Source organism: Somniosus microcephalus, unplaced genomic scaffold (genome assembly GCF_052327205.1).
Source record: "Somniosus microcephalus isolate GS21.2 unplaced genomic scaffold, FLI_Smic_1.0 scaffold19, whole genome shotgun sequence".
NCBI lineage: Eukaryota > Metazoa > Chordata > Chondrichthyes > Squaliformes > Somniosidae > Somniosus > Somniosus microcephalus.
The window spans coordinates 1,492,193-1,562,561 of record NW_028225206.1 but is presented as its reverse complement, the minus strand read 5'-3'; the positions used below and the strand labels follow the sequence as shown (position 1 = coordinate 1,562,561).

General features: G+C 43.7%; 1 protein-coding gene and 1 pseudogene across 1 annotated transcript; both read left to right on the top strand.

Annotated features, from left to right (window-relative positions):
* Positions 1-10,282: 10,282 nt before the first annotated feature.
* On the top strand, positions 10,283-42,613 carry LOC147083915 (scavenger receptor cysteine-rich domain-containing protein DMBT1-like; annotated as a pseudogene).
* A 115-nt stretch (positions 42,614-42,728) lies between these two features.
* On the top strand, positions 42,729-56,129 carry LOC147083914 (antigen WC1.1-like). The gene is made up of 7 exons (XM_085980059.1): positions 42,729-42,954; positions 43,090-43,131; positions 43,324-43,440; positions 44,409-44,516; positions 53,223-53,333; positions 53,841-53,972; positions 55,969-56,129. The coding sequence occupies exons 1-7, from the start codon at positions 42,744-42,746 to the stop codon at positions 56,127-56,129; spliced, it is 882 nt and encodes a 293-aa protein (XP_085836185.1). The 5' UTR covers positions 42,729-42,743.
* The last annotated feature ends 14,240 nt before the right edge of the window (positions 56,130-70,369 follow it).

Below are 70,369 nucleotides of genomic sequence, written 5' to 3'. Positions count from 1 at the left end.
GGTTGGAAAAAACTACTAGAGATCATTGTCAAGCACAAAATTAATTCTCACTTGGAGAAGCATAGGTTAATAACGGACAGCCAGCATGTATTCGTTAAAGGTAATTCGTTTCTGACTAAACTGATTGAGTTCTCTGATGAAGTAACAGAGACGACTGATGAAGGCACTGCAGTCCGAAAATAGACGCTCATTATATTAAAGGGATGATGGTAACTTGTGTAGTACATTAGCTAAGGAATAGGAGGCAGAGAGTAGTGGTGAAGGAATTTTTATCTGTCTCGATAGAATTATGAAGTGGGGTCCCCCAGGTGTCGGTATTAGGACCATTGCTTTTCTTGCAATCTATAAATGAGCTGGACTTCTGTGCATGGAATACAATTTCAAATATTGCGGGCAATATACATTTACGCAACGTATTAAATAGTGAGTGTTATAAATGTCATAATTCATCAAGAAACTACTCGTGAAATAATGCTGGACGGCCAGCTGTTGGCACCGTCCAAGGAGTATAAATACTCGGGCGTCGGCCCCAGCCTGCCAGGGACATTTTGTAAGACAAGGAACTAGTGAAGTACAACTAGACCTCCATGTTCTGAAACAAGTTGATTAAAGCCTTGCTTTATGCACAAACCAATTGCGTAGTGAGTTTTATTATGTCAGTGAACATTATAGTAGCAGAATTCAGAAAGACATCGACATACGGTGAAATGGGCAGATGCATGGAACATGCAATTTAACGTGGATAAGTGTAAAATGCTGCACTTTGAGAGGAATAATATGGAGAGACAGTATAAACTAAATGGTACTATTTTGAGGGGTGCAAGAACAGAGGGAACTGACAAATATTTGTAGATGACTGGGGAAGTTGAGAGGGTGGTTAAGAAAGCGTATGGGATACTTGGCTTTGTAAATATGGGTATTGAATATAAAAAACTAGTCAATAATGCTAAAACTTTACAAATCTCTGGTTATGCCTCAGCTGGAGTATTGGATACAATTCTGCACACCAGGCTTAAGAAAGGAGTATAGGGTTAAAGGCAAACAGCTGGGGATGTGGAACTAAATTGAACAGCTCTTTCTAAGAGCCGGCACAAGCAGAACGGGCCGAATGGTCTCCTTCTGTTCTGTATGAATCTGTGATCCGGATGCGGGGTCGGTGATTCATTTTGTTTATCTGACTCACGCAGATCAACGGCAGTGGATGGAACCGGGGCTCTTTGCATCTATTAATGTACAGGTTCCTTCTCATTGGTGTATTTTACCAGGCTGCAATTCACGGTTAACACATTTCAAAATCTATTGGTTATTTTGAAAGAAACATTGGTTTTTGTACAAACAGTAGTCCACGAATTAAGTTCCAGTTCAGTCGGGGTGTCGGAAGGTGCTGAAGGGCCCGCTCGGTAACTGGGAACAACATTCGGTGAATGTTCATGACCCGTCGCTGTAACTGGCTCCGGGGACGATGCTGCGGTCTTTCCTGACCATCTTTTTACTGCAGCTTCTCAACTGTGAGTCATCGCTGATTATTAATATTATAATCTGTGCCTCATTAATACAATTATTGCTCTTTACTACTGAACATATTGAGGTGATGTGGAAAGCAAATGTTGTTTTCTTGAATTGTAATAACGTCATCTAGAGCTTAATGTGATATCGGGGCTGGTTTCTCAATCGCCTTCACATGCTGCTCCTGTACAGACAGAGCAGACTGGAGTTCAAAATCTAATCGGACGATTTAAACTGAGCCTGTTAGAAGTAGAGCGCGTTCACTGATAGAATGGAGTGTATCGGGGTCTGGGTCCATTTACAGAAAACTGGTATATTTTATTCAAGTTTGCAATTGATTGGGATCGTATGAGGTGAATATTGAAATGGTTTATTTAATTTGTAGAAGTTTCATTTAATACATATTTTGGGCAGTTTGTTTGATTTTAAGTACTATCAACTTCAAATAGGGAATCAATTCTCCATTTCTGTCGGTGACAATCAGCGGGTTTAGAATAATCTTCAACTGATTAACACCTATTTTAAATTCCCACTCGAGATTTGTGTCAAACTTAGATTTAAAACAGAAATCGGTCACAAATACCGCGGCAGTTTTGTTTTTCTTTTGTCCCCCGCGGCTCCTGTACAGACAGAGCAGACTGGAGTTGAAATTCTAATCGAATTATTTAAACTGAGCCTGTTGGAAGTAGAGCACGGTCACTGTTAGAATAGAGTGTATCGGAGTCTGGGGTGTGAGTGAACTCAGAGTGTAGAACACCAGTCAAAGCTGCACCTACTGCCGACTGAACACGCACACACATTTCTGTCACAGATATTTCTCAGTAGAAGTGCTGTCTGACCCCCGGGCTTTGCTGAGACTGGAACGAACAAATGCTTTGTTCAGCGTTAGAGTGTTGTCGAAGGTCCACAATATTGTATAAAAAATATTAACCAGAGGAGCAACCGATATTGTTTCAATTAGCATTAATTATTAGTATTTTAATACACTATCCCAAAAGATGTCACTGAAACTTCCTCAATCTCCGGGGAATTTACTGTGTGTTGTTGTTTAGTTTATCTATGGATACGCTTTTTATTCTTATAATAGGTACCTCATTAATTTAACTATTGGTCTTTACTAATGAACAGATTGAGGTGATGCGCAAAGTAAATGTTGTTTTCTTGAATTTTATTCGTGTCCTGTAGAGTTTAATGAGATATCGGGACTGGTTTCTCAATCTCCTTCCACCTGCGGCTCCTGTACAGACAGAGCAGACTGGAGTTGTAAATCTAATTGAATCATTTAACCCGAGCCTGTTAGAAGCAGAGCGCGGTCACTGTTAGAATAGAGTGTATCGGTGTCTGGGGTGTAAGTGAAGTCACTGAGTGTAGAACACCAGTCAAAGCTGCACCTACTGCCGACTGAACTCACACACACATTTCTGTGACAGATATTTCTCACTAGAAGTGCTGTCTGACCCCCGTGTGATAGAGTGAACTGAAATATTTTAAAAAGTTTTTCAGTATTAGCATGTTGGATGAGTTTATAAATATTTTCTAATAAAATATTAACTAGTGGTGGAACCAATATTGTCAAAATTAACATTAATCATTAGTACAATTATAATTAAATACACTCTCCAACTATTGATGTTAATATAATTTCTTAAATCTTTGGAGAATTTTCTGTGTGTGTTGTTGCTTAGTTTGTGATTACCTTCGAAGTTTTGAACTTTTATGATTAAATTATTTTTCCAGTTCTAACAATTACATGTACAGAGTCATGTAATAATTAAGCTTTCTCAGTCTGTGTCCACATGCCCCATACTTTTCATACAGAGTCATGTAGAATTTAATGAGCTATTGAGATTGTTTCTAAATCTCCTTCCACATTCTCCATACTTTTTATAAAGTGTCATGTAGGGTTTATTCATATTTCGGGACTTGTTCCTCAGTCTCCTTCCACTTGCTCGATATTTTTTGCTGAGGTTTTTGGTCGGTGACTCCATTCAGTTTCTATCTGTTTCCAGCGTGTGATTGGTTATATTTATTAACCTCTATCAATAACAAATGCTGGTTTACTGACAGGGAAATATTATCGTACTGCTATCAGACACTTTATGAGTTTAAAGAGATAGACTTCTGTGGTTAAATTTATTTTATTTTTAAAAACTGATTGAATACTAAAATCCTGTTTTGCAGATAATTTAAAGAACATTTTCTGCAAATCATAGGACGGAGAAAAAGCATGAAATGTCTATCACTCCCTGAATCATTGTCTCAAGTCGCCTGCTGATCACATTCAATTTGAAGAAAACGGGCATCTTTTCCTCAAATTTGTCATTCATTGGGATCGCATGAAGTGAATATTGAAATGCTTCATGCATTTTGAAGAATTCTCTTTTAAAACATATTTTGGGTTGGTTGTTTCATTTTAAATTGCATCAACTACAAATAGGGAAACTTTACCCATTTCTGTCGATGTCATTCTATTCAGATATAAGAATATTTTACATCCGAATAGCAATTATTTTAAATTCCCAGGTGAGCCTTGAGCGAAATTTAGTTTTAAAACCGAAATCTAAGGCACTACCGCACCAGTTTGTTTTATTTTGTCCCCTGCAGCTCCTGCACAGACAGAGCAGACTGGAGTTGAAATTCTAATCCGATTATTTAAACCGAGCCTGTTGGAAGTAGAGCGCATTCACTGTTAGAAACATAGAAACATAGAGATAGGAACAGGAGTAGGCCATTCGGCCCTTCGAGCCTGCTCCGCCATTCAATGAGATCATGGCTGATCTTCGTCTGAGATCATAGCTGATCTTACCAGTTCAGTACCCCGTCCCCGCCTTTTCTCCGTAACCCTTAATCCCCTTAGCCTTCAGAAATATATCCAATTCTCTCTTGAAAATATTTATTGAATTAGCCTTCACAGCCCTCTGTGGCAGGGAATTCCATAGGCTCACCACTCTTTGAGTGAAGAAATTCTTCCTCATCTCTGTTTTAAATGATTTGCCTGCTATTTTTAGACTGTGGCCCCTGGTTCTGTGCTCCCCTGCCATTGGAAACATTCTCTCTGAATTCAGCCTGTCCAGGCCTGCCATAATTTTATATGTTTCGATGAGATCCCCTCTCAATCTTCTAAACTCCAGTGAGTACAAGCCCAAACTATTCAATCTCTCCTCGTAAGTCATTCCCGCCATTCCAGGTATCAGCCTGGTGAATCGCCGCTGCACTCTTTCCATGGCAAGAACATCCTTCCGCAGATGGGGCGACCAAAACTGTACACAATACTCCAGATGCGGTCTCACCAGCACCTTGTACAGCTGTAGTAAGGTATCCCTATTCCTATACTCGAACCCCTTTGATATGAAGGCCAACATACCATTTGCCTTCTTAATCGCCTGTTGCACCTGCATGCTCTCCTTCAGTGACTGGTGCACAAGAACACCCAGGTCCCTCTGCACTTCCCCATCTCCCAATCTATTGCCATTTAGATAATAATCCACCCTCCTGTTTTTACCCCCAAAGTGGATAACCTCGCATTTATCCACATTATAGTGCATCTGCCACGTATCCGCCCATTCCCCCAACCTGTCCAAATCGCACTGTAGCCTCCTGACATCCTCATCAGAACCCACCCCTCCTCCTAGTTTAGTGTCGTCAGCGAATTTGGAAATATTGCATCCAATTCCCTGATCCAGATCATTTATATATATTGTGAACAGCTGGGGTCCCAGGACAGATCCTTGCGGCACCCCACTGGTCACTGCCTGCCACTCCGAAAACGAGCCGTTTATTCCAACTCTCTGTTTTCTATCCGCCAGCCAGTTCTCTATCCACGTTAATACTTTGCCCCCAATCCCATGAGCCTTAATTTTGCATGATAATCTTTTGTGTGGAACCTTATCGAAGGCTTTCTGGAAGTCAAGGTACACCACATCCACTGGCTCTCCCCCATCTATTTTACCAGTTACTTCCTCAAAAAATTCCAGCAGATTAGTCAAACACGATTTACCCTTTGTAAATCCATGTTGACTCTGTCCGATCCTTTCCCCATTTGTCAAGTGCTCCGCTATTTTATCCTTAATAATGGACTCTAGCATTTTGCCCACAACCGATGTAAGGCTTACTGGTCTATAATTCCCTGCTTTCTCTCTACCCCCCTTTTTAAATATTGGGGTAACATTAGCTACCCTCCAATCCACGGGTACTGTTCCCGAGTCAATGGAGTTCCGGAAGATGATCCTTAGAGCATCTGCTATCTCCAGGGCCACCTCCTTAAGTACCCTAGGATGTAGTTTATCAGGCCCCGGGGATTTGTCGGCCTTCAGTCCCCTCAACTTACCCAACACCATATCCCTAGAGATACTAATTTCTGTCAGCTCCTCCCTCTCATTAGTCCCTATGTTTGCCGATATTCCTGGGAGGTTATTTGTGTCCTCCTTTGTGAATACAGAACCAAAGTATGAGTTTAATTGGTCTGCCATTTCCTTATTCTCCATTATATATTCTCCCGAATCGGACTGCAAGGGACCGACTTGGGATTTTACCAGTCTTTTCCTCCTGATATACCGATAAAAGCTTTTGCAGTCTGTCTTTATGTTTGCTGCAAGTTTACTTTCGTATTCTATTTTCCCCTTCCTGATTAATCCCTTTGTCCTCTTTTGCTGTATCCTGTACTGCCCCCAATCTTCCGGTCTGGTGCTTTTTTTTGCCAGTTGATATGCCCTTTTTTTTTATTTTATGCTGTCCCTAATTTCCCTCGTTATCCACGGTTGAGCCACCTTTTTAGGTTTATTTTTATGCCAAACCGGTATAAACATGTTCTGGAATTCTTCCATTCTATCTTTGAATGCTTGCCATTGTCTATCCACTGTCAATCCCCCCAGAAACACCACCCAATCAATCTTACCCAATTCCCGTCTCATACCCTCGTAATTCCCTTTATTTAAGTTCTGGACCTTAGTCTCTGATTCAATTTCCTCACTCTCCATCTCGACTGAGAGCTCGATCATATTATGATCGCTCTGACCCAAGGGGCCTCGTACAAGAAGATTGCTGATAAGTCCCTTCTCATTGCACAATACCCAGTCTAAAATGGCCTGATCTCGAGTCGGCTCCTCGACATATTGGTCCAGATAACCGTCCCGAAAACATTCCAGGAATTCCTCCTCCTCAGAATTTTTACTAATTTGGGTAGTCCAATCAATATGTAAATTAAAGTCACCCATGATGACAGCTGTGCTCTTATCGCACGCTTCTCTAATTTCCCTTTTTATGCCTTCCCTCACCTCCATATTACTATTTGGAGGCCTATATATCACACCCACTAACGTTTTCCTCCCCTTGCTATTTCTCATTTCTACCCATACAGATTCCGTTTCATCCGAGTTAATATCCTTCCTTTCCATTGCATTAATCCCCTCCTTTACCAGCAATGCTACCCCACCTCCCCTACCTTTTTGCCGATCCTTCCTAAATATTGTATATCCCTGGATGTTAAGTTCCCAGCCTTGCCCACCCTGCAGCCACGTTTCTGTAATCCCAATCAAATCATACTTGTTTACCTCTATTTCCACAACTAATTCATCCACCTTGTTCCTAATGCTTCTAGCATTAAGATACAAAGCCTTCAGGCTTGCTTTTTTCACACTCTCATTATGAATTAGTTTGGCCCTTTGTGTTTCTCTCCTTTGCTTATTGCTTCTCACCTTTCTACCATCTATTTCTAACTTCATATGACTTCCCTCTTTTCCACTACCTAGGTTCCCATCCCCCTGCCAAATTAGTTTAAATCCTCCCGAACCGCCCTAGAAAATATTACCCCGAGGACACCGGCTCCCTCACAGTTCAGGTGTAGACCGTCCCCTTGGTACAGGTCACTCCTCCCCAAGAACTGGTTCCAATGCCTCAAGAATTTAAATCCCTCTCCCTTGCACCACTGCTCAAGCCACGGATTTAGCTTATCTATCTTACTCTCTCTAAACTTATTAGCTCGTGGCACTGGTAGCAATCCAGAGATTACTACCTTTGAGGTCCTACTTTTCAATTTAGCTCCTAACTCCCTAAATTCAGCTTGTAGGACCTCCTCCCTCTTTTTACCTACATCGTTGGTACCTACATGTACCACGACAACTGGCTGATCCCCCTCCCCCTTCAGAATGCTCTGCACCCGCTCCGAGACATCCTTGACCCTTGCACCAGGCAGGCAACATACCATCTTGGAGTCTCGGTCTCGGCCACAGAAACTCCTATCTATCCCCCTTACAATTGAATCCCCTATCACGATAGCCCTATCCCTCTTTTTCCCGCCCTTCTGTGCAGCAGAGCCAGTCATGGTGCCCTGAACCTGGCTGCTGGTGCCTTCCCCTGATAAGTCATCTCCCCCAACAGTACCCAAAACGGGAAACCTGTTTTGGAGGGAGATGACCGCAGGTGACTCCTGCACTACCTTCCTGCCTTTACCCTGCCTTTTGGTCACCCATTTACTGTCTGAGCTAGCCTTTACCTGCGGTGTGACCAAATCACTGAATGTGCTATCCACAACATCCTCAGCATCGCGTATGCTCCAGAGTGAGTCCATTCGCAGCTCCAGCGCCGCCATGCGGTCTGCTAGGAGCTGCAGCTGGACACACTTCCTGCACACATAGTTGTCAGGGACAGTGTCCCTGATTTCCCACATGGCACAGGAGAAGCATGACACGGGTCCGAGCTGCCCTTCCATGACTTAACCCTTACAATACCCTTTTATTTACTACGATTTAGTTAATTATTGAATTCTACTTAGAATAAGTTTGTGAAAGTACTCACCAACCAGTCACCTACCTGTTTTCTGGTGTTGTATTTTCACTGCCGCCTCCTGTCCTGGAACCTTTTCCACCTAGGTTAGGCTCCTGAAATAAAATAAATTGAACCTACCTTTTCAACTTCCCCTAACCCCTAAAAGGTTAGAGGAGGTGGAAGGGTGGGAGACACTACACTGTAGTGTTTCGGGTTTAGCAACAGCTCCACCTATATAAGAGTTACTGGCCTCCTGCTCTCCCGACTGCACCAGCTGTGAAAGAAAAAGCCCGCGAAAGTTGAGCTTTTAAACTCACCAGTTACTGGCCTCCTGCTTCTATTCTCCCGGTTATATATTACAGACAACGTGACACCGATTCCTGTCCTCAGCTGCGTTTGTCAAGAATTCTTGAATGAGAGCAGTTTCCAAACAGAATCTCTCTGGTCTCGTTTTGGCCCGGGCTCTGTAATGTTGACAGAGCGTTACAAACTTCCACTCCAGGAGAGCCTCTGCAGTCCTTCCCAACACTCTGCTGTCCTGCAAATTCATCTTTTATTGTTAACCATTGACAGACTAGTGGGAAAATTCTTTCAGTATTTACTCAAAAACGTTAAAAACTCAACGCTTCTGTTAGAATTGGTCATTTTGAGATTACAAAATAGAGTCACTAGAGAGTGTTTATAAGAAAATTGTTCTCATGTCAGACTATCAGGCCTGTCAAGAATCAAAATAATTATTTTATATTAAATGATTTCAAGTCCGACTTGAACAGCTTTCACAATTAAATGAGTTCCTGTTATGTTTAAGAAGCAATTGAATAGAAAATCTTTAATTGTAGGTTAAAACCTCCAGTAAAACACCAGAGGGAGCTCACACCAAACAATCCAGACTCTGAGCGTTAACAGCGCAAAGAATAATTTCAAACAAAATATCTCCATAGCCCTTAACTAGTGCTTGGATAAACGTTACAATGGTTAGAAAATCAGCAAACACGCATCGAATATTGACAAGAACAGGACAAAGTGCTCTGATCGCTATCTGCCGAAGTTAAATATACAAACAAAATCAGGATTTGTTACACAAAACTACCAGAGCATGGGACATGTGGAAGGAGATTGAGAAACATGTCCCGCTATCTCATTAAATGCTACATGACACTATCTAAAACTATGGAGTAATTGGAAGGATATTAAGAAACAAGTCCCTATACCTCATTAAACACTACATGACAATGTATATAAAGTATGGGACATGTGGTAAGAGATTGAGAAACATGTCCCGTTATCTCATTAAACACTACATGATTCTGTAGAAAAAGTATGGACCATGTGGAAAGAGACTGAGAAACATTAATTGTTACATGACACTGTTCGTACAAATGTATGAAATAGAAAGCTTAATTTAACATAAAAAGCTCATAGTTTTGACGATCCTCACAAATTAAACAAAAATAGCATACAGCAAAACCCGGTGTGATTTAGGATCTTTCAATAGCATCATTTATGATGAGTGTACTTGATAAGAACTCCATTAATAATGATTACTAATTGAGGCAATATTGGTTCCACCTCTAGTTAATATTTAACTTTTACAATATTTATAGTCCTTGTCAAATGCTCCAACGCTGAACACATTTTTTAAAAAAGGTCAATTCTCTGCATCACATGGTGTCAGACAGCGCTTCACTGAGAAATATCTGGGACCGAAATCTCTATGTGGGTTCATTCGGCAGTAGGTGCAGCTTTGACTGGTGTTCCACACTCAGTGAGTTCACTTACACCCCAGACTCCGATACACTCTATTCTAACAGTGACCGCGCTCTACTTCCAACAGTCTCTGTTTGAAACATCGGCTGGAATATCATCTCCAGTCTGCTCTGTCTGTACGAGAGCCGCAGGGAACAAAATAACAATAACTGGTGCGGAGTTTGTGCTCGATTTCGGTTTAAAATCTAAATTTGACACAAAGATCCTCTGAAAATTAAAGTAAGTTTTGATCAGATGCAATATATAATACACATATTTACTGTCACCGACAGAATTGAACAATTGTTTCCAATTTGAAGTTGATCAAACAAACAACCCAAAATATGTATTAAATTAAAATTCTACAAATTAACAGAAACATTTCAATATTCACTTCACTTCACTTCATTTCATACGATCCCAATGAATGACATATTTGAATCAAATATGCCCATTATCTGTAAATTGATTTTCATCAACACGCGATTTGTGAAAATGATTCAGGGAGTGGGGTACATTTCATGATTTTTCTCCGTTCTATGATTTACAGAAAATGTTCTTTAAGCTATCTATAAAACAGGATTTTAGTTTCCAATCAGTTTTATAACATCAAATAAATCACGGTAACATATTTCGTTAAACGTACAATGCATCTGATAATGTTACCCTGTCAGTAAACCAGGCTTTGTTAATGATCGAGATTAATAAATATAACCAAACACACACTGGAAACTGAGAGAAACTGAATGAAGTCATCGACCGACAAACTCAGCAAAGGTTATCGAGCAGTTGGAAGGAGATTGAGAAACCAGTCGGGATACCTTATTAAACACTACCTGATATTGTATAAAAACATGGGCATGTGGAAGGAGACTGAGGTACGTTAATTATTACGTGACACTGTTAATACAAATGTATGAAATAGAATGATTAATTTCAGATAAAATGTTCATAATTTTGAAGGTCATCAGTGACTAAACAACAATAAGCACACTCCCGGACAGTGTGGAAATTTCAGGAACATATTTGTTTGGAGAGTAAACTTAACAATGATTGTACTGATAATGAATTCAAATTGAACAATATTGGTTCCACGTCTAAGTAGTATTTATCTTAACAATATTTAAATTCCTTCTCCAACCCTCTAATGCTGAATAATCTAGTTAAAATAGTTCAGTTCACTGTACCACACGCGGTTAGACAGCACTTCTGCTGAGAAATATCTGAGACAGAAATGTGTGTGCGTGTTCAGTCGGCAGTAGGTGCAGCTTTGACTGGTGTTCTACACTCAGTGAGTTCACTTACACCCCAGACTCTGATACACTCTATATTGCATCTGATCAAAACTTACTTTAATTTTCAGAGGATCTTTGTGTCAAATTTAGATTTTAAACCGAAATCGAGCACAAACTCCGCACCAGTTATTGTTATTTTGTTCCCTGCGGCTCTCGTACAGACAGAGCAGACTGGAGATGATATTCCAGCCGATGTTTCAAACAGAGACTGTTGGAAGTAGAGCGCGGTCACTGTTAGAATAGAGTGTATCGGAGTCTGGGGTGTAAGTGAACTCACTGAGTGTGGAACACCAGTCAAAGCTGCACCTACTGCCGAATGAACCCACATAGAGATTTCGGTCCCAGATATTTCTCAGTGAAGCGCTGTCTGACACCATGTGATGCAGAGAATTGACCTTTTTTAAAAAATGTGTTCAGCGTTGGAGCATTTGACAAGGACTATAAATATTGTAAAAGTTAAATATTAACTAGAGGTGGAACCAATATTGCCTCAATTAGTAATCATTATTAATGGAGTTCTTATCAAGTACACTCATCATAAATGATGCTATTGAAAGATCCTAAATCACACCGGGTTTTGCTGTATGCTATTTTTGTTTAATTTGTGAGGATCGTCAAAACTATGAGCTTTTTATGTTAAATTAAGCTTTCTATTTCATACATTTGTACGAACAGTGTCATGTAACAATTAATGTTTCTCAGTCTCTTTCCACATGGTCCATACTTTTTCTACAGAATCATGTAGTGTTTAATGAGATAACGGGACATGTTTCTCAATCTCTTGCCACATGTCCCATACTTTATATACATTGTCATGTAGTGTTTAATGAGGTATAGGGACTTGTTTCTTAATATCCTTCCAATTACTCCATAGTTTTAGATAGTGTCATGTAGCATTTAATGAGATAGCGGGACATGTTTCTCAATCTCCTTCCACATGTCCCATGCTCTGGTAGTTTTGTGTAACAAATCCTGATTTTGTTTGTATATTTAACTTCGGCAGATAGCGATCAGAGCACTTTGTCCTGTTCTTGTCAATATTCGATGCGTGTTTGCTGATTTTCTAACCATTGTAACGTTTATCCAAGCACTAGTTAAGGGCTATGGAGATATTTTGTTTGAAATTACTCTTTGCGCTGTTAACGCTCAGAGTCTGGATTGTTTGGCGTGAGCTCCCTCTGGTGTTTTACTGGAGGTTTTAACCTACAATTAAAGATTTTCTATTCAATTGCTTCTTAAACATAACAGGAACTCATTTAATTGTGAAAGCTGTTCAAGTCGGACTTGAAATCATTTAATATAAAATAATTATTTTGATTCTTGACAGGCCTGATAGTCTGACATGAGAACAATTTTCTTATAAACACTCTCTAGTGACTCTATTTTGTAATCTCAAAATGACCAATTCTAACAGAAGCGTTGAGTTTTTAACGTTTTTGAGTAAATACTGAAAGAATTTTCCCACTAGTCTGTCAATGGTTAACAATAAAAGATGAATTTGCAGGACAGCAGAGTGTTGGGAAGGACTGCAGAGGCTCTCCTGGAGTGGAAGTTTGTAACGCTCTGTCAACATTACAGAGCCCGGGCCAAAACGAGACCAGAGAGATTCTGTTTGGAAACTGCTCTCATTCAAGAATTCTTGACAAACGCAGCTGAGGACAGGAATCGGTGTCACGTTGTCTGTAATATATAACCGGGAGAATAGAAAGAGACCTGGAGATCTGTGGGACACAATATCATCAGGGGGGTTGGGAGCAGGTTAACAAACTGGCTGCATTTCAAAAAGCAGCAAATTAACCAGTAAACGAGAGGACCATTAACCGAACATCATTAACGGGTAAAATGATGAACCAATCGGCGAGGACAGTTTACAAGAGAATTCGCTCAGCAGGAACTTAATGAGGAACGCCCAGCACGGAGATAGGAGGTGGGAACCCGCCTGACAAACGGCTCATTTTGTTTTGTTTGGCGAATTTAGAAATAAAATGAGTAGCAGAAACTTCCAATTACAACTTTATTGAAACTTTGAAATTTCCACGTGGAAAACATTGGTTTAAAATAAAAGAGATGAAACGCATCACACAATAAGATTATCTGTAACATAATTTCAATCATATTTATGTTCCATCATGAACTTTGCATGGGAATCCTTTACCTCGCTATCTAATATCACTGTGAGAGAGCCCTCAAATTCGGCTGCTTCACGACAATATGCCATCCGTGTTCCAGACCAATGGATCCACCACAAACCCAATTCACGTATGGACCATGGTCAAGCAAGGTTGTGTTATCACAGCAACGCTCTTCTCAATCTTCCTTGCTGCAATGCTCCATCTCATCCTCAGTAAGCTCCTCGCTGGAGTGGAGCTAATCTACAGAACAAACAGGAACTGTTCAACCTCTATCACCTCCAGTCCAGGTCCAAGGTCGTCCCATCCTCTCTCATCGAATTACATTATGCAGACAATGCTTGCTTCTGCGCACACTCTGAGGTCGAACTCCAAACCATCGTAAACACCTTCACTGAAGCGTACGTGAGCATGGGCCTTACCCTAAACATCAGTAAGGCAAAGGTCCTCTATCAACCTGCACCCGCCACACAATACTGCTCCCCGATTATCAAAATCCATGACGACGCCTTGGACAACACGGGCCACTTTCCGTACCTCGGGAGCCTACTGTCAACAAGGGTAGACATCGATGACAAAGTCCAACACCGCCAGTGCAGCCTTCGGTCGCCTGAGGAAGTGAGTGTTTGAAGACCAGGACCTCAAACCCAGCACCAATCTGACAGTCAAAAGAGCAGTAGTGATACCCGCCCTCCTGTATGCTTCAGAGACATGGACCATGTACAGAAGGCACCTAAAAGCACTGGAGAATTACCACGAATGCTGCCTCTGCAACATCCTGCAAATCCATTGGCAGGATAAAGGCACCAACGTCAGTATTCTCGCTCAGGCCATCATGCCAAGCATCGAAACTTTGTCCACGCTCTATCAGATCCGATCGACGAGCCAGGACGTCCGCATGCAAAATACGAGACTCCCAAAGCAAGCGCTCTACTCGGAGCTCCAACACGGCAAGAGAGCCTCAGGTGGGCAGAGGAAACACTTCAAGGACACGCGCAAAGTCTCCTTGAAAATGTGCAACAATCCCACCGACACCTGGGAATCCCTGGCCCAAGACCGCACAACGTTGAGGAGAAGCATTCGGGAGAAGCAGGTCCATCACCACCGCCATCTCTGGGCACCTACACACTGGTAATAAATGGGGCCCGAGCACCGTCACCACAAGGAGAGAGTGCACCCAGGGGTCAGTGTGTGTTTGTGTGAAAATCATTCTCGATAAACTGTAGGCACTTTACAAATGTCAGGTTGCTGCATAGATTGTATTTGCGGTTTTATAAGGAATGAAGAACAGATGAAATCACAGATCCCGGTATCAGTTCTTTCGCAAATTGATGGGAAATTTTACCGCGCAGTTCTTTGTATTTGTGACTTTTCTTTCTGACAGTTTTATCCATTTCTTGCCCTAGCGAACTCTAATTCTTAATGTCTTATTTCAGGCAGACCCGGGAACAGTCAAGCTCACCCGTCAGGTAATCGCCTTTTATTTTCACGTTATCTGGAATCTCTCTGCTCTGATCCATCCCATTGAATATTAAGGCTGGGTGACAACCTCAGGGTCTTTTTGATCACCGATTAACCAGCTCCTCGTGTGTCCCTCGGACAGGAAGAGTGTTTCCCGCGGACTGTTACTAAAGATCTTTAATCCCAGGCGAGAGGCGGCTGCTGCCTTCATGCAGAGCGACAATAAACGGGGTCCCTGAAGGGCAGAGTGTGAAGGGCCGGCTCCACTGACACTGCTGCTGGTCCCACAGCAGCTCTCACTTTCCACCTCACCAATCAGTGCTGACATTAGGATCACATGACCATCCAGCCCCGCCTCTTCCTCTACTGTCTCCGGGGATTGGGGGGAATTTCTTCCAATCCTGACTGGGGCTGTGCTCTCACTACGTTCGGCCAATCGGTACTGACCATGATGGACAGCTGACCATTGCAGCCACGCCCATCTCCCGACCTCTGGAGGCTGGAATATATTCTGAGCCAATCGCCACCCGGCCCCGTGGGTGCCGCTCTGGTGCTGGGAACTTCCTGCTGACTCCCGGTTCCCTGCTCGTTCACACCGTTTATTAATATTTCCCTCTCCCTTTTGCCATGTTTAATATTTACTTACTCCGGGTTTTATTCGGGGTCTGGACACAGTCTGATGTTCCCATTGATTCCTCACATGGTCCCTCTGGCCTGGTGAATGGGGGCGGTCCGTGCGCTGGTAGACTGCGGGTTTAATACACTCTAACCGCTTGATGTTATTTCTGATATTTTACAGAGACGGTGAAGCTGAGACTGGTGAATGGGGGCAGTCCGTGCGCTGGGAGACTGGAGATTCACAGTGGGGGACTGTGGATGATGATCTCTGGGACCTGCCGGACGCCGCTGTTGTGTGCCGGGAGCTGGGCTGCGGGGCCGTGCTGTCAGCACCGTGCTGGGCTCACTTTGGGGAAGGGTCCGGACCCATTGTGACGTATAATGTTCGGTGCGGCGGGACCGAGGCCGCTCTGCGGGAGTGTGATTCACCTCCATGGGATCACTATTCCAGGTCACACTCCGATGATGCCGGCGTCATCTGTGCAGGTAAAAATCTTTCTTCTGCCTCTCATCTCCCGCCGCCTCTGATTGTTTCCGGAATAAAGCGGAAGTAAAATAATCAGCGGGTGTCCGTCCCCGGAAAGCGAGAGATTATAATTGCAGTATTCCCCGGTTATTATTAATGTTATATTATTAACATTAGGATTAATGTTTGTGTTATTATAATATTACTGTTATTTTATACAATAAACACCCCCACCGGGAGCAGTAAATAGCTGACACTCGGCACATTAACAATGCAGACAGAACAAGTTTCCATTGAGATTTGCCCCAAAGCCGCAGTGAATGAGCTGACCCGCTGGAAATGTCACAATCTCAATCCAACTCTCCATTCTCAACCCAACAGCCGCTACCGGGCATGCGCCGTGAGCCCGGCTCTGCGCCTGCGCTCATCGCTTGTTGTGCGATCTGATATTTTCCACAGACTGTGAATCTGAGACTGGGGAGGGAGGTTTCTCAGCCTCGGGGAGCCTGGGCAATGGGTCCGCGGTTACTGTGGGCAGCACGGGAGGAACTACACAGTAAGATCCCACAGCTGCCTGTACATTCCCATTCATTTCGAGTTTTGATAAATATTGAGAAGATAAAAAGGACAGAATCTTAGACAAATGGCTCCAATAGGAAGTTCAGGGGAAACAAATTTACCCAGAGAGTAGTTCATTTGTGACCCGCTTATATTTATGGCTCCGAGTTTTGCTCACCCCACAAGTGGAAACCTTCTCTATTCTACCCTATCAAATGCTGTCATTTTCTTAAATACCACAATTAAGTCACCCCCTCAGCTGTCTTTTTTCTAGCTTGTTCAATCTTTCCTGATAGGTATTGCCTCTCAGTTCCAGAATCATCGTTGTAAATCTTTATTTTCTCAGTGCCTCTTTATCCATTTTATAAATTGGAAACCCGAACTGTGCACAGGATCGGACAAAGTCAACATACATTTCCAAAGGGTAAATCATGCTTGACTAATCCACTGGAATTTTTTGAGGATGTAACTGGTAAAATAGATAAGGGAGAACCAGTGGATGTGGTGTATTTGGACTTTCAGAAGGCTTTATATAAGGTCCAGCATAAGTGGTTAGTGTGTAAAGTTAAGGCACATGGGATTGGGGGGCAAGGTACTGACTTGGATAGAGAACTGGTTGGCAGACAGAAAGCAAAGAGTTGGAATAAACAGGTCTTTTTCCGAGTGGCAGGCAGTGACGAGTGGGGTACCACAGGGATCGGTCCTTGGACCCCAGCTATTCACAATATATATTAATGGTCTAGACAAGGGAACTAGATGTAATATCTCCCAGTTTGCAGACGACACAAAGCTGGGTGGGCGTGTGTACTGTGAGGAGGATGCTGAGAAACTCTAGGATGATTTGGACAGGTTGGGTGATTGGGCAGAAGCATGGAAGGTGCAATATAACGTGGATTAATGTGAGGTTATCCATTTTGGTCGCAAAAACAGGAAGAGAGATTATTATCTGAATGGCAATAGATTGGGAGAAGGGGAAGTGCAACGAGACCTGGGTGTCCTTGTGCACCAGTCGCTGAAGGTGCGCATGCAGGTGCAGCAGGCGGTTAAGAAGGCAAATGCTATGTTGGCCTTCGTAGCGAAAGGGTTTGAGTACAGCAATAAGGATGTCTTGCTGCAGTTGTACAAGGCCTTGGTGAGACCACATCTTGAGTATTGGGTGCAGTTTTGGTCGCCTTAGCTGAGGAAGGATGTTCTTGCCATGGAAGGAGTCCAGCGAAAATTCACCAGGCTGATACTTGGGATGGCAGGAATGACGTATGAGGAGAGATTGGATCGATTGGGCTTGTACTCGCTGGAGTTTCGAAGAATGAGTGGGGATCTCATCGAAACTTATAAAATTCTAACAGGACTAGACAGACTAGATGCTGGAAGGATGTTCCCGATGGTCGGGGAGTCCAGAACCAGGGTTCACAGTCTAAGGATAAGGGGTAAGCCATTTAGGACAGAAATTAGGAGGAATTTCTTCACCCAGAGAGTGGTGAACCTGTGGAATTCTCTACCACAGAAGGCAGTAGAGGCCAATTCATTAAATATATTCAAGAAGGATTTGGATATATTTCTCAAGGCTAAAGGGATCAAGGGATATGGGGAGAAAGCAGGGACCGGGTACAGAATTTGGATGATCAGCCATGATCGCATTGAATGGCGGAGCAGGCTCGAGGGGTTCCTATCTTCTATGTTTCTATGTTAATCTAAGTATGGTTCAACCAAAGTTCTATACAAGTCAAACATAACTATTCTCCCTTTCAATTCTGTCCCTCTAGAAACAAACCCCAGGGCTTTGTTTGCTTTTTCTATGGCTTTATTAACTTGCGTCACTACTTTTAATGATTTGTGTATCTGTACCTCTAGATCCCATTGCTGCTCTACCCAATTTAGGCATTTACCTTCCAAGAAAAATGACTTATTGTGTTGTTTACTATCCATTCTGCTACTACCCAAACTCAAAGTGTTTATTTACACCAAATTCCCGAAATTTCACTCTAAAACAAAAGCAAAATACTCCAGCTGCTGGAAATCTGAACTAAAATCCGATAATGCTGGAAGCACTCAGCTGGCCAGGGAGCATCTGTGGAAAGACAGAATTAACGTTTCAGGTCGATGACATTTCATCATCACTAAAGCAAGATGGAATATTTGGGGGCAGCTGTTGTTATTGGGGGAACAATCCCTGTACAGAGATGGTAGCCATTCTCAAACGGAGTGGTCTGGGTCCCGCTGATCAAAGGGAACGGTCTGTGACCCGGTTATCAAAGGGAGCATGTAGAGGTTCTGGGTCGTTGCCAATTAACCCTTTCACTCTCAAGTTCCAAAAGATTCGACTTGACCCGTATTGGTGAGAGTAATTATATTTTGTTCAGTTTAAGTGAGATTTGATACATTACAGCATCTGAGCGGTAGTTAAACAAGGTGCAATCAAGATTTATATTTCCCGTTATGCCCTGGGTAGAAGACGCGATATCCAGGGTTCAACTCCAATCGGCCCTGGCCTCGAGGCTCGCCCGGCCGCTTGGTGTGACGCGTGTGGGTCCTCCAACAACCCGAATCCCTCCTCGGCTGGTCTAGAGGATGTTCCCAAGCTCTTCGCTGACTGTCTCTACAATCTATGTGTTTGAGAAACCCCCTTCTTATACTTCATCCCAGCAACGCCTCTGGGGAGCAGTTAACCCAATCACTGACTTACACCTGAAAGCCCCTGTGCAATTACAGGGATGCCCCGAACCTAATGATCCCGCCCGCCCCCGTCAGGCCCTCATCCCGTAACACCCTGACATCATCTGTTTTTGACCATCAAGACTCATGTCTGGGGTAGTTCTGGCAACACAAACGGAACATGTCTCCATAGGCTGAGATGTGGTGTCCTTGCTGTTTGCCTATGTTTTTAATTCACTGCAGCTACCAGAACATTCCACAAAGTGGCAGCCACACAGGACCTTGCTAGTTGTGTTCCCACAGACACGCTGTCTGTTCTTATTATTATGTTTGCTGAGAGGCACTTTTAAAAAGTTAATCAATGGAGGCCCAGCGCCTCGGTTTATTCCATTTTAAAATCTAATCAGGTCTACCCATGGCATATTACATCAGGATTTACAAGTATAGTTATAATCACGGTTTACAAGTATGGTTATAAATGAAGCAATAACACTATGAAATCTTTAAACTAGAATGCATAATATAATCATTGATTTAGTTCATTTCAGTAAGAGAAAATAAAAATGCGGATTTCCCAGGATTAACACAATCTGTCTGGGACCCGGTTATCAAAGGGAGCAGTCTGGGTCGCGGTTCTCAAAGGGAGCGGTCTGGGTCCCGGTTATGAAAGGGAGCGGTCTGGGTCCGGTTATGAAAGGGAGCGGTCTGGGTCCGGTTATGAAAGGGAGCGGTCTGGGTCCGGTTATGAAAGGGAGCGGTCTGGGTCCGGTTATCAAAGGGAGCGGTCTGGGTCCGGTTATCAAAGGGAGTGGTCTGGGTCCGGTTATCAAAGGGAGCGGTCTGGGACCCGGTTATCAAAGGGAACGGCCTGGATCCGATAGTATAAGTGTTGGTCGGAGTTAAGAGATCCTGTTTACTGAGAGCTGTGCTGACTGTGGATCTACGTTCCCCGAACTTAATCCAGGTAATTCGGTGTATGTGCTGAACGGTTACTCGCTGTTAGTGGAGGAGGTCGATGAGGGAGGATCGGGATCACTGCGGCTCCCTTCACATCGGCACTCTCTGTCTCAGTTAAACAGGAACCGAGGGGAGAGCGAGTGGGGAAGAGAGAGAACATGGCTGGAAATCTGCACTCCGGCCCGTGTTTTTCATCAATCATGGTCACTGTAGTCGTCGTCTTGTGAGGACATTTGCTGAAGTGTTTGATTAAATGAATAAGTGGTTATGGGAATTTCACTGTAAAACTTTAAATCTGATGTTAGAGACCGGTCCCTATATGGCGATGTAATATTATTAATTGAGCTTGCATCTACTGCTTTTTGTGGGAAGGAGTTCCACACTTTTACCAACCTTAATGTGAAGAATTGTTCCTGAACTCTATTGAATGGCCTGGCTCTGATTTAAAGGTTCTGTCCCCTGGTCCCAGACTTCCCGCCAGTGGAAGAAGTTTCTCTCTATCTGTCCTACCAGTTCCTTTCAAAATTCTATAAACACCATTTAAATTTCCCCTTAACCTTCTAAACTTCAGTTAATACAAGCCTGGTTCATGTCATCCCTCCTCATAATTTAACCCTTGGAGCACTGGCAGTGTTCTGGTGAATTTGCGCTGCACTCCTTCCAAGGCCAATATCTTCGTTCTGTGGTGCGGTGCCCACAACTGTACCCAGCTCTCCAGGTGTGGGGTAACCAGGGCGCTGTATAGCTGTAGGTAAACCTCCTCCCATTTAAATTTTAGCCCTCTAGATATAAAGGCTAACATTCCATTAGCATTTTTTATTATGTTTATGTAACTGACCACTGCAGTTTATTGATCTGTGTACACGTACCCCTCAATTTCTTTGAGCCTTCAATGTTTCTACCTTTTCACCATTTAGAAATTCACGGCTCTATCTGTTTTTGATCGAGCGTAGTTCTTGGCCTTGATCCTCTGATGCCCAATCAGCGAACAACAGCAATCAGCAAACAAACCGAATGCTCAACTATGTAAGCAAAAGAGTGCAGGGCCAATCAGGGTGTCTGGATTAAACCGAACACAGCTCCATCCAGTCACGCCTTGTGCTGTGTGTATACATCCGGTCACGAGGCACAAGAGCTCAGAGTTAAACTAGACAGTGCTCTGTCCAGGACTCGCCTTGTGCACCGTGTATAGTTCCGGTAACCAGGTACGCAGGGACAATTAAACCCTGGAAGTGGTGTAGAGCCAAAACTGGAGTCAGATCTCTACAAACCGCTGTGCTGAATAATGGGCCTTGTAGCGGGAAGTGATCTGCTGGAGGCAGTAAATGGGGCGAAATGGTGAATCTGAGAAAAGAAAACTTTAATTTGAACATGTCAATACAACAAGGTGTGAAATACTGAAGGGAGAGAAAGACAGACTTAGGACTGGTGTCCGGATATTCTTCTCACAGAGAGCGATGGAGGACTGGTCTGGAATCTGGTGTAGATTGATTGAGGAAAATAGAATCATTGAAAAGGCAGATGCGAAAAGCCGTCTTTAGGGTCATTCTGGGTTAATGCGCTCTACCGGCTCCAACCGTCATCATCAAACGGATGCATCGTGTGTTGTGTAAAGGCAGTGTGTGCCTGGAGGGAGGCGGGGTGGTCGGGAAATTCTCCCCTCGGTGTCCTTCAGTTACAGGGTGAAAGCGAGGGCGCCCTCTGCCGGCCCATCTCGGCCTCTGCTTTCTGAAGGAGAACATGGATGCGGCCCGCAGAGGAGCGAACCCAAAGTGGGTGCAGGGATGCAGAGATTGCTTGACTTCGATTTACTCTTCTCTCTCTATCGATACTTTGCCGCGTTCTCTCTGCTGATACAGTGCGTGTTTGTAACATCAGAGTGACGGCCACTGGGTAAGGTACCAACAAATAAAGCAATATTATAAAAAGCCAGACAGTCACATTATAACCAATAGCGTTAGAGGAAAAACAGCATCATCGGTATTGGACCAGAATGGAACCAATCTGAGAACCAATAGTGTCAGATCTGTCATTAATCAGATGTGTATTCATTTGTAAATATTTTATGGTGAATATCGTGAGTATTGTGATTATTATGATTATTCAGATCACAGATTTCCTAGACTAGTATCCGGAGACTCCCCATGCTCGGGCAGACTGGAGGTCCAGTACGGTGAAACCTGGGGAACAGTGTGCGACCTTCACTGGGATTTGAATGACGCCAATGTGGCCTGTGCTCAGCTTCAGTGTGGAGCCGCGGTGTCCGTGCCAAGAGGGGCTTATTTTGGAGAGGGCACTGGACTTCTACGGAGTGATGTCTTTGAATGTACAGGCAGCGAGACAAGTAAATCACCACCAGTGCACCCACAGGAACGATGCCAGTGTGATCTGCTCCGGTGAGTACAGACTTACTGAACAACAGACAACTTCCTCCTTAATATTGGGAAAACTGAGGAAGGTGACATTCCTGTGTTTCTCTCTAACAATATCATATATAAACTAGTCCTTACAGTTTACTATTATTGTTATAGGTCTGGCCGAACACGTCAAAATATCCGCAATAATTTGTCAATAGAAAGTTTCTAAACTTAAAGGTTTCTTCTGAAGTAAGCAGATTTGTTGCTAGTTTATTTACCGCCTGCACTGAACGTATTTTTCTCTTAGACAGTTGATGTCACAATCGGTGTCTAACAACTCGCTAGTCGCGCACTGTCTCATTAAACTTGTGCACACCTCATAGACCATCACGGTAGGTTCATTAATAGGACACCGCCTCATTCACTACGGGTTATCATCATTAATCACACGCTGACATCATTGACCGAGAACATCGTTCAATGTACTTTGACTCATTAACAAATTACAGACTTTATTAACTACAGGTTAACTTAAGTAACAACTCAGAACCCTTGCTAAAAATAAGCTGACTTGATGAACTGTGCATTGACGTCATTAGTTTGGTTCCTTTTTTGTTAACCATCCCTTGATTCTGACTTGATTTGTCGTGCACTGATGTTATGGGCGGTCGATTGTCCTCGTTGCCCAAACACGGACTTTCTGGTCCCTTCACTGCGCTCCTTACCCATCCGCTGACGTCATTAAACCGACACTGTCCTAAACCCCGGGCACCATTTCCATTGCTGATGCTCCTGTGTGATGGTGCCTGCACTGCGGTCATTAGCCCGACATTCACTTGATTAACAGCGCAATGATGTCACCAGCCGTGCACCGTCAACTTTACCGGTACACTGACTTAGGAGACCCGCACTGAACTTCTCAGTGGTGCAGTCACTTTAATTAGCATCAATCGTAGTAACAAGACACTGATCACTTATCTCATTAACTGTTCACTGACCTAGATAATTGACCATTGTCCCCAAAAGTCGGACATTGACTTCATAAACGCGCATTGACCTAATTAGATACTTTGATGTGAACACCAGGCCCCATTAATTGTACCACATGGCAATAGCATTTCGACCCACCCTGTCCAGAGTCACACTTACTGAACAGCAAGGTATCAGGGGGCGGCTGTACTCCCGCACTGGTCAGTACAATCAGGCCAGAGGGAGAAGATTGGGCAGTTATATTATGGAATCAATTCTCTTTACTCCCCACAGCTGATATGATGGGAAACAAATCCATATGATCATAAATAGGTGATTCCCTACCTCTAGCCTGTTCGGTCATTCTATTAGATCATGACTGATATGTATCTCAACTCTATTTATCTTCCTTTGAGCCATATTCCTTGCTACCCTTAACAAACAAGAATCTATCACAGTGTTGAACATTTCGATTGAACACAGCATGCAAAGGCTTTCCTTTAGGGAGCAGGTGGAGAAATTCCAGATTTCCACTACTCTTTATGTGAAAAGTTTCTTCCCAATTTCAGTCTTTGTCCCAACTATCGTCAGCTGCTTCATAAGTTGCCTTCCCTCCAACATAACGTCAGAAGTGGTGCTGTTTGCTGATGATTGCAGAGTGTTCAGCTCCATTCGCAATTCCTTAGATAATGAAGCAAGCCATGGCCACTTGCACCAAGACGTGGACATCATCCAGACTTGGGCTGATAGTTCACGAGTAACATTCCTGCCACACAAGGGTCAGGCAATGACCATCTCCAACATGACAAACTCTGACCACCTCCTCTTGATATTAATTGGCTTTACCATCGCCGATCCCCCACCATCAATATCTTCTGTGTGGCCTTTCACTAGAAACCCTACATGATCAGCCACATAAATGCCGTGTCTAATACGGCAGGTCAGATGCTGGGTATTGTGCAGCGAGTGGCCCAACTTCTGACTCCCCAAAGCCTCTCCACCACCGGCAAGGCTCAGGTCAGGAGTTGATAGAATCCTCTCTAGTTGGGTGCAGCTGCAACAATACTCAAGAATTCCGACACTATCCAGATGAAAGCCGTCCACTTGATTGCCTGCCCATCCACCACCTTAAACATCCAGTCCCTCCATCACTTTAAGCACTGTTGTCATTCTGCTGAATCTGCGCTGCAACACCTCCAAGGCCAATATATCTTTTCTGAAATGCGGTGCCCAAAACTGAGAGCAGTGCCCCAGTTTGTGTCTGACCAAGACTCGGTACAACTGAAACATCACTTCCTCACTTTTATATTCCAAGCCCGTTGAGATAACGGCCAACATTCCATTAGTTTTTCAGGAAGAGCTGTCAACTTTGAGTTATCACACAACTTCTTGGGGTCTTGCAGTAACTTTGATTGCGACAAAGAAATAACTATTTGATAAATTACGGAAGTGCGATAGTGGTGGATAAGCTTCCCCCATTTTCTATTTTGCCCCTTATATATACTAAAGGTGATTTACATTCTATTTGAATCTGTATTTGTTTCCAAAACAGGGAACCATGGACCACGATTGGTCGGTGGGGAGAACAGGTGCTCCGGCCGGGTGGAAGTGCTACACGGAGACCAGTGGGGGACTCTGTGTGATGTTTATTTCGGTTTCGAAGACGCCAGCGTGGTCTGTGAGCACCTTCAGTGCGGGGCAGTCACCGCAACCCCGGGAGCAGCTCACTTTGGGGAGGGAACCGGCCCAGTGTGGAAGGAGAACTACAGGTGCCGGGGGAACGAGTCCCGATTGTGGGATTGTCCGGTTTCATCCTGGGATCAGTTTAGCTGCTCACATGGAAATGACACCAGTGTCATCTGCTCGGGTGAGTCCACTCAGTGTATTGAACTGAAATACACCAACTGTTCTCCTGTCGAGCAGAGTCTCACACCAGTGGCACTATTTCTGTAAGTCACTGATTCACTCGTTTTACTGATCAAGATCACCTTCTTCCTCTGACACTAAGCGAGTCTGAGGTGTGTGTGTCGGTCGATTGGACTGAAGTGTATAAGCAATGAATCAAAGGCTTTCAATCCAGTGCACGTTTAATAAATACATATCTCGTGTTACGGTGTAAATCTTTGTAAATACAGAGCAACACCCAGCGTTCGCCACCAACAGCTATTGAAACGGCAAAAAGCCCCCGTGACCACTGCTATAGCACGAAAACACTGCACCAGTGTTGGGACCGTTATCAATGTTAGCGGTTCAAATATGAATCAACATAGAATTCTCCGCATAGATCAGCTGCATTTTCACAGAACATTCTGTTAATTTCTTGCCAGATAAATAGTGCGAGATGAGTTTTAATATCCATAAACTGCTCTGTCTCTCTGATTATTCACGAACTTTACGCACATCACAGTTATCCCGGTGTCCTGGAACACATTTATCCATCAACCAGCCCCACCTTATAACAGATTATATGGTCCGTTATCTCATTGCTGTTTGTGGGGACTGACTGAGCGCAAATCAGCTCTCGCGTTTCACACTTAAAACATCGCAACATGTGGACAGGAGGAGGCCCTTCAGCCCCTCCGGCCTGTCCCGCCGCTGTCGAAGTGACAACAAATCAGAAGTACTTCAGTGGCTGTGAAGAGCTTTGGGCCGTCCTGGGAAGCGCTCTATCAATTACACTTCTGTTTGTTTCTCTCCACATTAGCTGAACTGTGAGCAGCCAGAAGCTATTTTGTGCCCGTGCTCCTGCCTTTGATCACAGCTCGTATCAATAGCCGGCCTGGGCCGCCCTCCCCCAGTTAGTTTTTAGCCCCTTTCCCCAGATTAGCCTCCGGAAGCTGCTCGGCATCTCTCTAAAATCAATTCACTGAGAAAAGGTAATGGCGGAGAGGATCTGCCTACAAACCTTGTGGGTAATTATTACAGAAATATAATCATTAAAATTAACAATAACTGTCCGGGTGAGAGTTAGTAAATTATGGAATATTTTGGCTCAGTTTAACCGTTGCTCTCAATGTGTTTCTGTTTGTAGATGAAGGTTGGCCGCCGAGACTGACTAATGGGGGAAGCCGCTGTGACGGCCGAGTGGAGATTTACTACAACGGCAGCTGGGGGAGAGTGCGGGACAACCTCTGGGACCTAAATGATGCCAACGTGGTCTGCAGACAGCTGGGCTGCGGCTCTGCGATAGCCGCTTATAACTCTTCAAAGAACGGAGAGAGTGAAGGGCCCGTGTGGGTGAATGATGTCCAGTGTGAAGGAAACGAGTCTCAGCTCCGGAACTGCAGCTCATTCACATTGAATCCATCTCTCAATGACAGCATCGGCGTAGGGGTCCTGTGTTCAGGTGAACAAATGGTTCAATTTTACAGAACCATCAAGGGGAATATCAAATCCACTGAGAAAAGTGGTAAATTGGTCACTTGTTCCTCGGTGTCTCTACACCAGTTATTTAACTCAGGGGATGAGCGAAAAGCGAGAGGACACGGGCAGAACTGGAAAAAAACGAGAACTTGCATTTATATAGCGCCTTAAACGAAAGACAACCGTCGTAAGGTGCTTCACAGGAAGAGAGATGAAGGTATTAGAACAGGCGACTAAAAGCCTGGCCATTTGGGTAAGATCAAGAGCTGGTTATAACCAGGAGAGGCGGAAGGTTTAGGGAGGGAATTCCTGATCTTGGGACCAAGACGGAGAAATTCACGGCCGCCAATTGTGGAGGGAGGAAGTGAATGATGCACAAGAGGCCACATTTGCAGAAAAGTAGAGTTCCCGAAATGATTAGGGCTGGAGGCGGTTATAGTGATATTTGAACCTGAGGATGGTAATTTAAAACTGGAGTCTTTGCCGGACAGGAAGCCAATGCAGAGCAGTGAGCACAGGGATGCTGGTGAGTGTGACTTGGTGCGGGTCAGGATATCAGGAGTTTTCGGGTGAGCTGAAGGTTATGGAGGGTGCAGGATGGGAGGACGGCGTTTCAGCAGCAGATGGGCCGAGGCAGGGACGGAGATGAGTGATGATACAGAGGTGGAAGTCGGCGGTCTTTGTGACGGAGAGCACGTGGGATTGGAAGCTCAGCTCGGCGGTCAAATGCGGCCGAGTTTGCAAATCAGTTCCATTGTGCAGCATAAACGTGCAGACAGATGTGCTGGAGATTCACTGGTCTAAGTTCCATTATGTTGTGTATAAGTATGGAAGGATGTTTTGGCATGGACTGGTCTTAGTGTTATTACACAGCATGTGAATGTAGACAGACATTCTGGGCCTGAAATGGTGTAAGTTCCATTATGCTGTACGTACGTTGCATTCTGCAGTATGCAGTGTGCAGCGGAAGTGATAAATAAAGCTGTGGATAAGTCTATAAGCTAGTATTACGGGGGGAGGAATCTGGTGAAATTGACATAAGCCTGAAGATAAAAGAAAGAGGAGGTGTGAGTGAATGTCAGACCAAGGTAACCAATACGGGTAAGATTAACGGTTAGGGAACAGATACACTTATAGAACAGAATTATAAATTGATTGTTAAAAATAAAATGAGTGGCACAATTAATAAAAACAAATTATATTGGCTGTACATCTATGTGCACAGCATTCCAAACCAAACGGGAGAACTGGAGGCAATAAATCGAACGATGGAGAAATGAATAGAATGTTATCCTGAAAGGATTAGGGGAAGTGGGGTGGGAGGAGGCTAGTGTGGAGCATGAATACCGGGTTGGACCCTTTGGGTCGAATGGCCTGACTCTGTGCTGTACATTCTGTATAATTCTATGTAATATGTAAGTGCAGACAGATGTTGCGGGATATAATATCATGTACCTGTCACAGACACATTAAAAGCACCATTTTCTTTAGCTGGAGAAGCAGCAATGTTTGGATTGAGTGATGAGATAAATGTATATTTGAAGTATAATCCTCCTGTATTGTTATCTAACAGGACAAGTGCAGTTAAGGTTGTCCGACGGTGGAAGCCCATGTGCTGGGCGAGTGGAGGTTTATTACAGTGGGACCTGGGGCTCAGTTTGTGATGATTCCTGGGACCTGGCCGACGCTAACGTGGTTTGCAAACAGCTGGGTTGCGGGAATGCGGTGGATGTGGAACTTCCTACTGCTTGTGGACCAGGCTCAGGCCCAGTTTGGTTGGATGAACTGAACTGTTCGGGAAACGAATCGTTTCTGTGGGAATGTCCCTCAGCGCCGTGGGGTAAACACGACTGTACTCATAAAGAAAATGCGAGGGTGGTGTGTTCAGGTAAGGGAGCTTTCTATCTGCTCATTTCTGCAGGGTTATATGCGAGGCTTTACTCGGGAGATTTTACATAGAATCTACAGCACAGAAACCGGCCATTTGACCCAAATGGTCTGTGCGATATTTTTGCTCCGCACGTGCCTACTCACTCCGTACTTCATCTAACTCTATCTCCATATCCTTCTGTTCAGTTTCCCTCATGTACATATCTAGCTTCAACTAAAGGCATCTACGCTATTCGCCTCAACTACTCTATGTGATAGCAAGTTCCACATTCTAACCACTCTCTGGGTAAAGAGGTTTCTCCTGAATTCCCTGTTGGACAAGCGGCTATTTTATATACAGATAACCTTGTTCTGGACTCCCCACAATTGGAAACATCTTCTCTATGTCCACCTACCTATTCCCTTCATAATTTTAAAGACCTCTTTTAGGACACCCTTCAGCCTTCTCTTTTCTAGAGGAAAGAGCCGCAGCCTATTCAGACTTATTTGATAGTTCTAAATTTTGCGTTCTGGTATCATTTTTGCAACTCATTATTTGCTCTTTCTCCAGTGCTTGTATGTCCTTTTTTAGACCAGTATACTATACATTACTCTAAGTGGGTTCTAAACCAAGTTTCCATACATGTTTTAAAGTAATTTCAAAAATAACAACAGAAAATGCTGGAAAAACTCAGCAGGCCAGGCAACATCCATGGAGAGAGAAATAGAGTCAACGTTTCAGGTCGAAACCCTTTGTCAAGACTGAAAAAGCACAGGAAGTGAAACACATTAAGAGGCCAGGCTGGGAGAGAGCAAAAGAGAAGTGAAGAGACATTGAGAGGTATTGAAAACGAAACGAGATGGTGATAGGACTAGTGGAGACAAAAGACGGCTCTAGATTAGGGGGGAAGGGCCAAAACCAAAAGATGTGGATAAAATATAAGTTAAAATGTAATGGGGGCCGAGGTTATGATCTGAAATTGTTGAACTCGATATTGAGTCCGGAATGCTGTAAAGTGCCTAATCAGAAGATGAGGTGCTGTTCCTCGAGCTTATGCTGAGCTTCCGTGGAACATTGCAAGTGCCCGAGTACAGTGAGGTCTGAGTGGGAATGGGGCGGTGAATTAAAATGACAGGCGACCGGAAGATCGGGGTCACCCTTATGTACTGAACGGAGGTGTTCCAAAAAGCGGTCACCGAATGTGCGTTTGGTCTCCCCAATGTAGAAGAGACCACATCGTGATCAGCAAATACATTATACTAGTTTGCAAGAAGTACAAGTAAATCGTTGCTTCAGCTGGAAGGGCTGTTTGGGGCCCTGGACAGTGGGGAGTGGGGAGGTATAAGGGCAGGTGTTGCATCTCCTGCGCATGCACAGAAAGGTGTCGGGCGAAGGGGAATGGGTGCTGGGGATGATAGAGGGGTGGGCGAGAGTGTCTCGGAGGGAGCTCTCCCTGTGGAATGCTGAAAGGAGGGGGGAGGGGAAGATGCATTTGGTGGTGGGATCACGTTGGAGGTGGCAGAAATGGCGGAGGTTAATTCATTGAATGTGGAGGCTGGTGGGGTAAAAGGTGAGGACAAGGGAAGCCTATCGTGGTTCCGGGAGGGAGGGGCAGGGGCGAGGGCAGAAGTGTGGGAGATAGAATGGACACGGTCGAGGGCCATGTCAACCATGGTAGAGGGGAATCCTCGGTTGAGGAAAAAGGAACTGCCGCCGTGACATTGGCCATCTCCATTTCACTGCTGCCCTCACTAACTCCAACCTACCTCCCACTGAACTTGCAGCACTCCATTCTCTGATCCAACTCTGACATGCCATTAAACCTGCTGACAAGGGTGGTGCTGTTGTTGTTTGGCCAACTGACCTCTACCCAGCGGAAGCTGAACACCAACTCTCCGACACCTCATCCCACCTCCACCTGGACCATGACCCCACTACCGAACATCAAACTACCGTTTCCAAGGCGGTCACTGACCTCATCTACTCTGGGGATCTTCCCCCAGCGGCCACCAACCTCATAGTTCCCCAACCCTGCACAGCCCGCTTCTACCTCCTTCCCAAGACCTAGAAACACGACTGCCCTGCTAGACCCATTGTTTCAGCCTGTTCTTGCCCCACGGAACTTATCTCTTCCTATCTCGACTCTATCTTTTCTCCACTTGTCCAGTCTCTTCCCACCTACATCCACAACTCTTCTGACGCTCTCCGCCACTTTAACATTTTCCGGTTTCCTGGCCCCAACCACCTCCTTTTCACCATGGACGTACAATCCCTCTACATCTCCATCCCCCAACAAGATGGCCTGATGGCACTCCACTTCTTCCTTGAACAGAGTCCAGACCATTCCCCATCCACCACCACCCTCCTCTGACAGGCTGAACTTGTTCTCACATTGAACAACTTCTCTTTTGACTCCACTCATTTCCTCCAAATCAAAGGTGTTGCTATGGGTACCCGCATGGGTCCTAGCTATGCCTGCATTTTCGTGGGATATGTGGAACATGCTTTGTTCCAGTCCTACTCAGGTCACCTTCCTCACCTCTTCTTCCGGTACATTGATGAATGTATCGGTGCCGTTTCCTGCTCTTGCCCTGAGCTAGACAATTCCATTCACTTTGCCTCCAATTTACACCCTTCCCTCACCTTCACATGGTCCATCTCTGACTCTTCCCTTCCCATTTTGGAAGGGGAGGGTGAACAGCCAGTTGTAATGGTGCATATAGGTACCTACGAGGTAGCTAAAAAACGGGATGAGGTCCTAAAAGCTGAATATAGGGAGTTAGGAGGTAAATTAAAAAGTAGGGCCTCAAAGGTAGTAATCTTAGGATTGCTACCAGTGGCACGTGCTAGTCAGAGTAGAAATAGATGAATACATGGCTAGAGGAATGGTGCAAGGGGGGGGGATTCAAATTCCTGGGACATTGGAACCGGTTCTGGGGGAGGTGGGACTAGTACAAACTGGATGGTTTGCACCTGGGCAGGACCGGGACTAATGTCCTAGGGGGAGTGTTTGCTAGTGCTCTGGGAGAAGGTTAAAACTAAAATGGCAGGGGGTTGGGAACCTGAGCAGGGAGGCAGATGAAAGGGGATCAATTATAGAAGCAAAAGACAGGAAGGAGACAGGCAAAGGTGGCAGTCAGAGAAATCAAGGGTTTAAATCAAACATGGCAACAGTAAATAATAATTCTAAAAGGTCTAAGAGTGTTAAAAAACAAGCCTGAAGGCTTTGTGTCTTAATGCGAGGAGCATTCATAATAATGTGGATGAATTAGCTGCGCAAATAGAGGTAAACGGATATGATGTGATTGGGATTACGGAAACATGGCTCCAGGGTGTCCAAGACTGGGAACTCAACATCCAGTGGTATTCAATATTCAGGAAAGACAGGCGAAAGGGAAAAGGAGGTGGGGCAGCATTGCTGGTAAAGAGGGGATTAACACAATTGTAAGGAAGGATATTAGCTCTGATGATGTGGAATCTGTATGGGTAGAACTGAGAAATACCAAGGAACAGAAAACTTTAGTGGGAGCGGTATACAGACCCCCAAACAGTAATGCGAACATTGGGGATGGCATTAAATGGGAAATTAGAGAAGCGTGCAATAAGGGCACAGCAGTTATCATGGGTGACTTCAATCTACATATAGATTGGGCTAACGAAATAAGTAACAATACTGTGGAGGAGGAATTCCTGGAGCGTATACGGGGTGCTTTCCTGGACCAATATGTCGAGGAACCAACTGGAGACAAGGGCATCTTAGACTGCGTACTGTAGAGTCATAGAGTCATAGAGTCATAGAGTTATACAGCATGGATAGAGGCCCTTCGGCCCATCGTGTCCGTGCCGGCCATCAAGCCCTGTCTAATCTAATCCCATATTCCAGCATTTGGTCCGTAGCCTTGTATGTTATGGCATTTCAAGTGCTCATCCAAATGCTTCTTAAATGTTGTGAGGGTTCCTGCCTCCACAACCCTTTCAGGCAGTGAGTTCCAGACTCCAACCACCCTCTGGGTGAAAATGTTCTTTCTCAAATCCCCTCTAAACCTCCCTCCCTTTAACTTAAATCTATGCCCCCTAGTTATTGATCCTTCTACTAAGGGAAAAAGCTCCTCAGTATCCATCCTATCTATGCCCCTCATAATTTTGTACACCTCAATCATGTCCCCCCTCAGCCTCCTCTGCTCCAAGGAAAACAAACCCAATCTGCCCAGTCTTTCTTCATAGCTGAAGCGCTCCAGCCCTGGTAACATCCTGGTGAATCTCCTCTGCACCCTCTCCAAAGCGATCACATACTTCCTGTAGTGTGGCGACCAGAACTGCACACAGTATTGCAGCTGTGGCCTAACCAGTGTTTTATACAGCTCCATCATAACCTCCTTGCTCTTATATTCTATGCCTCGGCTAATGAAGGCAAGTATCCCATATGCCTTTTTTACCACCTTATCCACCTGTTCCGCCACCTTCAGGGATCTGTGTACTTGCACACCCAGATCCCTCTGCCCCTCCGTCTTGCCTAGGGTCTTACCATTCATTGTGTATTCCCTTGCCTTGTTAGTCCCCCCAATGTGCATCACCTTGCACTTTTCCGGGTTAAATTCCATTTGCCACTGTTCCGCCCATCTGCCCAACCCATCTATATCGTCCTGCAGACTGAGGCTACCCTCCTCGCTATTTACCACCCTACCAAGTTTTGTATTATCCGCGAACTTACTGATCATACCTTTTACATTCATATCCAAGTCATTAATGTAGACCACAAACAGCAAGGGACCCAGCACCGATCCCTGTGGTACCCCACTGGCCACAGGCTTCCAGTCACAAAAACAACCTTCGACCATCACCCTCTGCCTTCTGCCACTAAGCCAGTTTTGTATCCAATGTGCCAAGGCACCCTGGTTTCCATGGGCTCTTACCTTCTTGACCAGTCTCCTGTGCGGGACTTTATCGAAGGCCTTACTGAAATCCATGTATACCACATCCAGTGCGTTACCCTCATCCACACACCTAGTCACCCCCTCAAAAAATTCAATCAAATTAGTCAGACATGATCTTCCCTTGACAAAGCCATGTTGACTATCCCTGATTAATCCTTGTCTCTCCAAGTGGAGACTAATTTTGTCCCTCAGAATTTTATCCAATAATTTTCCTACCACTGATGTTAGGCTCACTGGCCTGTAGTTCCCCAGTTTTTCCCTACTTTCCTTCTTGAATAATGGTACTACATTAGCGGTTCTCCAGTCCTCTGGCACATCCCCTGTGGCCAGAGAGGTCCTGAATATATGTGTTAGGGCCCTCGCAATCTCTTCCTTTGCCTCACACAGCAGCCTGGGATACATTTCGTCCGGGCCTGGGGATTTATCCATTTTTAGGCCTGCTAAAACCGCCAATACCTCCTCCCTCTCGATGTTAATATGTTCGAGCATATCACAGTCCCCCCGCCCTATTTCTATGTCTACATCGTCCTCCTCCATAGTGAAAACAGATGCAAAAAATTCATTTAGAACCCCTCCTGCATCTTCCGGCTCCACACACAGATTGCCACTTTTGTCCCTAATAGGCCCTATTTTTTCCCTAGTTATCCTCTTACCCTTAATATACTTATAAAACATCTTAGGATTATCCTTTATTTTGCTCGCCAGTGTTATTTCATGGCCCCTCCTTGATCTCCTAATTTCTTTTTTAAGTATCCCCCTGCACTTTTTGTACTCCTCTAGGGCTTTCTCCGTCTTTAGCCTTTTGTATCTGCCAAAAGCACTCCTTTTTTTCCTAATCCATTCTCGTACATCCCCAGCTATCCAAGGTTCCCTGTGGTTTTTGGAACCACCCTTGACCTTTACGGGAACATGTTGCCATTGTATGATCTCAATCTCCCTTCTGAAAGCCTGCCATTGCTCCGATGCAGATTTTCCCACAAGTAGCTGATCCTAGTCCCTTTTGGCCAGATCCTGCCTTATCCTATTAAAATCGGCCTTCCCCCAATTTAGAACCTTTATTTCCGGCCCATCCCTGTCCTTAACCATGACATTTCCATATGTCATGAGAAAGGATTAATTAGCAATCTTGTTGCGCGAGGCCCCTAGGGGCGGAGCGATCAAAATGTGATAGAATTCTTCATTAAGATGGAGAGTGAAGTAGTTGACTCAGAGACTAGGGTCCTGAATTTAAATAAATGAAACTACTGTGATATGAGTTGCGAGCTGGGTAGAATCGATTGGGTGGATAGGCAATGGCAAACATTCAAAGATCGCACGGATAAATTACAGAATTTGTTCATCCCTGTTTGGCATAACAATAAAACAAAAAAGGTGACTCAACCATGGATAACAAGGGAAATTAAGGATAGCATAAAACCCAAGAGAGAACATACAAATTGGCCAGAAAAAGCAGTAAACCTGAGGACTGGGAGCAGTTTTGGATTCAGCAAAGGAGGAAAAAGGAATTAATCAAGAGGTTGAAATAGAGTATGAGAGTAAGCTTCAGTGAACATAAAAACTGACTGTAAAAGCTTTTATAGATATGTGAAGAGATAAAGATTGGTGAAGTAAAACATAGGTCCCTTGCAGTCAGAATCAGGGGAATTTTTAATGGGGATCACAGAAATGGCAGATCAATTAAATACATACATTGGTTCTGTTTTCAGAAAGGAGGACAATAATAACCTCCAAGAGGTGTCGGCGAACATAGGTTCTAATGAGAGGGAGGAACTGAATGAAATCAGTATTTGTAGGGAAATGGTGTTAGGGAAATTGACGCGATTGAAGGCCAATAAATCCCGAGGGCCTCATCATCTACATCCTAGGGTGCTTAAGGAAGTGGCCCTAGAAATAGTAGATGCAATGCTGGTCATCTTCCAAAATTCTATAGACTCTGCAACAGTTCCCATGGATTGGAGGGTAGCTAATGTTCCCCCACTGTTCAAAAAAGGTGGTAGAGAGAAAACGTGGAATTATAGACCGGTAAGCCTGACATCAGTAGTAGGGAAAATGCTAGAGTCCATTCTAAAATATATAATAGTAGAGCACTTGGAAAACAGTGACAAGATCGGACAAAGTCAACATGGATTTACAAAAGGTAAATCGTGCTTGACTAATCTACTGGAATTTTATGAGGATGTAACTGGTAGAACAGATGAGGGAGAACCAGTGGATGTGGTGTATTTGGACTTTCAGAAGGCTTTTGATAAGGTCCCGCATAAGAGATTAGCGTGTAATCTTAAGGCACATGGGATTGGGGGCAAGGCACTGACGTGGATAGATGACTGGTTGGCAGACAGGAAGCAAAGAGTTGAAATAAACGGTTTTTTTTCTGAGTGGCAGTCTGTGACTACTGGGGTACTGCTTGGATCGGTCCTAGGACCCCAGCTATTCACAATATATATTAATGATCTAGACGAGGAAACTAGATGTAATATCTCCAAGTTTGCAGACGACACAAAACTGGGTGTGTGTGTGTGCTGTGAGGAGGATGCCGAGAAACTCCAGTATGATTTGGACAGGTTTGGTGATTGGGCAGATGCATGGTAGATGCAGTATAATGTGGATACATGCGAGGTTATCCACTTTGGTGGCCAAAACAGGAAGGCAGATTAATACCTGAACGGCAATAGATTGGGAGAAGTGGCAGTGCAACGAGAGCTGGGCGTCCTTTTGCACCAGTCGCTGAAGGTAAGTATGCAGGTGTAGGAGGCGGTTAAGAAGGCAAATGGTATGTTGGCCTTTGTAGCGAGAGGGTTTGAGTACAGGAACAAGGATGTATTGCTGCAGTTGTACAGGGCCTTGGTGAGCCCACACCTTAAGTATTGTGTGCAGTTTTGGTCGCCTTATCTGATGAAGGATGTTCTTGCCATGGAGGGAGTGCAGCGAAGATTCACCAGACTGATACCTGGGGTGGCAGGAATGACGTATGAGGAGAGCTTGGGTCGATTGGGCTTATACTCACTGGAGTTTAGAAGAATGAGAGGGGATCTCATTGAAACTTATAAAATTCTAACAGGACTAGACAGATTAGATGCTGGAAGGATGTTCCCGATGGCGGGGGAGTCCAGAACCAGATGTCATATTCTAAGGATAAGGGGGAAGCCATTTAGGACAGAGCTGAGGAGGAATTTCTTCACCCAGAGAGTGGTGAACCTGTGGAATTCTCTACCACAGAAGGCAGTAGATGCCAATTCATTAAATATATTGAAGAAGGTGTTAGACATATTTCTTAAGGCTAAAGGGATCAAGGGATATTGGGGGAAGGCAGGGACAGGGTACTGAGTTTAGTGATCAGCCATGATCTCATTGAATGGCGGAGCAGGCTCGAGGGGCCAAATGGCCTATATCTGCTCCCATCTTCTATGTTTCTATGTTTCTTCCTCGACTTCTCCATCTCCATCTCTGGGGATAGGTTATTGACCAACATTCACTACAAGCCCACTGACTCCCACAGCTACGTGGACTACACTTCCTCCCACTGCGACTCCTGTAAGAACTCTATACACTCTCCCAGTTTCTCCATCTCCCCTGCATCTGCTCCATCGATGCCACCTTCCACACCAGTGTTTCCGACATGTCTTCCTATTTCCTCAACCAAGGATTCCCCCCTACCATGGTTGACACAGCCCTCGATCATGTCCATTCTATCACCCGCACATCTGCCCTCATCCCTGCCCCTCCCTCCCGGACCCACGATAGGTTTCCCCTTGTCCTCACCTTTCACCCCACCAGCCTTCACATTCAATGGATCATCCTCTGCCATTTCCGCTACCTCCAACGTGATCCCACCACCAAACGCATCTTCCCCTCCCCTCTGCTTTCAGCATTCCGTAGGGACCACTCCTTCCAAGACACCCTAGTCCACTTCTCTATCACCCCCAGCTCCCCTTCCACTTTGCCCGGAACCGTCCCGTGCAAGCACAGGAGATGCAACACCTGCCCTTATACCTCCCCCCCTTCCCACTGGCCAGGGCCCCAAACACCCCTTCCAGGTGAAACAGCGATTTACTTGTACTTCTTGCAAACTAGTATAATGTATTCGCTGCTCACGATGTGGTCTCCTCTACATTGGGGAGACCAAACGTGGATTGGGTGACTGCTTTGCAGAACACCTCCATTGAGTCCGTAAGGATGACCCCGAGCTTCCGGTCACCAGTCCTTTTAATTCACCGCCCCATTCCACTCAGACCTCGGCCCCCATTACATTTTTACTTATATTTTTTATCCATAACTTTGTTTTGGCCCTCCCCCTTTTTTTCTCTCCCACATGGCAGCTGCCTCCCATTCTGCCAGCGCATTTCACATCTAATCCAGAGCCGTTTATTGTCTCCATTATTCCTATCACCATCTCGTCTCGTTTTGAATACCGCTTAATGTCTCTTCACTTCTCTTTTGTTCTTTCCCAGCCTGGCCTTTTAATCTGTTTCATTCCGTGTGCTTTTTCAGTCTTGACAAAGGGTTTCGACCTGAAACGTTGAGTCTATTTCTCTCTCCATGGATGTTGCCTGGCCTGCTGAGTTTTTCCAGCATTTTCTGTTGTTATTTCGGATTTCCGGCATCTGCAGTATTTTGCTATCGTTTAAAGTAATGTCCTTGCTTTTCAATTAAATTCCACTTGAATTGAACCTCCTTGCTTTGTTTGCGTTCTTATGCCCTTGTTAACTTCCATTGCTAGTTTTAATTATTAGTTAAAGTGTATCTTTTGTTCCTCTATCCCAATTAAGCGTTTATTTTCCAAAGATTTTGTGGCCTCCTTATGCTGCTTATGAAAATGCACCACCTAACACTTACCGATATAAAAATTAATTTACCATTTACACACCAATTCTGCAAGTTTATTAATATCTTCTAATATTTTGTTGCAATCTTCCTCGGTATTAACTATAGCCCCCAGATTGGTGTACTCCATTTATTTAAAATTGTACTTCCAAATCCCAAGTACAAATCGTTTATGCAAATGATGAACAGTAGCAGTCCCTGCACCGATCCTTGGGGAACACCAGTTCTGAGCTTCCGCCAGTCTGATAAACACCTTTAACCCCAACTATCTGTTTTCTGTTTTGTAGCCAGCGAGCTATCTATTCTGCTACTTGTCCTCTGACTCCACATCGCCTGACGTCAGTCCTGTTTCTATGACGTGCTAACTTATCGAAGACCTTTTTCAAATCCATGTATATTGCACCCACCACATTACCCTTGTCTATATTGTCTGTAACTTCTTCTTTAATTCAATAACGTTGGTAAAGCATGACTTTCTCTTAAAATCCGTGTTGTCTATTCTTTATTACATATAAAAGCAAAACACTGTAGTTGCTGGAAATCTGAAATAAAAACAGAAAATACTGGAAATATTATGCAGGTCAGGCAGCATCTTTGGTGACACTGACAGAGTTAACGTTTCAGATCGATGGTTTTTCACCAGAACTGGAAAAATATGTAACAGGTTTTTAAGCAAGTACAGTAGTGGGAAAGCTGGGAGTGGAGCAAAGAACATACGCAAAGTCAGGGGAGAATAAATGACAAAACTGGTGATAGTGCCAAGCAAAAGGAGATGGTAATGGGACAAGTAACGAAACTAAAGTTGGGTCTAGTGGAGGTGTAAATGGGAACAGCAGAATCATCAGCAATGGCTGCCATCTGAAAGAAATACAGCAAAGTTATGATCTGAAATTGTTTAACTCAATTTTGAATCCGGAAGGCTGTAATGTGTCTAATCAATAGACGAGGAGCTGTTCCTTGAGCTGACATCGAACTTCCAATTTCAGCAATTGCTGTGTTTTTACTATCCGGTCTGGCCCCATATGATCAGCATCCCATACGCCCCTAACTCAGTGAATTTCGAGATCGGCACAATGCTGCACTAATCTTCCATCACCATCACCTCTGTGCCCAATTATCTGGCCAGAATCTGCCCCCGCACAGAGAATGCTTCCTACCATTTTCAGAATTCTCGTTCCCCCTATACCCGTTGCTCTGGCCTCCTACCGTCTCTAGTTCCTTTCATTGGGAACTGCCAACGTGACATCGGCCGTCTCAGTTTCTCTGCTCCACTCACTCACTCTAATCTACCTCCCTCTGACATTGCAGCAATCCATTCTCTCGTACCTAATCCTAATATTGTCATTAAACCTGCTGGCAAGGGCGGCGCTGCTGTTGATTGGCGAACCGACCTCTAACTTGCAGAGTCTGAACGCCCAGTCTCTGAAGCCACCTCGTACCTCCCCGTGGACCAAGACCCCACCACCGAACATCAAGCCATCATTTGAAAGACGGTTGCCGACCGCATCTTCCCTCAATGGCCTCCAACCTCATAGACCCCCAACCCCACACAGCCCGATTCTACATCCACCCCAAGATCTACAAACAGGACTGCCCTGGTAGACCCAATGTTTCAGCCTGTTCTCGCCCCATGGAAATGATTCCTTCCTATCTCGACTTTTTTTTTCAACTTATCCAGCCTCTTCACGCCTGCATCCATGAATCTTCTGACACCTTCCACTACTTGAACAGCTTCCAGTTTCCTGGCACTACCCATCTGCTTTTCGCCATGGACTCTACACATCCATCCCCCACCAGGACGGCCTGAAGATTCTCAGCTTCTTCATTGAATAGTGGGTCAACCAGTTCCCATCCACCACCATTCTCCCCTGCCTGGCTGAAAATGTTCTCACATTGAACAACGTCTCATTTGACTCCACTCACTTCTTCCAAATAAATGGCATTGCTATGGGAAGCCGTAGCTGTGCTTGTCTTTTCGTGGGATATGTGGAACATTCTTTGTTCCATTCCTAGTCAGGCCCCATTCCTCACATCTGATTCTGGAATGTTGGTGACTGTATCGATGCCATTTCCTCCTTTTGTGCCGAACTGGCAAATGTCATCAACTTTGTGAACAATTTCCAGCGCTACCTGGCCTTGACATGGTCAACCTGAGACTCTTCCCGCCCTCGACATCTCTCTCTCCATTTCTGGGGATAGGCTATCGACCAATATCCGCTATAAGCCTACTGACTCCCACAGCTAACTTAACTACATTTCCTCCCAGGCAGCTTCCTGTAAGGATTCTATTCCATTCTCCCAGTTTCTCCATCTCCATCGCATCTGTTCTGATGATGCCACCTTCCATCCTAGTGTTTCCGATATGTCTTCCTTTTTCCTCAACTGAGGATTCCCCTCCACCATGGTTGAAAGGGCACTCGAACTGTCCTTTCCATTGCCCGTACCTCTGCTCTTACCCCATTCCTCCCTCGCAGAACCACGATATGGTTCCCCTTGTCTTTACCTTCGACCCCACCAGCCTCCACATTCAACAGATCAACCTCCAACATTTCTGCCACTTCCAGCATGTTCCCACCACCAAACACATCTCCCCTCCCCCTTCAGCATTCTGAATGGACTGTTGCTTCCGCGACACCCTGGTCCAATCCTCAATCACCCTCAACACCCCGTCCCCTTCCCACAGCACCTTCCCATGCAAGCGCAGGAGAATCAATAGCTGCCATTTTACCACTTCCCTTCCCACCATCCAGGGCTCCAAACATTCCTTCCAGGTGGAACAGCGATTTACTTGTACTTCTTTAAATTTAGTATTGAGCATTCGCTGCTCACGATGCGGTCCCCTCTACATTGGGCAGGCCAAACGCAGATTGGTGTTCGCTTTGTGGAACACCTCCACTCAGTCTGCAAGCTGACACCAAGCTTCCAGTTACCTGTCATTTTTATTCTTTGCCCCCCTCCCACTCTGACCTCGCTGTCTTCAAACTCCTACACCAGTCAATGAAGCTCAACGTAAACTCAAGGAACAGCACTTCATCTTTCGGTAAGGAAATGTACAGAGTTCAGGACTCAACATTAAGTTCAGCAATATCAGATCATAACCTCTGCCCAAATGTTTTCTTGCAGTAGCTATTGCTGATGATTCTGTTACTCCTATTAATACCTCCTCTAGACACATATTGGTTTCTTTTGCCCCATTACCATCTCCTTTTGCCTTGCACCATCATCTCTTTTGTCTCTCAATCTCTCCTGCCTTCCACTCTATCACGGACCTTCCCTTTTGTTCTTTCTCCCCTCCCCAATTTCCCGCTCCTGCACTTGCTTAAAACCTGTTACATCTCTAACTTTATTCAAGTTCTGACGAATGGTCATCGTCCTGAAAATCTAATTCGGTTTCTCTCTCCGCAGATGCTGCCTGACCTGCTGAGTATTTCCAGAATGCTCTGTTTTTATTGTTTGTTTTATTTTCGATTTCTAGCTGTATTTCCATTAAATTTCTGAAATAATTATCGACACTAGTGAACACAACCGGTGCAATATGTGTTGTGCAGTATGAACACACAGAGTTACCAATCGAACCACCTGGACATTTCTTGTTTCATTGACAGAGCACAAAGAGATGCGGCTGGTGAAAGGAAAGCATCGCTGTGAGGGAAGAGTGGAAGTGTTCTACAATGGGACCTGGGGAACAGTGTGCTCGGAGAAACTGGATCGACATGATGCAGAAGTGATCTGTAAACAGTTACAGTGCGGCCCCCTCATATCTATTGAGTATAACACTCGGTTATTCGGAGCGGGATCCGGAACCATTTGGCTCGATGAGATGGAATGTAAATCACACGAGTCCTTCCTCTGGCAGTGTCAGTCAGACCCGTGGGGGGAACACAACTGTTATCACAGGGAGGATGCAGGTGTTGTTTGTTCAGGTAACACAAGGAACCGTTCAATGTGCGGGTGTCATTTAAAACATTGCTGTCCAATAGAGTCAGCATATTTCTCTTCTCAACAGAAGTCAAAGTGACGGAGAGGCCCCACAGCTCAAGGGTCTGCGATCGAGAATCTGATCCTAAACATGAACATTCACCAGGTGCTTCCTCCTCTTCATTATATCAACTATCTAACTTGTACTCCAGGCTTGTACTAAATAAATAACAATAAATGATTCTCTGTGATAGACTCGGGACAACCATTGCGCCTGGTTGGAGGCAACACCAACTGCTCCGGGAGAGTGGAGATATTGTCCAATAACAGCTGGGGCACGGTGTGTGATGACTCCTGGGATATGGCCGATTCCAATGTTGTCTGCAGACAGCTGGGTTGCGGCCCCGCTCTATTGGCCGCAGGAGGGGCCGCAATTGCCCAGGGGGCCGGCCTTATCTGGCTGGATGAGGTGAAGTGCACCGGAAGTGAATCCTTTCTGTCCGACTGTCGTTCCTCACCGGCAGGTCAACATGACTGTGATCACAAGGAAGATGCCAGTGTGATTTGTTCCGGTAAGGGTCGCAGGGCGTTTTCTCGTTCTGTGATCATTACTCATGGATTGCGGAAATTAAGAACAACGTTTATATTTTCAATATAAAATCCTTATATTTGAAGTTGATGAACTGTTTGTACAATATATTCCACAGGACTCGATTTGCCTCCTACTGCTTCTCCGTCCACACCTGCAGGTGCTTACCATTATTAGCACTATTATTAGTATTAATGTTAGCGTTCGTATTAGTGGTATTGGTGTTATTGACATTTTCTTGGTTGTGTTAATTTCTGTAGATAATGTGAGCAGTTCCAAATTGACTGGAACATTTTTAAAATACAAGGCGGACTGTGTCTGTGTTAAACCTTTCTGTAATCTTGTGATTAAGGACAGGGAGGAAAAACCACCTCCATCCCTGTTGCCGTCTGCATAACCCTCGGAGTCCTTCTAATCTGTGAGCTGATCGCACTGATGACGGTAATACAGAGAAAGTCCACAAGAAGAGGTGAGGCTCATATCTTGCCGCTGAATTAACACTTGATCTCAGATCGCTTCATACCCGGGCGAGTCTCCAGTTCACTTCATTTTCCATAGAGTGTCATGTTGTCTTGTTAGCAATAAATCTGAATTCGCTTTTGGCGAATTGTTCCATTCAATGTGCTGCTCGAATGAGTAAAATGTGACATTTAAAAGGGAGAGTTATTTAAAGTGTCCACATTCACTGTCCCAGTTCATCAGCCGGTACATGAGATTCCTGAAGAATTTAATTGCTGCAACAATGGGACAGAAAGTTTATTGAACTGTCTGGGCTGTGCGCTCAGTTATTTATTGGTCTGTTGTGCTTCCTTTATCCATTGGGTGTCCGTTCCACCCCTTCAGTTTCTGGGTCCGGATGCCCAATCTCGAACGCTCTGACCGGGTTCTGTCCACCATGTTGAGAGGTGACAGTTTTATAGGACTTTCTGCATTCTCCGGTGATTACTCTACATCCCAACACAACTATTCCACACATATCTCACCCGCCCAGCACACTCCTGTACTGTGTATACAGCAAGGCTCCTCTCACACTGACGGGACATGCCAAAGAACCATCAGCTCCTTACTCGCGCTTCCAAACTGATGCTGTCCGCAGAGATCAGTCAACTTCACCCAGCTTCTCTTCAGCTGAACTCCCCGTGTGGCCCCGTAACCGAGCGATCAACTGGAGCTCATTTCTCCTGATATCCCCTCATTCCCTCTTCCCGAGGTCAATACAACTGGCCGCAGTCTGCTGGAGGTGAACATGTGTCTGTACAGAGAAACAGACACACACACGGAATCACACACACAACTAACCTCCTACACATTCACGCTAACTGATTCTGTCCCTTGACTATCACTATATCAGTTATTTGGATTTTTCCGCAGATGAATTCCTGTGAAACGCGCGTGAAGTGAATCAAAATGTTAATCTCCCCGCCCTCCCTCCAACAGGTGCTGTCACTCGCGGCAGGGAGTCACCTGCTTGTTTGTACCAAGCAATTTATGAAGAGATTGAGAATATTCCACCTGGCCAGGATTCCGCTCAGACCCAGGGTTCAGGTCTGTATTTTCCGTTTGATATTGAATCTTCACTGGACAAATGTTGCCTTCCCTTAAATACCCCTTTTAATGGTCAATGTACTGACTGGACACGATCAGCAGTCCACTCACTGTCCCCATGTGAAGGAGTCCTGTCACAGTGAGAGTGTCTCTGTGTCCGTGTGTATAGTGAGAACAGCAATGGTTTGGGAAGATTCCCACTGGTCGGTATTTTTCACAGAATGGGATTTTGGGTTGTTTGTAAATAGAGAGCAGAGACGCTGTTTCTATTTCCCACCCGGCTCCACACGGACTCCTTCAGATATCTGAGCCCAGGAATAATAAACCCATCGGCTGATTGTATTTCTTATTTTATATTCACTCAAACATGACATGCAGTCACAGATTGATTGAAACCATCTTCATTCCTTCACTTATCGCCTTTCGTTTGGCCAGATATTCCGATCCCTACGTGTGTTTACGCGCTGTGTACGCACCCGCAGGGACATCGGAAATGCCGGTTTCATGCATGGTCTTGACAGATCCTCCACCTGCCCTGGAGAAGGGCCTCCGCGAGCAGAGAGTTCCGCTTTCTGGAGACCCTCCGCCCGCAGAGTATAGGAATAGGAAGATAGAACAGTTGAATGCGTGGCTAAAGGGATGGTGCAGGAGGGAGGGCTTTAGTTTCCTGGATCACTGGGTCTGCTTCTGGGAAAGGTGGAACTTGTACAAGTCGGACGGTTTACACCTGAACCAGAGGGGGACCAATATCCTTGCGGGGAGGTTTGCTAGCACTGTTGTGGGGGGGGGGGTTAAACTAACTTGGCAGGGGGATGGGATACAGCGTGGAGCTATAGTAGGGGGTGATTTACGGAGGAAAAAACAAGTCAGCTGGGAAGGCAGAGCAAATATGTGAAGGCAAAAGGGAATATGGCAAGGCTGGAAGGCATTTATTTTAATGCAAGGAGTCTTGCAAATAAGGTGGATGAACTGAAGTTGTTGTTGAACACATGGGAGTACGATATTGTTGCTATCACGGAGACATGGTTGAGGGAGGGTCAGGACTGGCAGCTCAATATTCCAGGGTATAGAATCTTCAGGCGAGACAGAGTGGGGTGTAAAAGGGGAGGGGGTGTTGCAATATTAATTAAGGAGTCAATTACTGCTGTAAGGAGGGATGATATGTTAGCGGGTTCCTCTAATGAGGCCATATGGGTAGAACTTAAAAACAAAAAGGGGGCAAGCACTTTGCTGGGAGTGTACTATAGGCCCCCAAACAGCCAGGGGGAGATAGAGGAACAGATATGTAGGCAAATCTCAGAGAAGTGCGAAAATAATAGGGTAATAATAGTGGGGGGTTTCAACTTCCCCAATATTAATTGGGATAGTCAGAGTGTGAAAGGCTTAGAGGGTGCAGAATTCTTAAAGTGCATCCAGGAGAGCTTTTTGAGCCAACATGTAGAAAGTCCTACAAGAGAGGGGGCGGTACTGGACCTAATTCTAGGGAATGTAGCCGGGCAAGTGGTGGAAGTGTCAGTAGGAGAGCATTTTGGCGACAGTGACCATAATTCGGTGAGATTTAAGGTGGTCATGGAAAAAGACAAAGACGGCCCAGAAATAAGGGTTCTAAATTGGGGGAAGGCCGATTTTAATATGATAAGGCAGGATCTGGCCAAAGTGGACTGGGAGCAGCTACCTATAGGAAAATCCACATCAAAGCAGTGCGAGACTTTCAGAAGGGAAATAGAGAGAGTACAACACCAACATGTTCCCGTAAAGGTCAAGGGTGGGACCAACAAGCAAAGGGAACCTTGGATGACAAGGGATATACAAAAATGCATTAGGAAAAAAAGGGGGGCTTTTGGCAGTTACTAAAGACGGAGGAAGCCCTAGAGGAGTATAAAAAGTGCAGGGGCATATTTAAAAAAGAAATTAGGAGAGCGAGGAGGGGCCATGAAATAACACTGGCGAGCAAAATAAAGGAAAATCCTAAGATGTTTTCTAAGTATATTAAGGGCAAGAGGATAACCAGGGAAAGGGTAGGACCCATTCGGGACCAAAGTGGCAATCTGTGTGTAGAGACAGATGATGTAGGCGGGGTTTTAAATGAATTTTTTGCATCTGTGTTCACTATGGAGAAAGACGATGTAGGCATAGAAATCGGGCAAGGGGACTGTGATATACTTGAACATATTAGCATCGAGAGGGAGGAGGTACTAGCGGTTTTAGCAGGCCAAAAAGTGGATAAATCCTCAGGCCTGGACGAGATGTATCCCAGGCTGCTGTGGGAGGCAAAGGAGGAGATTGCAGGGGCTCTGACACAAATTTTCAGAACCCCTCTGGCCACAGGGTATGTACCAGAGGACTGGAGAACAGCTAACGTAGTACCATTATTCAAGAAGGGTAGCAGGGATAAACCAGGGAATTACAGGCCAGTGAGCCTAACATCTGTGGTAGGGAAATTATTGGAAAAAATTCTGAGGGACAAAATTAGTCTCCACTTGGAGAGGCAAGGATTAATCGGGGATAGTTAGCATGGCTTTGTCAAGGGTAAATCATGTCTGACCAATCTGATTGAATTTTTCGAGGGGGTGACTAGGTGTGTGAATGAGGGAAATGCTGTGGACGTGGTATTCATGGACTTCAGTAAGGCTTTTGACAAAGTCCCGCATAGGAGACTGGTCAAGAAGGTAAGAGCCCATGGGATCCAGGGTGCCTTGGCACGTTGGATCCTAAACTGGCTGAGTGGCAGGAGGCAGAGGGTGATGGTCGAAGGTTGTTTTTGTGACTGGAAGCCTGTGTCCAGTGGGGTACCTCAGGGATCGGTGCTGGCTCCCTTGATGTTTGTGATCTACATAAATGATTTGTATGAGAATGTAAAAGGTATGATCAGTAAGTTCGCAGATGCCACGAAAATTGGTGGGGTGGTAAATTGCGAGGAGGAAAGCCTCAGGATACAGGACGATATAAACGGGTTGGTCAGATGGGCGGAAAAGTGGGAAATGGAATTTAACCCTGAAAAGTGCGAGGTGATGCATTTTTGACAGAAAATAAGGCAAGGGAACACACAATGAGTGGTAGGACCCTAGGAAGCACATAGGGTCAGAGGGACCTTGGTGTACATGTATATAGATCCCTGAAGGCAGCGGAACAGGTAGATAAGGTGGTTAAAAAGGCATATGGGATACTTGCCTTCATTAGCCGAGGCATAGAATATAAGAGCAGGGAGGTTACGATGGAGCTGTACAAAACGCTGGTAAGGCCACAGCTGGAGTATTGTGTGCAGTTCTGGTCGCCTCACTATAGGAAGGATGTGATTGCTTTGGAGAGGGTGCAGAGAAGATTCACCAGGATGTTACCTGGGATGGAGCGCCTCAGCTATGAAGAAAGACTAAACAGGCTGGGGTTGTTTTCCTTGGAGCAAAGAAGGCTGAGGGGGGACCTGATTGAGGTGTACAAAATGATGAGGGGCATAGATAGGGTAGATAAAGGGGAACTTTTCCCCTTAGTAGGGGGGTCAATAACAAGGGGGCATAGATTCAAGGTAAGGGGCTGGAGGTTTAGCGGGGATTTGAGGAGGAACATTTTCACCCAGAGGGTGGTTGGAGTCTGGAACTCACTGCCTGAAAGGTTGGTAGAGGCAGGAACCCTCACAACATTCAAGAAGCATTTGGATGAGCACTTGAAATGCCATTGCATACAAGGCTATGGACCAAATGCTGGAAAATGGGATTAGATTGGATAGGGCTTGATGGACGGCGCAGACACGATGGGCCGAAGGGCCTCTTTCTGTGCTGTATAACTCTATGACTCTATGACAGAAAACCCAAACAATTCTTACACCTGGTAAAAGCAGGCCTGCTTTAACCAGGATAAGTATTAAAAAGTAAAAAAAAACAATGTTTTCACTCATTTATCATGTAAAAATACTTTCAAAAAAGGTCAGTTTATTTTTAGCCCCGTAAAAAACTTTAATTATTTTGTTCCAAAAATATAATTTAAAAAAAAATATTTAACTTATTGTAATTTCAACTAATTTTCAAAAGGTGATGGCTTATTTTAAAATGTATTTAAAGTTTTACTATGTTTCCGGACTGTCTGTCAAGTGTATGAAGGGAGATTTCCTTCTTTGATTGGCTCCCTGGTGCCCACATGGTCCCAGGTACACTTGCGAACCGCATGTGCCTCTGGGATACGTGGGCCCGGCGCCCTTGGAGTTGGAGAAGCCCAGGAGCAGAACTATATTCACCTCAGGAGCCCTCAGGTAAGCCCGTGGAGTTTTTTCCAGATCGGCAGCCTCCGCACGCGGGAAGTCTCTGATCAGAAAATATGGCCCAAAATTGGCCTCGAAATTGCGGTTGCAGTCCTGCCGCGGGCGAACGACTCTGAACCACAACGAAAGTAGCCATGATGTGGAGATGCCGGTGTTGGACTGGGGTGGACAAATGTAGGAAGTCACACAACACCAGGTTATAGTCCAACAGCTTTATTTGAAATCACAAACTTTCGGAGCGCTGCTCCTTCGTCAGGTGGATGAAGGAGCAGCGCTCCGGAAGCTTGTGATTTCAAATAAAGCTGTTGGACTATAACCTGGTGTTGTGTGACTTCCTACAAGAAAAGTATGCAGCTACCTGCTGCCTCCAGACCTTTGCTCTGTTCCGCTCCTGGGCCTGCAGGCATCTACATGCGTAAATGCCCCATATCCCAGGGGCGCAAGCGGTTCGCAAGCAGTGTGCCAGTCCAATCAATCTCAATGGGGAATTCCTATTTTGCGTATGGGAATTCCATTTTAGTATGGAGTCTCGGTAACCAGAATGGTCCAGATTTCCTGGTGCCGATGACCGAGTACGCGGTGTGTACGCAGCCTCTAGTGCCCCGCAACCTCTGGGTTTCCACGATGCACATGCGCGAAAACCCAGAACATGCGATCTGTCAAGTATCAGCTCGACAGATCCACCGCATCCCCGGAAATGAACATTCGCTGGGGAGAACTGGGCTATTTACCCAACTACTGCCCAGCGAATGCCCGTGAAATTTACACCTGGTAAAAGCAGAGATAAGGACTTCTTTTAACAGCGTAAGACTTTCAGTAAATATTAAAATATTTTCTAATCATTTAAAAATAATAAACGTTTAAAATTAGTTTAGGTTATTTTAAGCCCCTTTAAATCATTTAAATTTATATTTTGCAAAATTAAACTTTGGCTTTATATGTTTTAGTAAATTGCATTTTAATTCATTTTGAATGTGTAATGATTTGATTTTAACTGGTGTGTAATTGTCTTTTTTATGGGATTCCTATCATGATTATGGGGATTCCCCTTTATGATTGGTTGGGCCGGCCCACGTGATCGCAAGGTATTTGCGAACTGCGTGCGCCCCGGGATACGTGGGCCTTTACACAGGTGTGCGCGGAGAGGCCCAGGAGCGCAAGTGTCCGAATATCCGTGACCATCAGGTCGGTTCGCACTATTCTTGCGGCTCGGAGGCATTCGCCCGCGGGAAGCCTGCGACCGCAAATTGAAAGCGCAGTTTCACACCACTTAAATAAAAATAAATAATCAGAGGTTCCAAATTAGTTAAAATACAATTTAATTAAACATTTAAAACAATTTTTCTTGTAGATTAAATATAAACATTTTTAATGGGGCAAAAATAACCTAAACTAATTTTAAATATTTACATTACTTTAAAAAATGTATTTCAAGAATTATTTAAACCATTACGCTGGTAAAAGAAGGCCATACCACTGTTTTTACCAGGCCTAAGGGCTTTGTGGGCATTCGCTGGGCAGTAGTTGGGCAAATAGTCCAACTCTGCACCAGTGAATGTCAATTTCCTGCGGATTCGAACGATCTGTAAAACAGAATCTGGACAGATTGCAAGTTGTGGGTTGTCGGGCATCAAACGCGTAACCCCGGAACTTGCGGGAAACTTACGATGGTGTGTGTACGCCGTCATATGTCACGGAAAATCCGGGCCATTATTTCCAGTATTAGCTGACCTTGGATTCTCTGTCACTAACATTTCATTTTATTCCCTTTAAACAATCCCATAAAAACTCGCTGCTTTTATGAGGCGACAGCCGCATTGTCCCAGATTCCATTTCTCTCGGAGTCTGGATTCCTGTATCTGGAACATGTTCCTCGCAGGAAATCCTAACCAGGGATTGGTTGTTTCTATCCGACTTACTCTAACAGGTTGTATTGTTATGTATAACTTTAATTTACAAATTGTTCTTTAGGATATTAGAACAATAACGCTTATCGAATCGGTGAAACCTTTGTCTTGGGCTATTGTTAGGGAGGGATTTAACCGTTAACATAAATCATTTGGTTAAAAAACAGATGGATGAACGAATCGGATATTGTCCTCCTTGCACTATTTTCTGGCCCATGAGTGGGGCGGGGGCCAATTTTTGCAGTCACCGCTGGCGGTTTTAGAGTCTCTGTAAATGAAAGAGATGATGGGAGGGTGGAGGGATCATGATCAGGAAACCCCGTTCACTCGCTCTGTATTAACAACTATGTTATAGACTATTCTCTCTGCTCTGATACCTGAGATATTGCCTGTACTAATGGTCTGTAATGTATATTATTGAGTCTGACAGCTGGGAGGCCGTCACTTATGATCCATCCGTAGTTTCCCTGATACGGTAATGTGGGCCTTCCTCCAGAACCGCTGCAGTCCTTGTGGTGAAGGATTCCCAAAATGGTGTCAGTTACCAAATTCCAGGACAGTGTCACAGGGGTGATGAAGCGATTATAGGGCTGGAAATTGCTGTCAGAGGCTTCCCGCGGGGGAATGCCTCTGAACCACAAGTAAACTCAGCACCTACATGGTGCCCCTGGACCTTCGGACACTTGCGCTCCTGGGCCTCCAGGCATAAGCCTGTGTAAAGGCCCACGTATCCCAGGAGCACTTGCAAGCGCCCCTGTGATAAGGTGGGCCAGCCCAATAAATCACAAAGGGGGATTCTCATTCTTATGGGGATTCAATTTAAAGAAAGACTTGCATTTATATAGCGCCTTTCACGACCACTGGACGCCTCAAAGCACTTTTCAGTTAATGAAGTACTTTTGGAGTGCAGTCACTGTTGCAATGTGGGAAATGCGGCAGGCAAGTTGCGCACAACAAGCTCCCACAAACAGCAATGTGATAATGACCGGATAATCTGTTCTTGTTATGTTGATTGAAGGACAAATATTTACATACGGAATCCACTTAAGCATAATAGGAATCCCCTAAAAAAGTACATTTTAACAAAACTGAAATAAAAATAAATCATCACATGGTCAAAATTAATTAAAATAAAATGTAATTAAACATTTAAAAGAAAATTTAATTTTTGAAAAATAAATTTAAACTTTTTTCAAGGGGCAAAAAATATCGGAAACTAATTTTAAACGTTTATATATGTTTAAATCATTTAAATAAATGTATTTTACTATGTATTTAAATGCTTACACTGGTACAAGAAGGCATTACTCTTGCTTTTACCAGGTGTAAGTGTTGTGTTTATTCGCTGGGCGGTAGTTGGGCAAAGAGCCGAGCCCTGCGCCAGCGAATGTCCATTTCCTGCGGGTGAGCACGATCTGTCAAACAGAATCTTGACAGATTGCAAGGTCTGCGTTTTTGTTCAAGTGCATCACATGTGGAAACACGGAGCTTGTGGGACACTTATGACCATGTACATTGTGTGTATGCGATCATAGGCCCCGGAGAATCCGGTTTATGTTTTCTGCTCCGATATCCTGAACAACCTCTCCAATAACCATCCATTATTTGTGTTTGACAGTTTATGGTTCCACTGACTCCCTCAATCAGATTGAATATTACACCAGTGACGTTTTAGGTGACACTGACCCGGGATCAGAAAATGCTGAAGGGAACGCCTCCAATATTCAGGGTGGGTACATTTTGATCTGAACCGTTGATTCTGTAAATTCTGTAACCTTGCTGCCCTCAGTGCTTCTTCCAAGTGGTGTTCAACATGGAGGAGTACTGATTCAGCAGCTGAGGGAGGGTGGTTGGTGGTAATCAGCAGCTGGTTTCCTTGCCCGGCTCGACCTGAAGCCATAAGACTTCATGGTTCTGGAGTCAATGTTCAGCACTCCCATTACCAATCCCTCCCGAATGTATAGCACTGTACCGCCACCTCTGGTGGGTCTATCCTGCCGGTGGGGCATGACATAGCCAGGGTCGGTGTTGGAGAGGTTACCTAATGGCTTTAATGTATGTTTCTGTGAGTATCACTATGTCAGGCTGTTGCTTGCTAGTCTGTGGACAGCTCGCACAATTTTGGAACAAGTCCCCAGATGTTCGTGAGCAGAACTTTGCAGTGTTGACTGGGCTGGGTGTGCCGCTGTCGTGTCCAAGGGGGATCATGATCAGGAAACCCCACTCACTCTCTCTGTACTAACCGACTGTGTTATACACTATTTTCTCTGCTCTGATACCTGAGGTATTGCCTGTCCTAATGGATTATACATTATTGTGTCTGACTGCTGGGAGGGCCGGCATTTATGGTCCATCCCTAGTTGCCCTGATAAGGTAGTGGTGGGCCTTCCTCTGAACCACTGCAGCCCTTGTAGTGAATGATCTCCCACAATGGTGTCAGTTAGGAAATCCCAAGATTTTGTCAATGGGACGATGAAGGTATTATGTTGTCTGCTCCGATGTGCTAATCAATCACTCTAATAACCATCCATTTTTTGTGTTTGACAGTTTCGGGTTCCATTGACTCCCTCAATCAGATTGAATATTACACCAGTGACATTTTGGGTGACATTGATCCGGGATCAGAAAATCCTGAAGGGAACTCCTCCACTATTCAGGGTGGGTAAATATCCCAATTACTACAATCATTTGTTGGACTTCACACAGTTTATTACCTAAAACCAACAACTAAAGACATCAGAGCTTACTCGCCGAAAAATGACAGTGTCAAGGATCCGTAGTACTAGACAGTGATTTTTGTTACAAAATATTGTGGAAATACTTTGGATTTGAAACAAAATCATATCGATTTCCCCCAATGGTATAATGGAAGGAAACATTCAGTTCATTGTGTTTCCTCACACGGCTCCATGGGCCGTGAAATGTGAAATGTGTGTGCAGCTTGGGTGGGTGATTCAATGCGATATTTGTGACTTTAACACGGAGACTAAACTACCTCGACACGACACGGTCCAATCATTCCCCCAGATAACCCCACTTCACCCGAAGACCACATTGGTCCACTCTCCCGCCCTGCAAGGCCCGGGTAGATTGATTTATAATAATATCATTCTGAGTACTCAGTGCTGGCATTTGGTTTCAGTGGAAATCTCTATTTCCTCCCAGGTCCGGTTCCGGGCGATTATGACGATGTTGAGACTGGAGTCACTGACACTCAGGGCGGTCACTTTCTGCTGGACGGTGGTCCTGATGATCTCCTCACACTCAGAAGTGCCGGCGGTGATCTCTCCACTCTCGGTGAGTTACATCTCTGATATTCCCGCAGTCACCAGCCCTCTGTGTAGGAATGGACTGGCGCTGTTTTAAATTCCCTTTTAATCGGCGGTGACACAGAGCGATGGTTGATTTAAGACCATGTTGTGATTACAGGGAATGAAGTGTTCTAGAAAAGAGATCCTGATGCTGTTCAGTGTGGATTATCTTCCTTGTTAATATTCGCACCAGGAATCATTCCAGTGCTCAAACTGAACCGCCCGATTGTCGGATATTAGACGCACCTCGTCTGCTGTCACCCAGCGGTAATGAGATGTATCCCAGGCTGCTGTGGGAGGCAAGGGAGGAGATTGCAGGGGCTCTGACACTAATTTTCAGAACCTCTCTGGCCACAGGGGATGTACCAGAGGACTGGAGAACAGCTAACGTAGTACCATTATTCAAGAAAGGTAGCAGGGATAAACCAGGGAATTACAGGCCAGTGAGTCTAACATCTGTGGTGGGGAAATTATTGGAAAAAATTCTGAGGGACAAAATTAATCTCCACTTGGAGAGGCAAGGATTAATCGGGGATAGTCAGCATGGCTTTGTCAAGGGTAAATCATGTCTAACAAATCTGATCGAATTTTTCGAGGGGGTGACTAGTGGGGTGGATGAGGGAAATGCTGTGGATGTGGTGTACATGGACTTCAGTAAAGCTTTTGACAAAGTCCCGCATAGGAGACTGGTCAAGAAGGTAAGAGCCCATGGGATCCAGGGTGCCTTGGCGCGTTGGATCCTAAACTGGCTGAGTGGCAGGAGGCAGAGGGTGATGGTCGAAGGTTGCTTTTGTGACTGGAAGCCTGTGTCCAGTGGGGTACCTCAGGGATCGGTGCTGGGTCCCTTATTGTTTGTGATCTACATAAATGATTTGGATGAAAATGTAAAAGGTATGATCAGTAAGTTCGCAGATGACACGAAAATTGGTGGGGTGGTAAATTGCGAGGAGGAAAGCCTCCGGCTACAGGACGATATAAACGGGTTGGTCAGATGGGCGGAAAAGTGGCAAATGGAATTTAACCCTGAAAAGTGCGAGGTGATGCATTTTGGACGGACAAATAAGGCAAGGGAATACACAATGAGTGGTAGGACCCTAGGAAGTACAGAGGGTCAGAGGGACCTTGGTGTACATGTACATAGATCCCTGAAGGCAGCGGAGCAGGTAGATAAGGTGGTTAAAAAGGCATATGGGATACTTGCCTTCATTAGCCGAGGCATAGAATATAAGAGCAGGGAGGTTATGATGGAGCTGTACAAAACGCTGGTGAGGCCACAGCTGGAGTACTGTGTGCAGTTCTGGTCGCCTCACTATAGGAAGGATGTGATTGCTTTGGAGAGGGTGCAGAGAAGATTCACCAGGATGTTACCTGGGATGGAGCGCCTCAGCTATGAAGAGAGGCTGGACAGGCTGGAGTTGTTTTCCTTGGAGCAGAGAAGGCTGAGGGGGGACCTGATTGAGGTGTACAAAATAATGAGGGGCATAGATAGGGTAGATAAAGAGGAACTTTTCCCCTTAGTGGGGGGGTCAATAACAAGGGGGCATAGATTCAGGGTAAGGGGCAGGAGATTTAGAGGGGATTTGAGGAGGAACTTTTTCACCCAGAGGGTGGTTGGAATGTGGAACTCAATGCCTGAAAGGGTGGTGGAGGCAGGAACCCTCACAACATTCAAGAAGCATTTGGATGAGCACTTGAAATGCCATTGCATACAAGGCTATGGACCAAATGCTGGAAAATGGGATTAGACTGGACAGGGATGGATGGGCGGCGCAGACACGATGGGCCGAAGGGCCTCTTTCTGTGCTGTAAAACTCTATGACTCTATGACTCTAAACCCAGCACGGGGGTGTGGGTAGAAAACAATTCTCTTCCACTCACAGACGAACAAAGTCCAGCCCCTTCACCAAATTGACAGATATATGTGACCCACACTGATGCGGGTTTTACCGCCATCATTAATCCATAATCTGTCTCTCCCACAGTGTACAGCTCTCAGACCCGCACTGATCCCGGTTTACCTGTTCCTTCCACTCCTGGTAACAATGACCATGTTCACTGGGACACGTTCACAACCCCGGACATTCCGCCACCGATGGGCAGTGATTGTGTGGCTCAAAATGTTACATCTACGTCAAGCCGGTAAGAGCAATGTTTTATTATCTGTTGCATTGTTTGTGTCCCAGTGCTGGGGGAGTGTCCAGTCCCGGGTGGATTCTACTGTGTGACAATGGGCAGTGAGTTCAACCGTTAGTGATACTGAAACTAGCAGAGAGAACATGCTGTGCATTTACTGTGGAAATAAATACCCCATTATACTGGCTGTAATTAATTCAATTCTGTGATTGTGGGGAGTGTGTTTAACGGCAAATGATACTGAAACTGTCAGAGAGAAGATGTTGTTTATTTATTATTTAAATAAAAGGCTAATTGAAGTGAAGTATCAGAGAGAACATTCTGAGTAGTGAAAAAGACTCCATTTGATTGTATGGTGTGTTGGTGAATTGTTTAATCCTCTCTCGCTCTCTCAAGGTGTTTTTTTTCCTTTCAGAGAGAATTAAGTGGAAAATCCAGGTTGCGATGTCTCGGGGCGTGTCACAGTGTAGCGGGAAATAACCTGTGTTAAATCTGAGCGAATATCCATTAACTTAACGAACAGTGTGAACATGCTGAATATGCTTTTCTTCACGATATAAACATCAATGTATTTGATCAATCGCCATGTAAATTTGTTTTGAAATACATAGATTTAGCTTTTCTCTATATTCTGGCTGCGTTCTGCTTAATTAAACATTATTAAAGAGGAAGAATGTATTCGGATCATTGCTCTGTCTATAGTAATACTGTAAGACACTGCTCTGCGTGGATTAAGCAACTGTGTAAAAGAGATTAAGAACATCTGTTTATTGCTGAAGGTTTTATATAAACTTCATTTTGTAACCGCTTCACTTTTACATCCTCCATTTAAGATTGTTCAGAACCCGCAGGGGGTCAAAGGAATAGTCTGTCTGTTTTATCTCCCTTTATTGTAACTGGTCCCTGCACCGCCATATACTCGATGTACAGAGACTGCTGCAGTCTCCTACTGGAAATGGTGATGTACATTGCGTTGAAAAATAAAAATGCATTTATTAAACATTATTTGAAATCTGTGCCTTTGTCGATGTTCATGTTTTTATTATGTCCCATCAGTAAACACACACCAATCCCTAGATACAGCACAATGTTGTTTTGCTGCACGACACTTGTCCCTGGGAATTCGGCGTATGGCAGGAGACCAGGAGAATCTGATCAGAGTTCCACAGCCACTGTTTTTGGACTTTAATTCTAAAAGCTAAATATTTCAGTTATTCAGCCGCAGGGAGAAATGGTCACTCAATCAGAAAAACGCCTGTACCGTGCAGTGTCCGCCAGCAGGTGGCGATGCTTATTCCATCAGTGTGACCACTGCAATGGCAAGTGTCCACCAGCAGAGGGCGAAAATTATTATATATAAATACAGGAAATGCTGGAACCACTCAGCAGGTCAGGCAGCATCTGTGGAAAGAGAAACAGTTAACGTTTCATGTCAGTGATAACTTCAGAAATTTAAAATGTCAGAGATTAACCGCTTTTAGTAAATAAAGAGCCAGGGAAAAGGGGGCATGAAAAGATCAAAAGGCTGAAGGTCTGTGGTAGGATGGAGGGCAGGAGTGATTCAGTGAATCCTCGCTTCCCTCACTCTGAACCATGTCCCTGTGAACTTGCAGCATTCCATTCTCTCAGGTACAAACCTGACATTATCATTAAATCTGCTGATAAGGGAGTCGCTGTTGTTGTGTGATGAAAATAGCGCCACCTTGTGGGGTCTAAACACAAAGGCCCACAATTTGCGAGCGGAGGCTTCCCGCGGGTGGATGCCTCCGACCTGTGAAAAATCTCCGCATTTCCCTGGTGGCCCGGGAGGTTTGGAGGCTCGCGATCCTGGGCTTCTCCGGGTCCGCGCGGGCAGAGGCCCAGGGATCTCAGGTGCGCATGCGGCTCACAAGCGCCCATGGGATCACATGGGCCAGCTCAACCAATAAAAGAAGGGAACCCCCATTCATATTTCTGGGAGTTTCGTGCGTACGGAGCTCCCATAAGTGTGAATGGGATCACTTTAAAAATACACAAACACATAAAATAAATAAATAAATTACATATTTAAATTTAATTAAAATGCCATTTAATTAATTATTTTAAACGAAAGTTTTAACTTTTTGAAAAAAATTAAATGTATTAACGGGCTAAAAATCAACTTACATTATTGCACAGTTTTTTTTAATGTATAAATGAGTGATAACATTTTATTTTGCTATTTTTTAAAACTCTGATTCTGGTAACAGCAGGCCTCACACCTGCATTTACCAGGCATAAGAACTTCACAGGCATTCAGCGGGCGTAACTTGGGCAAATAGCGGAAATCTCCACCCGCAGAGACCCATCGCCCTGGGATACAGAGGACCTTTCAAGAAGATTCCGATCAGAAAATGCTGGAAATACTCAGCAGGCCAGGCAGCATCCGTGGAGAAAGAAACACAGTTAACGTTTCAGGTCTGGGACCCTTCATCAGAACTGGAAAAACCTGGAGATGTAACAGATAATAAGCAGGATCAGAGACAGGGGGGCGGGTTAGGAGGGGAGGAAGGAATTGAAAGAACATCCTGTACTTTTGTAAGAGGCAGAAAAGATAAAATGTTGCAAATTGGAATGGCAAAAATCATACTGCATGAAAAATGGGGGCAGGGATAATTATCTGAAATTGTTGAACTGAATGTTGAGTCCGGCAGCCTGTAAAGTGCCCAATCGAAAGATGAGCTGCTGTTCCTCGAGCTTGCGTTGATCTTCATTGGAACAGTGTAATAGGCCGAGGACAGTGAGATCAGAGCGGGAGTGAAGCGGTGAATTAAAGTGACAGGCGACCGGATGCTCAGGGTCACCCTTACGGACTGAACGGAGGTGTTCCACAAAGCGGTCGCCCAATCTGCGTTTGGTTTCCCCAATGTAGAGGAGACCGCATCGTGAGCAGCAAATACAGTATATTAAATTGCAAGAAGTACAAGTAAATCGCTGTTTCAGCTGGAAGGGGTGCTTGGGGCCCTGGACAGTGGGAAGGGAGGAGGTAAAAGGGCAGATGCTTGCACGGGAAGGTGCCGGGCGAAGGAGAAGGGCTGTTGGGGGTGATTGAGGAATGGACCAGGGTGTCGCGGAGGGAGCGGTCCCTTTGGAATGCTGAAAGGGGAGGTGAGGGGAAGATGTGTTTGGTGGTGGGATCACGTTGGAGGTGGCGGAAATGGCGGAGGATGATCCATTGAATGTGGAGGCTGGTGAGGTGAAAGGTGAGGACAAGTGGAACCCTATCGTGGTTATGGGAAGGAGGGGAAGGGGTGAGAGCAGCAGTGCGTGAAATAGAATGGACACAGTCAAGGGCCGTGTCAACCACGGTAGAGGGGAATCCTCGGTTGAGGAAAAAGGAAGACATGTTGGAAGCACTGGTATGGAAGGTGGCATTGTCAGAACAGACGCGACGGAGACGGAGAAACTGGGAGAATGGAATAGAGTCCTTACAGGAAGCAGGCTGGGAGGAAGTGTAGCCCAGGTCGCTGTGGGAGTCGGTGGGCTTGTAGTGGATGTTGGTCGAAAGCCGATCGCCAGAAATGGCGACGGAGAAGTCAACGAAGGGAAGGGAAGAGTCGGAGATGGACCATGTGAAGGTGAGGGATGGGTGGAAATTGGAAGTAAAGTGAATGAACTTATCTAGTTCAGGGCGAGAGCAGGAAATGGCACCAGTACAGTCATCGATGTACCAGAAAAAGAGGTGAGGGAGGGTTCCTGAGTAGGGCTGGAACAAAGAATGTTCCACATATCCCATGAACAGGCTGGCATAGCTAGGGCCCTTGCGGGTTCCCATAGCAACACCTTTAATTTGGAGGAAGTGAGTGGAGTCAAAGGAAAAGTTGTTCAACGTGAGAACAAGTTCAGCCAGGCGGAGGAGGGTGGTGGTTGATGGGGACTGCTTGGGCCTCTGTTCAAGGAAGAAACGGAGCGCCCGAAGTCCGTCCTGGTGGGGGATGGAAGTGTAGAGGGATTGGACGTCCATAGTGAAAAGGAGACGGTTGGTGCCAAGAAACTGGAAACTGTTAAAGTGACAGAGGGCGTCGGAGGAGTCGCGAATGTAGGTGGGAAGAGACTGGACAAGGAGAGAAAAAATAGAGTCGAGATAGGAAGAGATAAGTTCCGTGGGGCAAGAACAGGCTGAACAGACGCGATGGTGTCTACCAGTGCTGTCCTGTTTGTGGATCTTGGGAAGTAGTTAGAATCAGGCTGTGCAGCGTTGGGGGACTATGAGGTTGGCGGCCATGGAGGGAAGATCTCCAGAGGAGATGAGGTCAGTGACACACTTGGAAACAATGGCTTGATGTTTGCTAATGGGGTCATGGTCCAGGCATGGGTTGGAGGAGGTGTTGGAGAGCTGGCGTTCAGCTTCCACACGGTAGAGGTCGGTTCGCCAAACAACAACAGCACCACCCTTATCAGCAGGTTTAATGATAATGTTAGGGTTGGATCGGAGAGAATGGAGTGCTGCAAGTTCAGAGGGAGGTAGGTTGGAGTGAGCGAGGGGAGCACAGAAATGGAGACGGCCGATGTCACGTCAGCAGTTAGCAACGAAAAGATCTAGAGAGGGTAAGAGGCCAGAGGGAGGGGTCCAAGTAGAAGGAGCATTTAGAAAGCGGGAGAAAGGATTGGCCATGTTTTCACTATCCCCTCTGACCTTCCCCTCTCTGACCCCGAACGATCAGTCCTCAGCAAAGGCCTGAGCTTCATCCCCTTATGCCGCTAACTGAATGAATTTTGAGCTCGGCACAATGCTGAGCTCTTCTTCCGTTGCCTTCATCTGCGTGCCCACTTCTCTGGCCAGGAGTCTTCCCCCGCATGGCTGATCCTTTCTCCCGCTTTCTAAATGCTCCTTCTACTTGGACCCCTCCCTCTGGCCTTTACCCTCTCTAGATCTATTCATTGCTAACTGCCGACGTGACATCGGCCATCTCCATTTCTCTACTCCCCTCTCTCACTGCAACCTACCTCTCTCTGAACTTGCAGCACTCCATTCTCTCCGATCCAAACCTAACATTATCATTAAACCTGCTGATAAGGGTGGTGCTGCTGTTCTTTGGCGAACCGACCTCTACCGTGCGGAAGCTTAACGCCAACTTTCCAACACCTCCTCCTACCTTCGCCTTGACCATGACCCCACTAGCAAACATCAAGCCATTGTTTCCAAGTATGTCACTGACCTCCTCTCCTCTGGAGATCTTCCCTCCATGGCCACCAACCTCATAGTCCCCCAACCCCGCACAGCCCGCTTCTACCTCCTTCCCAAGATCCACAAACAGGACTGCCCTGGAAGACCCATCGGTTCAGCTTGTTCTTGCCCCACGGAACTTAGCTCTTCCTATCTTGGCTCTATTTTTTCTCCCCTTGTCCAGTCTCTTCCCACCTATATTCCCGACTCTTCCGATGCCCTCCGTCACTTTAACAGTTTCCAGTTTCCTGGCCCCAACCGTCTCCTTTTCACTATGGATATCCAATCACTCTACACCTCCATCCCCCACCAGGACGGGCTTCGGGCGCTCCGTTTCTTCTTTGAACAGTGGCCCAACCAGTCCCCATCCACCACCAACCTCCTCCGCCTGGCTGAACTTGTTCTCACATTGACCATGTTCTCCTTTGACTCCACTCACTTCCTCCAAATTAAAGGTATTGCTATGGGAACCCGCATGGGCCCTAGCTATGCCTGCCTGTTCATGGGATATGTGTAACATTCTTTGTTCCAGTCCTACACAGGTCCCATCCCTCACCACTTTTTCTGGTACATTGATGAATTTATTGGTGCCATTTCCTGCTCTCGCCCTGAACTAGATAAGTTCATTCACTTTACTTCCAATTTCCACCCTTCCCTCACCTTCACATGGTCCATCTCCGACTCTTCCTTTCCCTTCCTTGACTTCTCCGTCTCCATTTCTGGCGATCGGCTTTCAACAAACATCCAGTACAAGCCCACCAACTCCCGCAGCTACCTGGACTATACTTCCTCCTACCCCGCTTCCTGTAAGGACTGTATTCCATTCTTCCAGTTTCTCCGTCTCTACCGCATCTGTTCTGACGATGCCACCTTCCATACCAGTGCTTCCGACATGTCTTCCTTTTTCCTCAACCGAGGATTCCCCTCTACTGTGGTTGACACGGCCCTGGACCGTGCCCGTTCTACTTCCCGCACTGCTGCTCTCACCCCTTCCCCTCCTTCCCAGAACCAAGATAGGGTTCCCCTTGTCCTCACCTTTCACCCCACTAGCCTCTGCATTCAGCGGATCATCCTCCGCCATTTCCACCACCTTCAACGTGATCCCACCACCAAACACATCTTCCCCTCACCTCCCCTTTCAGCATTCCGAAGGGACTGCTCCCACTGTGACACCCTGGTCCACTCCTCAGTCACCCACAACAGCCCTTCTCCTTCACCTGGCACCTTCCCATGCAAGCGCAGGAGATACAACACATGCCCTTTTACCTCCACCCTTCCCACTGTCCAGGGCCCCAAACACCCCTTCCAGGTGAAACAGCGATTTACCTGTGCTTCTTGCAATTTAATATACTGCATTCGCTGCTCACGATGCGGTCTCCTCTACATTGGGGAGACCAAACGCAGATTGGGCAACCGCTTTGCGGAACACCTCCGTTCAGTCCGTAAGGGTGACCCTGAGCTTTCGGTCGCCTGTCACTTTAATTCATCGCTTCACTCCCGCTCTGTTTTCAATTCAATTCAATTCAATTCAAATGCTTTATTGGCATGAAAGTTTACAGAGAACCATATTGCCAAAGCTTACATAGCAAAAAGGTACAGCAGGATGGCCTGCGGGCCCTGCGCTTCATCCATGCATGGCGGCCGAACCAATACCAATCCACAACCACCCTCCTCCACCTGGCCAATCTCCGTCTCACATTAAACAGCTTTTCCTTTGACACTGCTCACTTCCTCCAAATAAATTTGTCACTGGTTAACCCACATGGGTCCAAGCTATGCCTGTCTTTTAATGCTATAGAAAATAACGAATATATTGCAGTGATATTCCATTGCAATATTCTAATGCATTGCAAATTACTATTATACTGCAAAGCCATATTCTATTGCAATGTGCTACGTCATTGCAAATGACTATTATATTGCAAGGTAATATTCCAATGCAAAGTTCTATTGCATTGCAAGTCAATTTTATACTGCAAAATGTTATTCCATTGCAATGCTCTATTGCATTGCAAATGATGATTATATTTCAAATTGATATTCCATTGAAATATGCTATTGCATTGCCAATTACAATTTTATTTTAAAGCGATATTCCATTAGAATGTGATTTAGCATTGCAAATGACTATTATATTGCAAATTTATATTCCATTGCATTTTGCTATTGCATTGCAAATGACTATTTTATTGCAAAGTGATATTCCATTGCATTTAAAATGACGATTAAATTGCGAAGCGACATTGTATTCCAATGTGCTATTGCATTGCAAATGATTATTATATTGCAAAGTGATATCCCATCGTAATTTTCTATTGCATGCAAATTACTATTATATTGCAAAGTGATATTCAATTGCAAAGTTATATTGCATTGCAAATAACGAATATTTTGCAAATCGATATTCCATTGCAATTTGCTATTGCGCATTACAAATGACGGTTATATTGCAAAGTGATATTCCATTGCAATGTGCTTTTACATTGCAAGTGACTATTACTTTGCTAAGTGATATACCATTGCAATGTTCTAATGCATTGCAAATGACTATTACTCTGCAAACTGAAATTACTTTGTAATGTGCTGTTGCATTGCAAATGACGATACTATTGCAAAGTGATATTCCATTGCAATGTTCTATTGCATTGCAAATGATGATCATAACGCAATGCGATATTCCATTGCCATGTTCTATTGCATTACAAATAACGATTATATTGCAGTGATATTCCATTGCAATGTTCTAATTCATTGCAAGTTACTATTATACTGCAAAGCCATGTCCCATTGCAATGTACTACTTCATTGCAAATGACTATTATATCGCAAGGTAATATTCCAGTGCAAAGTTCTATTGCATTGCAGATCACTATTATACTGTAAAATGTTATTCCATTGCAATGTTCTATTGCATTGCAAATGACAATTATATTTCAAATTGATATTCCATTGCAATATGCTATTTCATTGCCAATTATGAATTTATTTTAAAGGGATATTCCATTACAATGTGATATTGCATTGCAATTACTATTATATTGCAAATTTATATTTCATTGCAATTTACTATTGCATTGCAAATGACTAGTAGATTGCAAAGTGATATTCCATTGCATTTTGTATTGCATTGCAAATGACGATGATATTGCAAAGCAACATTGAATTCCAATGAGCTAGTGCATTGCATATTCAATTGCAAGGTTATATTGCATTGCAAGTAACGATTATTTTGCAAATCGATATTCCATTGCAATTTGCTATTGCGTTGCAAATGACAATTATATAGCAAAGTGGTATTCCTTTGCAATGTGCTTTTGCATTGCAAGTAACTGTTACATTGCTAAGTGATATACCATTGCAATGTTCTATTGCATTACAAATGACTATTATATTGCCAGGTAATATTACATTCCAATGTTCTATTGCAATGCAAATGACTTTTATATTGCAAACTGATAGTCCATTGAAATGTTCTATCGCATTGCAAATGATGGAATTATTGCAGTGATATTCCATTGCCATGTGCTATTGCATTACAAAAGACTCTTATATTTTAATGTAATAATCCATTGCCATATGCCTTTGCATTTGAAATGGCTATTATATTGCAAATGGATAGTCCATTGAAATGTTTTATCCCATTGCAAATGACGATTATATTGCAGTGATGTTCCATTGCAATGTTCTCTTGCATTGCAAATGACTAATATATGGCATGGTACTATTCCATTGCAATGTTCTATTGCATTGCAAATGACAATTATATTGCAAAGTGATATTCCTTTTCAATGTGCATTTGCATTGCAAGTAACTATTACATTGCTAAGTGATATACCATTGCAATGTTCTATTGCATTACAAATGACTACTATGCTGTTAAGTGATATTCCATTGCAATGTTCTATTGCATTGCAAATGACGATCGTATTGCAAAGTGATATCCCATTGAAATATTCTATTGCATTTCAAATGACTATTATATTGCAAGGTAATATTCCATTCCAATGTTCTATTGCAATGCAAATTACTATTATATTGCAAACTGATATTCCATTGCAATGTTCTATTGCATTGCAAATGACGATCGTATTGCAGTGATATCCCATTGAAATATTCTATTGCATTTCAAATGACTATTATATTGCAAGGTAATATTCCATTCCAATGTTCTATTGCAATGCAAATTACTATTATATTGCAAACTGATAGTCCATTGAAATGTTCTATTGCATTGCAAATGATGAAATTATTGCAGTGATGTTCCATTGCAATTTTCTATTGCATTGCAAAAGACTGTTATATTTTAAAGTAATATTCCATTGCCATATGCCATTGCATTTCAAATGGCTATAATATTGCAAAATGATAGTCCATTGAAATGGTTTATCGCATTGCAAATGACGATTATTCTGCAGTGATGTTCCATTGCAATGTTCTCTTGCATTGCAGATGACTAATATATTGCAAGGTCATATTCCATTGCAATGTTCTATTGCATTGCAAAAGCATAATATATGGCAAAGTGATGTCCCGTTGCAATGTGCCATTGCATTTCAAATGACTATTATATTACAACGTGATATTAGATTGCAATATTCTATTGCATTACAAATGACTACTATATTCTTATGTGATATTCCGTTGCAATATGCTATTGCATTGCTAATGATTGTTACATTGCAAAGTGATATTCCATTTGAATGAGGTAATGCATTGCAAATGACTATTATATGGCAAAGTGATATTCCATTGCAATGTTCTATTGCTTTGCAAATGACGATTATATTTCAAATTGATATTCCATTGCAATATGCTATTGCATTGCCAATTACGATTTTATTTTAAAGCAATATTCCATTACGTGATGTTGAATTGCAAATACTATTATATTGCTAATTTATATTCCATTGCAATTTGCTATTGCATTGCAAATGACTATTATATTGCAAAGTGATATTAAATTGCATTGTTATATTGCATTGCAAATGACAATTATATAGAAAAGTGACATTGCATTCCAATGTGATGTTGCATTGCAAATGGCTATTATATTGCAAATTTATATTCCATTGCACTTTGCTATTGCATTGCAAATGACTATTATATTGCAAAGTGATATTCCATTGCAATGTTATATTGCATTGCAAATGACTATTGTATTGTAAAGTGATATCCCATTGCAATTTTCTATTGCATTGCAAATGACTATTATATTGCAAAGTGATATTTAATTGCAATGTTATATTGCATTGCAAATAACAAATATTTTTCAAATCGATATTCCATTGCAATTTGCTATTGCATTGCAAAAGCATATTATGTTGCAAAGCGATATTCCATTGTAATGAGATTTTGCATTGGAAGTGACTATTACATTGCTAAGTGATATACCATTGCAATGTTCTATTGCATTACAAATGACTACTATGTTGTTAAGTGATATGTCATTGCAATGTTATTATGCATTGCCAATGACTGTTACTCTGCAAACTGAAATTACATTGCAATGTGTTGTTGCATTGCAAATGATGATAATATTGCAAAGCAATGTTCCATTGCAATGTTCTATTGCATTGCAAATGACTAATATATTGCAAGATAATATTCCATTGCAATGTTCTATTGCATTGTAAATGACTATTATATTGCAAACTGATAGTCCATTGAAATGTTTTATCGCATTGCAAATGACAATTATATTGCAAAGTGATATTACATTGCATTGTTATATTGTTTTCAAAATAGTTGTGTTTTGGAAAATGATATTCCATTGCAATTTGTTTTGGCATTGCCAATGATGATTATATTGCAAAGCGAAATTACATTGCAATGTGCTATTGCATTGCCAATGACTATTATATTGCAAAGTGATATTCCATTGCAATCTACTATAGCATTGCAAATGACTGTTATATTTAAAATTGATATTCCATTGCTATGTTCTATTGCATCGTAATGTGCTATTGCATTGCAAATGATGATTTTATTGCCAATTGATATTCCATTGCAATATGTTACTGCATTGCCAATTACAAATTTGATTTAAAGCGTTATTCCATTACAATGCGATATTGCTTTGCAAATTACAATTATATTGCAAATTTATATTCCATTGCAAAGTGCTATTGCATTGCAAATGACGATTATATTGCAAATCGATATGACATGACAATTTGCTATTGTATTGCAAATGACAATTATATTGCAAAGTGATATTCCATTGCAATGTGCTTTTGCATTGCAAATGACGATCACATTGCAAAGTGATATTCCATTGCAATGTTCTGTTGCATTGCAAATGACTATTATATTGAAAGGTAATATTCCATTGCAGTGTTCTATTGCATTGCAAATGACTATGATATTGCAAAGTGAAATTCCATTGCAATGTGCTGTTGCATTTCAATTGAGTATTATATTACAACGTGATATTAGATTGCAATCTTCTATTGAATTAAAAATGACTACTGTATTCTTAAGTGGTATTCCATTGCAATATGATATTGCATTACAAATGACTATTACATTACACAGTGATATTAGATTGCAAAGTTATTTTGCATTGCAAATAACCATTACTCTGCAAATCGATATTCCATTGTTCTATTGCATTGCAAATGACGATTATATTGCCAACTGATAGTAGATTGAAATGTTCTTTTGCATTGCAAATGACGATTGTATTGCAGTGATGTTCCATTGCAATGTTCTATCGTATTGCAAATGATGGTTATATTGCAAAGCTGCATTGCATTACAAGGTGTTATTGCATTGCAAATGACTATTAAATTGCAAAGTAATATTCCATTGCAATGTTTTATTGCATTGCAAGTGACGATTATATTTCAGAGTGATGTTCCATTGCAATGTTCTCTTGCATTGCAGATGACTAATATATTACAAGGTAATATTCCATTGCAATGTTCTATTGCATTGCAAATAACTATTATATTGCAAACTGATAGTCCATTGAAATGTTCTATTGCATTGCAAATGATGATTATATTGCAGTGATGTTCCATTGCAATGTTCTATTGCATTGCAAAAGCATACTTTATGGCAAAGTGATATTCCATTGCAATGTGCCATTGCATTTCAAATGACTATTATATTACAACGTGATATTAGATTGCAATCTTCTATTGCCTTACAAATGACTACTATATTCTTATGTGATATCCCGTTGCAATATGCTATTGCATTGCTAATGATTATTACATTGCAAAGTGATATTCCATTAGAATGAGGTAATGCATTGCAAATGACTATTATATGGCAAAGTGATATTCCATTGCAATGTTTTAATGCTTTGCAAATGACGATTATATTTCAAATTGATATTCCATTGCAATATGCTATTACATTGCCAATTACGATTTTATTTTAAAGCAATATTCCATTACATTGTGATGTTGCATTGCATTTGCTGTTACATTACAGTTTTATATTCCATTGCAATTTGCTATTGCGTTGCAAATGATTATTATATTGCAAAGTGATATTAAATTGCATTGTTATATTGCATTGCAAATGACAATTATATTGAAAAGCGACATTGCATTCCAATGTGATGTTGCATTGCAAATGACAATTATATTGCAAATTTATATTCCATTGCAATGTTATATTGCATTGCAAATGACTATTGTATTGTGAAGTGATATCCCATTGCAATTTTCTATTGCATTGCAAATGACTATTACATTGCAAAGTGATATTCAATTGCAATGTTATCTTGCATTGCAAATAACGAATATTTTGCAAATCGATATTCCATTGCAATTTGCTATTGCATTGCAAATGACAATTATATTGCAAAGCGATATTCAATTGTAATGAGCTTTTGCATTGCAACTATTACATTGCTAAGTGAAATACCAGTGCAATGTTCTATTGCATTACAAATGACTACTGTGCTGTTAAGTGATATTTCATTGTAATGTTCTAAAGCATTGCCAATGACTATTACTCTGCAAACTGAAATTACATTGCAATGCATTGTTGCATTGCAAATGACGATAATATTGCAAAGTGATATTCCATTGCAATGTTCTTTTCATTGCAAATGACTAATATATTGCAAGGTAACATTCCATTGCAATGTTCTATTGCATTGCAAATGACTATTATATTGCAAACTGAGAGTCCATTGAAATGTTCTATTGCATTGCAAATGACGATTATATTGCAATGATGTTCCATTGCAATGTTCTATTGCATTGCAAAAGCATATTATATGGCAAAGTGATATTCTATTGTGTCCTATTGCATTGCAAATGACTGTTATATTTTAAATTAATATTCCATTGCCATGTGCCATTGCCTTTCAATTAACTATTATGTTGCAAACTGAGAGTCCATTGCAATGGTCTATTGCATTGTAATGTGCTATTGCATTGCTAATGATGATAATATTGCAAAGTGATATTCCATTGCAATATGCTGTTGCATTGCAGATAGTGATTATATTTTAAAGCGATATTCCATTACAATGCACTATTGCATTGCAAATGCCTATTATATTGCAATGTTATCTTCCATTGCAATGTTCCATTGCATTGCAAATGCCTATTATATTGCAATGTTATATTCCATTGCAATGTTCTATTGCATTGCAAATGACAATTATATTTCAAAGTGATATTACATTGCATTGTTATCTTGTTTTCAAAATAGTTGTGTTTTGGAAAATGATATTCCATTGCAATTTGCTTTGGCATTGCAAGCGTCTATTATATTTCAAAGTGATATTCCATTGCAATGTACTGTTGCAATGCAAATGCCTATTATATTGCAAAGTGACATTTCATTAAAATGCGATATTGCTTTGCAAAGGACTATTAAATAGCAAATTTATTTTCCATTGCAAAGTGCTGTTGCATTGCAAATGATGATTATATTGCAAAGCGAAATTAAATTGCAATGTGCTATTGCATTGCCAATGACTATTATATTGCAAATTGATATTCCATTGCAATCTACTATTGCATTGCAAATGACTGTTATATTTTAAATTTATATTCCATTGCAATGTTCTATTGCATCATAATGTGCTCTTGCACTAC

Excerpts from the sequence above, each read along its gene's own strand:
- LOC147083914 (XM_085980059.1), top strand. The coding sequence starts at position 42,744 with ATGGCCGATTCCAATGTTGTCTGCAGACAGCTGGGTTGCGGCCCCGCT. Across the intron at positions 53,334-53,840 it reads GAACTCCTCCACTATTCAGG|GTCCGGTTCCGGGCGATTAT; the intron begins GTGGGTAAATAT and ends ATTTCCTCCCAG. Across the intron at positions 53,973-55,968 it reads CGGTGATCTCTCCACTCTCG|TGTACAGCTCTCAGACCCGC; the intron begins GTGAGTTACATC and ends TCTCTCCCACAG.